A 72089-nucleotide genomic window follows, 5' to 3' on the forward strand; every position below is an offset into this window, starting at 1 on the left:
AATCTTATCCAGTGATATTTATTCTCCGTGATATTGATATTTTTGAGAGCCCAGTCGTTTTTGAACTTTCTCATTCATTGCTAAAACTATCGAAGCAATACTTGGTTACAATCCAGGTTCAATTTGCATCGTTTCGATTTTTCTTTTTTCCTCGGAAGTTTCTCTTCCATCTAAGAGTGTAAGGTTTATTTCAGTAACGTTTTGGTACAATAAAACGTACGATTTGTCTGAAATAGCAACCTCGCGTTCTCCTTTAATGTGTATTTGTTCCGGTAGAAAATTTGAAAAATAACTAAAATTAATAGTCGAAAAAAAAAAATTAAAAGCAGCATTAAAACTAGCTCAATAGTAAAACAATCCATGGCTACGATCGTTGAAAATGTATTCTTAAAACTGATTTTCTTTTAATCTGAACATATCCTCAGCTCTTTTTCATAAAATTGTCAAGAGTTTCTTGTTTTTTGAGTTTTTTGACAAAATATATTGCCGGATTTTTTGTTGATATTGATGATATTTCTGAAATTTTATCAAGCCAACTGCCAACTGACAATTGATTTGATAAAATAAGGCTTGTAACCCTTTCAACTGTGGCTTGTATCTTTTTCGAAAAGGACTATCGTTTTTCAAAACTCTCTTTCTATCCACAATTTTGAATTTTGGTTTAAAATTTTTCATGTATGATTTGTTATAAAAAATGATATAGAGGTCATTATTTTTCACATCTCTCCAAAATTTTCCAGTACACCAAACTTTGCGTCGGTTCATGGTTGAAACAAGTTTTTGCAACATGAGAACAAAGTTTTCACCTTGATGTTCAGTTTAATGTTATATCTTATATTTCAAAGACTCAGTTGCTCTCTCTGCAAATGCCGCTTTTGTTTCGCTCATTGTTGAGTCAATTTCAATGTCTTTCTCCTTGCAAAACTTGTTAAATTCTCCCCCATGTTCTGTGTCCTTATCAACTCAAAGCTTTTTAGGAGTGTTTTTTTGCGAAATAATTTTTTGAAAGTTTGCGAAGTGCTCTTTGGCATAATTTTTTTTCAGTGTTTGAACTCTTACAAATCTCAAAAAGATGTCTGCAGCAACTAATAACTTCAATGTTTTGACCAGCTTTCCTTGAAATAATTGAAAAATGGTTGTATTCGGAAACGTCTTATTGGTGGACCAAATTTTGTTTAAGATGTCTTGATTTGCAGAAACTGTTCTCTTATCTGTTTTGATAAACCGCTCGCTTTACTCAAGTTTTGCTCAGAACTGTACGCAGCTTATCCCTAGAATGCAATCTGTTAAGTCTTATCTTTACGTAATCAAATGTGTCCACCTCTCCCCTATTGTCATGACGGGGTGCATTTCTTTTTTTTCCAACTTAGTAAGGAAACGCATAATTCACACTTAGGTTTCAACTGAATATTTTGAACTAAGCTGAAAAGTTTATTATTCAGATAACACTAACCAAAATTGGAATGCTGTCGTCGTCTTCTGTGTTTTGACAGTAAAGAAACAATGATGATAAATTGATCCAGTAATGAATTTAAAAAAATTAGTTTGATGTGAAATTGGCTCACTGAGGGTAATAAACGTGAGATTTTATCGTTCACCGTTTTTTCTATAGATCTCAGATCAAAAAAAAAAACTTCAAAATTGTCATATAGAATTTAATTTGAGATGGGAAGAAACTGCAAAAAAAAATGTGGTCAAAACTGTTTAATTTGAATGAGCTTTTCTAAAAAACGTTGTGTTCTTACAGAAAAAAAGAAACATCGAAAAACGACTAGTCTGCCAATTGCTACTTACAAAACACATTTGATTTTTTTTCAATTTCTTTGATTGAAAAATGGGTGCAGCGATAAATTCCGCTTTGTTACTACAAAAATTCAAATTATCAAAAATCGCCGGTTGTTTAATTAAGTTGATATCACTGAGATGTAGACATCCGCAGGTGAAATATACATGGTTTCTTTTACTTAATCTGGCTTGGCACTCAGCAAATTTGACTGTAACATTTATATCTGGAAAACTCTGACTGTTGAAACTATTTTCTAGATGCATGTTCTCTAATTTTACTTTTCTAGTAGAAAAATGATTTAAATTATGATGTAGCCATAAAACTTAGACTATTTGAAAGTTTTACTGGCATAGCCGATTCTTCACTGGACAAGTACCTGAAAGATTCAAAATTTTACGACTGCATACAAATTTACGTGATGCCGCTGGTTTTATTCACGAAGTTCACAACACTGGTCCTACTTACTGCTATATGCTACCCTGGGAGTGTAAAAACCGTCTGATTTGTCATTTGGGTGTTATTTCTTTCTACATATTCATCAAACCAACGAGACCAGAACTCTAACACTTAATATAATGTGAAGTGAACGATCAGTCGTACTTAATAGGAAAATACTTTTATAGTTAATGGATTAGCTATCACAACTTCTGATTAAGGCGAACCTGAAACAAAAAGCTTACATTTGGTTAACAAATTCATTAGAAAAGCGTTGATTATTTGTATTTGAACCTCAATCAGATTAATCAGTTTTGTTTTGAAAACTCATAATGTCGTGTTTTACGCCCAAAGAAAAGAATAGACTAAACTTCTTGCAAAGTACCTGACACAGAAAATTAGAATCTTGTTGAATCGGGCTGCCCGAGAACTAAGAACTCTCTGCAAGAATTACTCATCTTGCAAAAGACGTTTACAACATCACAACGCCAGGAATCACTGCGCCCTAAAAAATAGTAAGGTCTTTTGTTATTGGTTGAAAAATTAACATCAACGAGAGACTAGCAAAAGTGGAGATGTACATATAGCCGAATTTAGTCTTATATGCTTGGATGACTCCAGAGAGTGACATCAAAATATCTTTGACCAGAATAAATAGAATTGATTCACAAGGTCAAGTGGTGCAGTGGAAAGAACAAATTAATTTTTTTCAGTTAAATAATTATCTAAATCAAGAAGATTTTCCCGGTGATTGGCCAAATCAATTTCTTCCAACGATACAAATATCTTCAAAAATTTAACCAGCCAACGAAGATGCAGCATAGATTTTGCTTGACATCTTTATCAAACATAAGAAATCTCAACTATCATATTTGAACCGTATGAGAACCCTGAACGAATCAACAACAACAACAACAACAACAACAACAACAACAACAACAACAACAACAACAACAACAACAACAACAACAACAACAACATTAACAACAACAACAACAACAACAACAACAACAACAACAACAACAACAACAACAACAACATCAACAACAAAAACAATAACAACAACAACAACAACAACAGCAACAACAACGACAACAACAACAACAACAACAACAACAACAACAACAACAACAAAAACAACAACAACAACAACAACAACAACGACAACAACAAAAACAACAGCTACTGACACGCCATTCATAAACCCCAACCCCTGAATCACCTATCGTTGTCAAAACAGGAATCAATCCGCAAGAAAAAGCTCTCCTACTCAATGTAGTTGAAGGAAATGAACGGGCAGCGCAAAAAAAAACAAGGAGGAGGAGAAAAGAAAGAATCTGCAGCATACCGAACTCCAAATGAAGAATCAGATTCTGCAACGACAGACAAGATGAAGGCGAAAAGAAAAAAATACAAGCTTACAGCTGCTGAAGAAAAGTAGCTGAAAACTAAACTTATTAGTGAATTTCCAGCATTCTTTGGCAGAGTATTGAATTTAAGAGAAGAATCAAAAAGTTCACGAAATAAAGTAAAAAAAAATTGATATACAGAGCCTGCATATACAAAATGTCGAACATTTTGTTGCAAAACATCGCGTCTCAAGGTAATAGTTTATGACTTAATTGAAACATGGTCAATTTATTTGGCGTATGTTGAGAAACTTGCAGATTACAATAAAGACTTTCAGTAGCTTATGGTTGCAGAGGACTGCATGTCCCGCTACTTCTTGTAATCAAAATATGCCACCTCAATAGCAGATGCGTTCAAACAAATGATAAAATTAAAACGGTCAAAAAACCTGGGTAGAAAAGTGCATTGAATTCAAGGGGCCATTCAAAAGTGTGTGCGGGAAAAAGGGCATTGGAGCTCTCACAACAGGAAATGAAAAAACAAAATCTGATTCATAAGTGTTTGGAGGACAAATGGACTTACTGTTATATCGAGAAGCTTCAAGCATTTGTCAGCCCTGAATCACCTATCGTTGTCAAAACAGGAATCAATCCGCAAGAAAAAGCTCTCCTACTCAATGTATTTGAAGGAAATGAACGGGCAGCGCAAAAAAAACAAGGAGAAGGAGAAAAGAAAGAATCTGCAGCATACCGAACTCCAAATGAAGAATCAGATTCTGCAACGAGAAGCTTCAAGCATTTGTCAGCACAGTTAACTTGAGAACAAACCGCGTTAGCAAATTAACCCCGAATAAAGTGACCAAAAAGGACGTTCCACGTCTAAAATTTTTAAGAGCGGAAAAACCTCTGAAATTTGGTCGCCAACCAAAGTTGAACAATGGTGATTTTATTAGAAAAGCAACCAATGACATTCCTTTTCAAAAAAGTTAAAAACATTTATTCACAGACGAGCCTTTTGAAATAAATGAAACGACAACAAGGAACCCACCAACTTATAATCTCATCAAGACCGATAAGGAAACAATAGAGGGTAAATTGTATGTGCCCAAACTAATCAGGGTATTGGAAAAGGAAAGATTGAATTAAACAATGTCTGGTAACTTCAGGAGCGAAAAAATTCAATTACTAAAACACTGGTGTCAATAGCCTCATTTAACAATTTCATTGACAACTCGCTAACTTTTTAAAATAAATTATTAATCAAAGAGATCAAACTAAAAAGTGAACGGAGAGTTGCAATGACAGAAATAATATTTACCACTCATTTTAAGAAAGTAGCGTACAACAAAAACACAAAATTAAAGCAAGTCTTAAAGTTACAAAAGATAGTTTATCTAAACAATATGATGGAGAGATAGGTGAAGTCGCAAAGGGCGAATATGATGAAATCAAAAAACTCTTCAACGAAATCATCGGAAGATTGATCTTATAAGCTCAGTTACGGCATCGAACTAGTTACAGAACATATTTCAGTTTACACGAATTATTTCGAAGGCATACGAAATGGAACGGGCTACTGTTTTGGTTGTAAAGGACCCCGCTATATCCATAGCACTCTCACATCCCAAAATCTCATCTCCGACTACCGTGTTGATAACTCTGCTGAAACTCAATTGATGTTTTTCTATTTGGACATCAATCAATGTCAGATCATGGGTGACACCAAAGCAACTTAGTTAAAAACAATTGATACTAATCGAAGAGTGAAAAACTGTTATACTTGCAGTCTTGAACCACATAATTGCCAAGTTTTTAGCCAATCGGATTACAAAAAACTCCTCGGGAATAACATCAAGATAAAAGCGGTATTCATTCAAACAGGAACCTTTAGAGTTGTGCTATTTGCTGGAGGAGGAGAAAATGTTGTTTTGACTCAGAAATTTCAAAAAAAATTTTCTGTTTAACATTATGGAAACGTTCTCAAAGAATAAAGCAACCACGCCACACTTCTCAGGACATTACGGACAGCGGGCGGGGTAGTAGCTTCGGGGCTCTGGCTATGGGTAATAGACGAGCATAACTTCCAACTTGTAAACTTATAGTACCAGCACCAAAATGTTTTGCAAAAAAAGTTATTTGTTCAAGCAGCACCAGAATTATTAAAAAAAGCGACCCGGAAGAAGACACCAAAACACAGTAACAAACACAATCAAAAAGCAAGTTGAAGCTGGAAGCAGCAAATCTCGGTTCATTAGAAAAAGGAAGCCAGAAAAAAAAGAAAAAGAAAAACAAAAGTTCTTTCCCAACAAACGAACTCCACTGAAAAGTCATTCCAATTTTTTTAAACCAATTTATGAAAAAATTTCTCAAATCAAATCTATTGAAACAACTCATAGTTCATAAGAAATAGTTGAAAACCTCTTTTACTTGTTAGATTTGAAAATACATGGACCAAAAAGTGCATGAAGATGGAACAAAAAATTGGTCCATCTTATTCACCTGATGGTCCTATGCTCGAAGCTGAAGTTTTAGGAGAAAGAAACAACTCTATCGATCTAGAACAAACTGGCTTGGAGATTGTAGCAAGCATGGTTCAAAAGAATTATAAGGTTCTGTTTCAGAGGCAGCACAACAAGACACGCCATATTTGGTCTATATTCAACTTTCATTTTTTTTACGAATGCATAAAGTCTTGCATAGAGAAAAATCCTCAGTATCTAATGCCAATTTTGCGCACTAAAAGCTCATTGAGACGGAGTTTTCACACGGTAAGGATGCAAAACAAGGCTTGCTCACAAAGATATATTATGAAGATAAGCCGTCAGGTACAGATGGTGCTAATGGGCGGGCTGACGATGTCGTTGAACTTAAGCGATTTGTAGCTGCATCTAGCGAATTCCGTTTATTTGGTAAGAGTACAAGCATCTAAAAAGTAATGCTGCAAGTAGACTTTCTCTGAGACGATGTCCTGGTGAACTTGTTATTATGTCAGAGCATCGAGATAAGCATTAACAAGTTCAAATCACCGAGGCTATTCTATATGTACTCAAAAAGGCAGTAAAAATTTTTGTAAAATCATCGATACAAAAAAAAACTAGCAAATACCAGCATTATACAATTATCTTGAAGTTTTATCGAGGAACTTTCGGGCAACAATTGTTGTACAAAGCTGGTCACAAGAAGATGTTTTTGCCAAAGAGGCGACTCGTCTAATGATTGTGGCAATGAGCATGAATACAGCATAATAGGGGACAAATCGAACCTACCAGTTTCATCATCAAAATCAATGCTTACCGAAACGTTCCGCCCATTGCAGATACTCTTGTATCAACGGTAAGTAACAGTAACAAAAGAATGTACTGTAACAAATTGGAGGCCTTATATATATATATTTTTTTTAGATACTCATGGAACCAGTTTGGCTCATTATCACAGTCATTTTTTATGGCGTTTCATCTTACACCTACTCAGGAGGCTTCACATGACTTTATTCATCCTCAATTGACCAATTGCATCAATTCAATAGCAACGAAATTTGCAGCACTGCTGGCAAATAATGTGGAGCTAATTTTCATGGGCGAGCTTGCATCAACGGTTTACCTGCATTCCGATAGAAAATAGCTAATAAGATTCTCACGATTTGAATTAGAAAAAGAAATGGACAATCAGCAGATTACTGAGCTTAGTAACAGATGCAAACAATTGAAACATCGATTTCGAGGCTTTCTTTTCTCTAAATTAGCGTTTAAAACAATGTTGAAACGTAAAATTACTTCTATGATAGTGAACACATCAAACTAAGGCCAGCCAGGAACTCATTGGTTACTCAAGCTAGTGGTCATTATTTTTTTTGCAGATCTTCTAGGATAAGAACTACACATCTTATATATACAACGTATCCCCATGTATACAATTACATGAGATGACCAATTCATGAAGGAAACGAAATACTGAGTAACAGTCTAATACAATCAGCTAACTCGATATTATGAGGACTTTTTTGTATTTGTGTTGCTCATGTCATATTTAATTTCATCTAGGTTTCCTATTGCATTTAAAATAAACGAACATGATATGATGCGTTTGGCTAATCGTATGACGTAAAAATTTTGTGCTACTGATTGTTTTCTATTACGATTTTTAATTGTTTTTTTTTCAAATATGTTTAATTTTTGATAAAACTCTCATTTTTGATGTTATCTCATGCTTCGAAACTGATTCCTGAAATTTGATTTTTTTTCATTATAAATTTAACAAACAAAATATTTAAATCAACCTCCAAAAGACGATACCCGCTCAAAAAAATTTCAATGGTTTTTGAAAATTTATTAAAAGTATTCCCATTTATTACGCTAACAAAATTTTTAATGATTACATAAGTGAACAGGACAGTTTGTGTTTGAGAGAAGTGAACCTAACCAAACTTGCCACAATCTTTTTCGGACAGGAGCGCTCCCAATGTCAAGGATGTTGTTAGAATTGTAGTTGACAACAAATTTCCCTTTTTCTATCAAGGGTCCTGATAGATGATATTTGCTGCATCCCATAAGCAAATAATTAAAGGACCAAAAAAGGCGAGGAACAATGAAAGGTTTTAAACAATCTTCCTAACTTCTTCTGTAATTTCGATGAGAGAATGGAATTGTGGTGGTCTCTTGTCAAGAGGTTGGGAACAAACATAGCGCTAACTGGAATGGACTGCAAAAGCACAGTTGATATTAGAAAGAAGGTTAGGGACATCGCTGTTTTTGATAACAATATAGAATTTGAAGTTATTCCGAAGTTGTTTAAAAGACTCAGGCAAGTGTTCATACATTGCTTCAACTATTTTGTCCATTAATTGAAACTAGCATATTCAAATTATTCAAACCATTCGACATTTTTTTTGTCAGAGTAGTCTTTTTCATTGTCAACGTTTTCCTGTAACGTTTATCGTCACATATCGTTTTGATTAGTATCGTCATTTTTGAGAACTATCATTTCCTGTTGTGGACTCCGTGTTCTTTTCACCAGATGATACTTTTTGTAACTTTTGATTAATTATCAGCCAGGCAACCAAATTTGTTCGTTATTGAAAAAACTGAGTGATAAAATTTGAAAATTCCCTCCTCATAGTTTTTTTTTACAAATTTTTTGAGATATTCGTATCTGTTTTTTTTTTAATTTTCCAGTTCAAACTATATATTTTTCTGCAGACGAGCTTTCACGTAAATCATCAGAAGAGTCAGAATCACCTTCAAGCTTGTAAATAGTTGGAAACCGAAGATTTCTTTTAGCTGTCTTATGCGGGAGACAATTTAAAAATGATTCAGCTAGCGGATAGCTTAATTCTGCTGATGTATTTTTATGGTATGCCTTAAGCTTCAGTGGTATGCCTTAAGCTCCAACTTTCATTTTCTTTGTGCTTAAAGTTTGACTAAATTTTGTTACACATGTCAAAAATCCTAAACACTTTGACTTGGAGACAAACATGTAACCCCTTTGAAGCGTAAATTTTATGTCATTTTATCCTAGAGACATCATAAAAAGGTACCACGTGGTTTCTTTGACGCATATGTTTTCAAATCATTTCATGACATAATTTCAATTAAACCGCCCATAAAACATTTTCACAGCCCAAAGGCACATAAAAACTTTTCAAAACCCAGCAATTTCTTACTACAAGCTTCAATTCTCTAATAATCTCAAACAATTTAGTCTATGCTGCAATGCAAGAAAAACCAATAATTTTTAAAAATGACTCTACGAAGTATTTTAACGTTTGACGAAGAGAGAACTATCATTTATCAGACATAATTGAGAGAAACAGTTGCAACAGTGCAACAAACAAGAGAAAGAAAGTCCTCGTCATTCAATGACCTTGCTCCACGAATATCTGATCAGTCTTATGAAACATGGACCACAAAAAACCAAATAATTGTGTCCAATTACAGTCTAGAACAGATTGACTGACTTCGTCAGAGCCCAAGGCGGGTATTTGATAGCTCAACAGTGAACGAGTCAGACCCTGCCAACGAAGAAACAGAAATCAATGACGCAATTTTTGTCGAATTTAACTCGAAGGGCACTGTTCCGATACGAGTGTGACACTTTTCTATCTTACTAGACCCAGGAAGGGTATATTCGTGAGGGGTATATTAGCGGAGGGCGAGACATTTTGGGATATCGGAAGAACGATCTCGTCTCCTGCCGATTCAGCTGTACAAGGATTTCAAATGACACCAGTGGTCCCCGCAACTCCAGTTAGCCTAATCAGAGCAAGCATTGCGACTCAGAGCTCGAGCTCTGTCGTTGACCTCACTACTCCAAAAGACTGCCAAGCGACACCGCCAGTTGATACTTGCTAAGCGCCCTAGAAACGAAAGATACAATTTCAAGTGTCGTAAAAACTCAAACCTTGTTTCATAGTTTCTGATTCGGATCTGGCGATGATATAAAGTTTGATTGATATAAATTTATTGGTTTTAAACTGTATGTAAAAATTGGTGGTTGTCCTTTTCGTATAATGGATGAACTAAAGTTTAATTGTGTTTGAACCCGAAAATGAAAAAAGTACACAGTCTTCTATTCGTTCGAACAGCTCACAAGCAATAAAAACTAGATGTAGTAATTATAAGAACTAGTAATTATCATTTAAAAAAAAGTTTCATTAAAAAAAACAGAATAGAAATGTTTGTTTTTAATTTCGCTTCTCATGAAATGAAAAAATTCTATTCGATGAGAGAAAGAAAGAGAGAGAGAGATAGAGAGAGAGAGAGAGAGAGCGAGAGAGAGAAAGAGAGAGAGAGAGAGAGAAAAACTCACTTGCTCGCTGATGACCCCATAATTACTATCCTTTCCAGGATAATGATGACAATATTTTTCAAAATACAGCTAAGAATGGAAGGCCCTTACTATTTCATGCCGGTTAACAATCCTTGTTTATGGCTTTTATCAAACACTCTCTTTTGTCTCGCTCTCTCAATTTATTTTGTGCCCTGTGGTGTTAGCAGCGTCTGACGAAAAGCAACAGAGAGTATTTTAGGCCTTTACAAGGCATTAACAATATGTATTCATTTGCTTAACTAGCGATTTGTTTGAGCGAAGTATGATCGGGAGATGATGGAAAAATGTTTGTTTATGATATCATAGGATTTTGAATCTACGTTCAATTTTTTCGTAAAATTTACGTCCTCGACTAAACATTTAGCGTTCTCTAGATCTTGCTCTAGCCCTATTCAGGCATCAAATAGCACTTAAAACGTTTATAAAACACTGAAATTTAAGTTTAAATTAAGGAATTGAAAGTTAACGGTAAAAAGGAGGGAAAAATAAGAACAAATTTTATTTTTTTTTTGAAATTTGATTGTGGGATCCGACCCTAATCAGGAGATTGCAATAAATTTAATGAGTGGTGTTTCTTTGAACTCTGAGAAATTTTTTTGTTAGGATACCTTCTTTTTCGGTTTGCACTTAAGTTTTTTTTCCTGACTTTAACGCGGGGTTAGGTTTTGCCCGCTAACCCGACTGTCCAGGTCTGAATATTTTGCAGAACTTGAAATGAAATGAAATGCTTTCAAGAAAACACTACACACAAATCATCATACAAAACATAATTTCATACAATTATACATACATAAAAACCAGCATGCAAACATAAAATTTGTTAGTCATTACAAAAAAAATATCAAACCGTGCAAAACATGAGACACAATTTACACAACTTTTGCTTATTTTTTGGTAATGCTTTTCCTCCTTCCCTTTGTGGTCTCTTTCCATTTATATCTCGTCACCTCTTATGGAATTATTACATTGCGACCAAATGCAGACCAAATAAAGTAACATTGCGAAATAACTGACTTTTATTACTTTGACTTAAATACTTGACTTAAATACTAAATGCTTAAGCACATTGCGAAATAATTGATTTTTAACGGAAACACTCAGCCGCAAGATATAAATCAGTTATTACTCAATAAGACTCAGTAATACAAACTAAAAACAGTTGATTTTTAGTTTGACCTGTACAGTTAACGAAACCCCCAGAAACCAACCGATATGATCTTACCAAATGACCATACCAATTGACGAGTAAAATCAATAACCAACTATCAGACACTGAAAAGAGAAAAAAATTTAAAGTTTTTTTTTAAATTTCAATTAGCAAAATCGGGAAGTGATACCATTTCGTGGCTCCTAAAAATTAAGCGAATTTTTGGTAAACTTGTTGCTTCTGACAGACAGACGTCGATACCACTATGTTCTCAATGAGAATTTGTCAAACTTGGCATTGAAACTACGCCACCTACAGCCTGATAACCGGGCTGTTATCTGTAGAAAGTGTTTTTTTATATGCTTTTCGGTCGAATCCTACAAACTTCACGTCGAACTAAGGCACGAATGAGAAGCCATTGGAGTCTCATTTCCGAACGAGGACTACAAGAGTTTTTGGAGAAGCCTGATCCATGTGCATATGGTTTAGTCATAAATAAACATGAAACCCCAATCCAAAATTCTTCAAAATGAAAAGATCGCCCGATTGCATGCTGGACTTTGTCACGACCCTTAAATAACTGGCTCATAATTTCTACATCAGTAAATAACGATACCGACTCTTTTCAAGCAATGCAGAACAATCGAGAAGCAAAGCAACAGTTCGTTGGATATGTTAAAGTGAATTGACGTATAGTGATCCCAAACATATCGATCACCAACATTACTCTGAAAAAATTTGGATCGGTCGCTTGAGCTCTGTAATATGATTAGAAGTACTTCAAAAAAGCACACAACTTGTCAAGAAATGGCACGCATCATCTTTGCTGGGCCTTGGACAAATGCAACATCAGAAATCAAATTTAGGTAATTCATTAGCTGACGAGACTTGTAATTCTTTAAGTATCAAAGTGTTCATAAAGGAAATCCACAAAAAACTTTTCTCCCTATTTTTGAAGATTCATTCATCGTCGATTCGTTTTGGTTAATGTCAGTTTTACTCAAAAAATTTTCAAACTTGCCAATAGTTAGCTTCCAAATTTTTATAAATGCACTCCCATCGAACCAGTAGATCAGCAGTTGATATCAATTTACAAAAACAAAAAGGATACTAATCAAATAATTGACGGATGGTTTTCCAAAACTTCATGAATTTGTGTTTTCTACACTTGAAGAATGGAGAGATACCCTGAACGGTGGAAAACCCTCAATTTCAATAGAAAACCTCGAATTTGCAAACAAAGTTTTTGAATACTTCTTGCTTGCGTTTTTCCAGAACTTCGTTAGGTTTCTTTTCATACATTTGGACTGGACTTCACACAATTCTATTCAGCTGCCAACAAATCGGGGCAAACTCCTGTGAAAACTTGAATACCAACATTTGAGCTTCTCAGCCAGAGGGAGCATTTGGAAATGGCAGATGATATGATCAGCGAAGGCATGTCTTCGAGCTATGAAAGGATGTTTTTCAAAGCAAACAACGAGTGCGTTCATGATTCCAACCCTTCGGACAAAAAAACAGTCTGATGATCGACGCAATCAATTTATATGGTGGTGTCATGGAAACATATCCATTGTCTCTCCTCAAATTTGTCACCTTGGAAAACTACGACCTCAAAGAATTCCTAGAAACCAAAGTCAATCAAAGTCGATCTAGAATATCTTACCGAATGCCATGGCCTCCTTAAAGACTTCCCCTCGGCACCCACGAAAATTTTTGTTGATATCACTTGGCTCAGCGAGTTTCAAGCTGAGCTCAGAGATCGCATGCAGTATAAAAACTGAATAAGACCAAAAATTTCTGTAAACATTGTTCAATATGAAACACTATACAATTCATTACATCACACTCAGTGTTTATGATTTAATAGGATTAAGATTACGGATTAGAAAGTATATTGAGTCCTCAAGTTTAAACAAAGTTTTTGGTTTGCACCATTTACAGAGCTAAACCCTCAAAACAAAGAAGCTTAAAACAAGTTTGATAAGATATTTTCAAAATGGTTTTAAACGCTGCTTGTAGGAAAACATGCTAAAAACCACTCAAAAGAATGAAAATGGAAATGGTTAGAATTCATGCTGAATCTTACAAAAAATTGATCGGTATAATACTAAAAATTTGAAAATTTTCTCTGAAAAAATTTGGCAGCTGAAACAATACGGAAAAACTCGGTTGCTGTGGAAGAAAATAACAATTTTGGATGCTGCAATTTTGAATCTGACGAAGCACTTTATGATCCAATTTCACTCTTTTGCATTGAAAAAGAATTTTGTTTGTAACCTTCCTTACAGTGAAACCGACTCTCTTATATATGAAGATTTAACAAAACAAAAAATTCATATGACGACCTTCAAAAGCCTTCGATGAAAAACAAGTGTTGACACTCCAATTACCCCCGGCAGTCACCCTTGTATTCCGTTGAAGAAAAAAAAAGGCTAAAGTTCAAGAATGCACTGGCAGGGAGCGTTATGGTGGAGTTTTTTGCGCTCAAAGCCAAGATGTACGATATCGTTACAATTGGACAGTTAGTGATGTTAATTTTTTGACAATCAGAAGGAAAAAATGAATTTTGGGTATTACGTTTCAGCTGAGATTTTTTAAACTTCATTTCCTTCTTAAGATGATTATTGGTGAGGGTTTCAATTCAAATTAGTTGTTCGTTCGAAAGTTTTTTTTGGATTCAACCAAGAAGTCAAAGGATGGGGTCTCTAAATATGCTCAAGCAACCATCAATCATCAAGTGTTTAGTGACTGCTTGTACAGACAAGAATCGTTTAGTGCTCCGAACTAATGAATTCAATCGACAAAACACGAGCTATTTACTTTTTGTTGAAATGCGAATGCAAATCTATATTCCGTGACAGTAACTTTACTTACGCAATTTGACCATATTAAAAATGTAAAGAAATTTTTTTCGTCAGATGCTTGATAACTGGGAGTGGGAGAAAGATCCTTGCAGTATTGGTGGTGAAACAAGTGGCTTTAATGAAAATAGTTGTGAAATGCTTTAATAAATAAGTGAACAGTCGATGAATCCTTTGAACCACCGGACGCTGGATTTCTCAAGCGCCGGTATAGTAAAACAGAATTAGAAGAAAAATTAATTGATTTTGAAAATTTGTCTGATAACTCGGAGTCAGACTCTTTCTACTGTGAGTTCATAAAAGATCAAACAGTAGAGGCTGACAACTCGGACGGAGAAAAAACATGCCCGCCCCCGAAAAACGAGCGAGAATATTCGATAGCAATGAAAACTAATTTAGGTGATTTGGATGATACTTCAGTTGAACTTTACCTACCACCATCTCGCCAGCCACTCACAACAGATCATATAACATTCTTGTTTATCTGATGTATGTTAAAAACAACCCCTCATTTCATTGCAATGCTTGCTTATTTAACGTGAACTACAGTAAAACCTCCTAATTTCACTTAGTATGAGAACTTACTCTGAGATTTTTCATTGAAACGTTTGAGTATAAATTTTTCCTAGTTGTTTTCGAGAAATTTTAGTTTAACCATGCCGTTCTGATTGAATTGAATTGATTTGTAATTTAAAATTTGGTACGTTTGAAATTTTCGTTTTGACAAACTGATTAGCATCTTTTTTGCTAACTAAATCCAGGATAATTGTTTTCTTGACAATGAAGCGTAAAAAACGCATGGCAATTTGGGTTGGGCTGAACTGATTTAGTTTTTGGATATATAAGTTAAATTTTCTCAACTTCACAGCGTCTTTGTAATCTAAGTTAATTCGAAGGCGAAGCTGGAATGGTTCTTTGAAATAGTTTTCGCTCTGTTGGTGGCATAAACGGGTTTGAACTTATGCTGACTGTTTTTAGTTTTACCGGCAAAAATTTCAAAAGGTAAGTGTTGAACTTAATTCAACTACCAATGGTAAATGTTTTACCGGATGTAAAAGATAAGTGAAGCATGCGTGGGAAAAAAAGCGAGATATTGAAAGCAAAACATGTAATTCTTTTACCATTTGGGAATATACCCAGTCAATACAACGGTGAGGGGACAATTTTGTCCCCTCTAATCACAACAGAAACATACAATTTGTCCCCTTGTGTTCAACAATTGTCCCCCGCCGTTGCGATGACGGGGAATACGATTACTTCTACAGAAGATATTCAGTTTTCTAAATTATTAAACAAACGAGAAAATTTTAATGTATGGTTCTCAATTGATTTTTGAATTTGATAGTTGGGCGGAAAAGAATTCTACGAATGTGTTTTACAGGTTTATTTTCTGTACCAAAAATGAATTTTTCCATTTGAAAGTTTGATTGATTTGTTTTTCACTTGAAAAAATGCGCCTAGTACGTTAATATGACATTTGAGGAAACCTTGCAAAATTTTTATTAAAAATACTCAGGAACCCTTAGATTGGCTGAAATCGAAAGGTAATCCCTTTAACGCAATACTTTGCGGTAAAAACTCTCCTCGAGTGACTCTTGCTTGCTGTAGCTCTGGTTGAGATTTTTCGTAAAAACGGAAACTTGCCTAAGTTTCGGAAAAAAAAGGATATACTTTCGTTGAAAGCTGAAAGCAAAATCCCAAAGTTACGTGGCTTAAAGAAACGTTTTTATTTTTTTATCCACAAAACATCTTCATAACACTTGTGCAAGTTCATAATGTTTAATTTTTTGCCTCCTAATAATGTAGTTGGATAAAACTTCCGTCCCAGTATTAACATGGCCTCTAGAAACTTCCTTCTTTTGCTTCCATTTTTTCGACTTTTCGAATTCATGGGCTTAACAATATTGTGAAACTCCATCAAAATATAGAATACATCAACTTCTTCTAGAAACTTCTGTCCACCAATTATAGCATTAGGCTCGGATCCTTCAATGTCCATTTTTATTATTACTTGATTAATATTCTTTAAATTTAGTAATGGTAGCATGTTATCCAGGGTTGTCACTCGAATGTTTTCAGCCCTTTTGCAATTTCTATCCTCGAGTAGTTTAGTTGCGCCGACATTTGATTTGCTTATAAACAATGAGGAATAAACACACATTTTGCTATCCATAAGCGCATATGGAAAAATGGTTACAGTTTCAGTTAAATTGTTTATCGCAACAGTTTGGGTCAAACTTTCTAGCGTATTCAAAATGGGTTCAAATGCGAATACTCTTCGCCCTAGCAAAGCAGCTGATACAGTATATACTCCAATGTTTGCTCCTATATCAAAGAAAACAGCTTGTGGAAACTTAGGCATTAAATGTTTGAATAGAATATTTTGAGCAGCGTTTTCCCAATTTCCGTTTTCCAAAATAACCCCGGACATGAATTCGTCTCCTGGTACAAAACATATTCTGGGTCGTTTTGGAACGCGCACCGCCCACTGTTTTATATTCAAATAGTTGTCACAGAAAGTTTTCACAAAACCAGGTTTCAGTGTAAAATCTGTCCATGGTTGAATTTCAGTAGTTTGGGTCGACTGCTGAATCAATTCAGGACTGGAAATTTTGATTGTTTTGAAAGTATAGTTCACGCAAAATATCCACAACGGTATGGACAAAACTGTTATAAAAGACCATCCTCTAAACATTTCGCGTAATAAACAGTTGTATGAAATTCAAAAAAATTGTTTTATGCTAAAAGGTATTTTTGGGAGAGCCGCCCAAAAATCATTTGAGTAGTTGCGATGAATAATGAGCGTACGAGAGGCTGTTTTTTGGAATCTTTTTCAAATTCTATCAAATGAAAAACTTAGATAACTCTTGTCAACTGTATATGCTTCTTGGTTGCTGAAAAAGTTAGAAGTCAAAAAAAAGCGGATCATTTGCATTTCAGTTTTGTAGAGTCATAATTACAGCCCTCGTTTTAGGATCAGAAAAATTCGTTTTTGTTAATGTTTTTTTTCCCAATGGGGGCAATTAATGTTTTTTTTTCCCAATGGGGGCAATACATTTTCCCCAAAGACGCGCATTTTTTCCGGAGGGGGGGTATAGAAAAATTTAAAAATTGTTTGGCTTTTTTAGGGTTGCATTATTTGGCTATAAAAAACTCCCCATCCTAAACCCTTGAAAACCATATTTTGGCAAACATCTCCTACCGCCACTGGGAAATTTTTGAAAAAACAGGCCAAAACGGTGTTAATGATAATTTTTTGGACGTTTTGATCAAAAAGTCGCGTTTTCTCGGCGGGAGCTCCCCCCTAGTTTTAAAACCAATAGATTTGGGCTTTAAGAAAATCTTGAGTTTTGGTGAGCCAGAAATGGCTGTCATAAAATAAATCAACATTTGGCGCTTTGGAAAAATTTGGCTACCGCAGAGTTCAGGGGAAGAATAGTTGTGTCAATAAAAGCTACAAACCAAACCACCCCCCACCCCCACTCCTCCCGACATCCCGACACGCCAAGCCCTCGGCACGGAAGTTGGCAGCCTGACCCCCTCGGAGCACCACTGTCCAGACCTTTAAAAAGGATTATATGGCCAAAAAAACCAAAATACGAAATACTAGACAGATGAAGAAAGGCATTTAAGTTTGAGAAAAAATTGTGGTAATATTATATTTCAGTGGATGTTATTCAAGCTTTGAGTTTTTATCTGATTTAAGAGTTAAATTTTCAATTCAGTTGAAGAGCAGAATTTGTTAGTGTTAAATCATTAGATTCGTCATCATCTAGTTTTTCACGCCTTGTTCAGGAACTTTAGTCGAGTTCGAATCGCCACTTTTGTTCTTTTCACTTCCGACTGCAGTTTCGTTTTTCTCTTTTGCATCCGGAGCTTGGTGTTCTTTAATACTGACATCCAGTGAATTGAGCAACGTCGGAAGTTCCGACTGAATTGCCGATTCCAAAATCTCGATCGGACATCCGGCAAACAACGAGCAAAGCGATTCGAGACTTCTGAACGTCGTTAAGGGATGTTCATCGAAGAGCTGTTTATATTTCGAGGGTTCCGGCATATCGTATTTAGACACATTTGCGTGGTGTTGCACGAATTTGTAGATATGATATTTCTCCGGTTTTTCAATCATTTCTTGAACGTTAAATTTGTCGTTGTTTTGGTTTTTGTTCCACATGTACAAGAATCTGTCGACCAACAAGGCATGTGTACGTACTTTTATAGCATGTTGACGCAACATCGCGATTTTGTTATGTAACTGGTTCTCGATTACGTCATTAATGTCATTTAGAAGATTTTTCTCCTCGCTGAGAAAGAGTTCTGCATTTATACCCTTAGCTTGCATATCTTTCCACCAGCAAGATCCGGTATAAACCCTGGGGGGTTCAGTGACGTTCATAAAAGGGGCTAGATTCCAAAAGAGAGTCCCGTAGACTCTCATCAGTTCCTGCATGGGAATGGAGTCCGCCTTGTTTAGAAGAAGTCTAAGTTGGGACTCCCGTCCTTTGAGACGTGTGAATAGGGTTTCCAGTTCACTGCCGACGTCTAGTTTAGTTGGGTCGAACACCAGAACTATCAGATGGGCTCTAATCGAAACAGAAAAATTCAATTAAGAAGAACAAAGTGATTCGATGCTCAAATGTTGAAAATTAGAATTGGAACTCTATGAAGTTTTCCTGCTCATTCAAGGTGAGTATGACCCACAAAAAAACAATTTCAAGCGTTTGAATCAATTTTTTTTAGTTTCAAATGATTAGGTTCTACCTACCATATGTTATTCGAACTGATTTACTTCGAAATATGAGATAATAAATTTATAGCCCAATTACGTCTAACGGTAAAATGAGAGACTCATTTTACAACTATTTTCTCAGGTCTTAACAAATTCATTTCCAAAGTGGGCTTTTTTCGGATACCTGTCAATGAACCACTGCATGACGTCATTGAAGGGGTACCCCCTCTCCTGCTTGTGTCTGTTCTCAATGATGCCAGGAGTATCAACCAGAGTCACTCTCTCTAACAACTGGGAAGGATACTCCAGACCCTGGAACTTCTCCAAGAACTGAGTGCCAAACTGCTCCAAACCTGGAAACAATTGTTAAATAGTTCAAAGTGTAGGACATAAGCCAAAAACACAAAAAATAGAGAAAAAAATTTTCAAATTATATATAAGAAATTTGGGTCGTTTTCAGAACATGATGGAATATTTGTCTTTTACGTCGATCATCTATGACTAAAAACAGCCATCAGAACTGTCTTTTGGTATCAGCAGATAGTTTATTTGACAACTTGAGAAATGTTCGCCGTGCTTAGCAATCATGCTCCTGTCTTTTAACTGTCAGCATGATCGATAAATATGAACAACCCTAATACTTTTTTCTCTTAAAAGAGTATCTGTACATCTCATGTATAAACCAGGTTATTCGGGAATCAATAGCAAATCAGCCTTAAAATTTGACTACTTTTGAATGGCAGTATTGACAACCTTTGACTTGTTTTGAAATTCTTGATAACCGGCCGCAAACGTTGTCTAAAGGCATCCTCTTTAAATCACGATGTTGCCTTAACTCATGTTTTTATTTTTTTATTTTTTTAAATGTTTTATATAGACTTCTCATGTAATCTGTTAATATATATTTTTTGAAAATCCAGCTAATTAATTGACTTGCCAGCGAATGGTTGTTTGGAGTCTGCAGCCAGCACTATTCCCTCCACTGTTCTGGGATGGTCCCCGGCCATGATGACAGTGAACTCACTGGTGGTGGGCTGGGTGCCAGAGTACAGCTGGTTAGCCCTGGGTAGACCCACGAACCAGTTGATCATCGTACTCTTTCCCGTGGACCAGGGACCCAAAAAGAGAACCATCGGTTTGGCGGATATCACCGCTTCTAAAATGCCATGTTTATTTTATACGGAATAAAAAATTATAATAAGATATGAATCAAGACAGGAATATTTCTAAGTCAATTGTTTTCGGTTAATTGACCTTGGAACCTAAACGTTTGTTTCTGCTTGCCTGAGATGGTGCCCAGTGCCATCTCCTCGTACTTGTAGAGAGTCTCCAGTGGCCGAATGCTCTTGTGGTAGATCTCCTTCAGCCGAAGAGTGATCGTGTTGATCAGAGATTTCGGAAGGCGCTGCTTCTGCAACACAGAAGAAACACCATGTTTCAAAACGAAACAAAAAAAATGTACGGTAAAACTAAAATAAACAAATACGATAACAAGTAAAATATCAAGTAGAAGAAAAACACCAAAATTGTCTGAATATAATTCTGAGACCTCGACCGGGAACTGTTCTCGAGAAAATACCAGGTGAGATACGCGACTTTTTTCCAGAATTAAAATTTCTCGCCAATGACCAAAAGCTCATAGTCAGGGCAAATTTTTTTAGTGTGGAAACATATCATTACAATCGCTACGGTCTGAAACTAAGTCGCAAAACTTTGGAAAACGGTAGTAATTAGTCGCAATAATCCTGAAGTTCGTGGCAACGGTCTGAAGAAATGGTCATCATGGTCCAAAAATCAATCGCGAAAGTCTGCAAATTATTCTTTTTATTAACGAGAGTTTAAAAAGAGTCACGTTAAATAAAATTTGAGTCTTGAATTCGCCACATTATGAAATAGTAGGTAAAATCTGGACATAGCGCCGAGAAAACCTGGTCAAAAATCGCAGAATAAGAAGCAAATTGTTCAACCATTCTTTTTACAAAACTTTTGTGTTTAAAGAGTTACAGTTTTTGAAGAAGCTATATTGCAATGAAAAACCCTAACTAAAAACAAGGATAGCTGGTTACTGTGCAAGTGACACAGTGTTCCGACCATAGTCTTAAAAAAATGCAACAAATTTTTCGAATTATTGTCGTTTTTTTTCGGCTTGAGATAAAATGAGCTGAAAAAAAATTTAGAGAATAGGTATATTAGACAGTCATAATAAAAATGCAAATTAAAAAACAATTTTTTGAGAAAAGTAACTTGAAAAATGAAAAAAACAATTAAAATGTTTTTTTGAAGCTTTGCAGTTTTTTTTTTAAAATTTTTGAAGATTTTCATTACAAAAAGACGCTAAAATTCTCAAATCAAACTAACATTACTCAAGTAAATCTAACTTTTTACAATTTAAAGTGAGCTATTGTAAGCTTTTAAGCAGTTAAAATACGACTGCTCTTAAATTTTCACGACTGTAAGGGCTTCAAGATGATATATCACTCAACCCAGTGCAATGATTATTCGTAATACCTGATTGCGCGTAGAAAACAAAAACAAAAAAAAACGCATCCGAATACAAAAAACCACCCATTTTAAATGGTCGGAACAAAAACAACAAAAAACAATGAAAACGAAAAGGTTGACACGTATTTAATATTGTGGTACCGTGTAGTACTGCTGCCACAGTAACCTCTGAGAATAGTGCTATTAATTATTCAGTTATGTATTGTTATTACTATTCAAGGCCGTTCATGCAGGCCAAGCGCAATAGTCATTTAGGACATTGCTGTTGAGATAGAGACATGAAAAGACAAGCATGATCTCAGATCTAAATTAAGACAAAGTTAGCAGTCTAAATTAAAACGTTTTACTTATTCTGTTTTACAATTACTTGAGTAAATCCAACAGTTATCACATGGCGCAGCCAGCAGGATTCCTGTCCCAAGACAACAGAACGGACATGGGGATTCCAGTATTTTGGACAACCGCGAACTCTGACCCTCCCTGGAATTTTAGGATATGGCTAGATCAATTTTTTTTGGCCGTAACCGTGAAGGAGAGTGTGGACCCGGAACTTTTGTTACAAGAACCAAAAGAAGTTCTGTTAGAACAGTTACCAAGACCCGAAACTCCAAGGGAAAACGAAAATGCACAAGCGATTGCTGATAGAGAAGCCAGAGACCAACTAGCTAGAGATAAAATTAACCTGGAAAATGAAGAAAGAAGAGCTAGAGGTCCAAAGGTTGGTCACAACGTATACTACAACGAGGTACAGAAAAGAGTCGCTTCCAGACTATTCCTGGCGTTGGGTACAGAAGGTAAGAAGAAATTCGTCCAAAAGAACCCCCATGTGGAAGTGTCAAAGTTAGAATTTCGAGAGATGGTGGCCTTGGCGAAAGTGTCATTTGACAAATCACAGAGCGTTACATATGAACGTTATAAACTATTCAATCGATCACAAGAAACTGGAGAAACACTCGAGGCATTTCATGCAGCACTAACTGCACAAGCAGCAAAAGCTGAGCTAGGAACACTGGAGGATCAATTAGTGCGGGACCTATTCATCTCGAAAATGAAGAATGTGGTATTACAAGACACATTGACATTTGAAACATTTTCACCGGAAGAAGTACTGAAGAGAGCGTTAAAGTTTGAACAAAGTAAACAGACAACACAGGCGTTTCAGAAAACTAACGCAACAACTGCAAGTACAGTTCAGATAAATGGGGCAGCGAAGATAAAACAAGAACCCATAATGAGTATCGGTAACAAGAATGCTAGCGGAAGAAGACAAGCAAACAGTGGGTATAGAAAGAAATTTGCAGACAGAAAGGAGGGGAGAAGTTTTGCAGATTCAAAGACGTGTACCCGATGTGGTCGAATATTCGGAGAAGGACATCTGAAGAAATGCCCGGCCATGGGTAAAACATGTAAGAATTGTTCTAAACCGAACCATTTCGCTAAAATGTGTAAATCACAACAAGTGAATGAGATTGCAGAAAAATCATCAAGCTCAGATGAAGAGTGTAACCTGATTCAGTCATTCGAATCGTGTGAGGAATTCGAAATTATGTCGGTCGAATCAGAACTATCTTCGCTGGAAGAAATTGATGAATATATAAAAGGGCAATCGAATAAAAACAAAGAATCCGACAAGCACAGAAAGGATGTACAGAAGGTTGACATCAGAAGAAATACCCGATCGAAACAAATAAGGTCACTAAAGGCTCTGGTGAGAATCGATCATCAGATCATAAATATGACCATTGATACGGGTAGTCCAGTATCTTTCTTGAACTGGGCGACTGCAAAGATGATTCTAGAATCTTCGAAAAATACCAAGTTTATTCCACGGGAGAATCTCAATTTGACTACAAAATTTGTAGACTACAACAAGCAGCCGATTAACATACTGGGTGCAATCACCACGAACATCCGTTCGGCGGGGTGGGAAGTGGTGGGAGCATCGTTCTTAATCACAGAAAGACGCACACGGTGTATTTTGGGGCTGGATTTACAGAGCAAAGTGGGAATACACACAACACAGAAGTTGGCACCAAAAGAAAAGACGAGGTTTGATGTCTTACTGTGCGAACAGTCAGAAGGTTGGAAAAACAAATTTTACAGTAAATTTAAGAATCTTTTCGATCGTCAAGGTTGCTCAAAAAATCATGTGGTTAGCACAAAGTTCAAGTACCCACTCTGCCCTTTACAAGAAAAGGGGAGACGCATTCCGATACACATACAAGAGAAAGTGTACGAGGAAATGGAAAAACTGTTAAAAGAAGGGCATATAGAACGATTAGACAAATGCACTAGTGATTGTTTTATAGCACCTATTGTAATAACAGTGAAAAAAGATGATTCCATAAAATTGGCGCTCGACGCCAAACCTATCAATAGACAATTGTTTAAAAACAAATATCAAATGCCAAATGTGGATGAATTGATAGACGGTGTTAGCCAAATTGTCACAGCGAACACAAACGGGAAACTGTATTTCTCAGTACTAGATTTGAAGTACGCGTACAGTCAATTAAAGTTGACTGCAGAGACAGCGAAACAATGCAATTTCAACATCATAGGTGGGCAAGCCACTGGTACATACAGATTCTTAACAGGGTTTTATGGTTTGGCAGACATGCCAGCAGAGTTTCAAAAAGCTATGGACAGAACATTAAATCATGCGGAAAACACGTTCTGTTTTCTTGATGATATACTAATTGTATCAAAAGGGAGTGAACAAGAACATGAAGAATTGATTATGAATGTCCTAAAAAAGCTAGATAAAGAGAATTTGGCATTAAAACTGTCGAAATGTGAATTTTTTCAACAGGAAGTGAATTGGTTGGGGCATAAGTTATCGTCGGACGGAATCTCTCCTAAAATCACAAAAACAGAAGCGATCCTAAAACTTAGCCCGCCAACATCACTGAAACAACTTAGATCATTTCTAGGCAGTATAAATCATCTGGCCAAGTTCATCCCAAATGCGGCTACGCTAACAGAAAAATTGAGACCACTATTACGCGAAGAAAATGAGAAAAAGAAACTCAAAAGTGTAAAAATTCAAGTAAAAAAATTCGAATGGAAAGAAGAACATTCGGGAATATTCGAGTCAATAAAAACAGCGGTTGCGAATATAACAAAAATTCATTATTATGACCCCAGTTTAGACACTAGGGTGAAATGTGATGCCAGTCACAGTGGGCTGGGCGCATCGCTAGAACAACAAAACGCTGAGGGGGAGTGGATACCAATCGCATTCGCTTCCAGGTACCTAAATACACAAGAAAAAAAATATTCCACAAATGAGCTTGAACTGCTTGCAGTTGTATGGTCGGTTGATCGATTTAAACACTTTTTATTAGGCAAGGAATTCGTAATCGCTACAGATCACAAAGCGCTAGTCTCTGCTTTGGATGAAAATAAATCAAATAAAACGTACCAATCTAGATTAACTAGATGGGTAGACAGACTATTACCTTACCAATTTAAGGTTGTTCATTTACCAGGAAAAGATATGGGTATAGTAGATTATCTTTCTCGAAATCCAAAGGGGGAACCCTGGCCGGAGTCAGTATTGGATGAAAAATTCGTAGTTACATCAATCGAAAGTTTCCATAAAGCTCTCGACTGTTTAAACAGTCGGATAAATGATCAGTATAGGCTCGACCGGAACGAAAACGTTCTAGAATATTCTAGAATTGATCAAAATATGTCGATTAAGAACACGTCATCTACCCGTTGCTATAGCAACCAAAACGGTCCAAAATGGACAAAGCACGACCGGAACGAAAGAAATGAAGATTCGCGTTCGTTTCAACGAGAAAAGCGCGAAAATCCAAAAATCAGTATATCTCAAAATCGTCAGCGGATACAGTCGGTTCAGTCATTAGAAAAACCAGCAAATTCTTAAATCAGAAATCGAGAAAAATGCAATCAGACGAATTGAAAAATAGCGGAAAAGAGAAAAAGAATGTCAGGATCCAGGAGAGAAATAACAACAATACCTTGAGAGAAGAAGTGACAACAACGTTTCACAGGACTAGGATGATACGACCACACATATCAGAATCAGAGGATTCGGACTTGGAACAAACAACACAGGCGAGGTGGTATTTGCCACACACCCAAAGTGGACAATCAACGTCAACTGCTCAAGCAGTCAGCCCAAGAAAAAGAGGACCATCGACCTCAACTGTTTCAACAGCTCAATCAAAAATAGTCTCATTCTGGGAACTGGTGGGCTCAGGAAGGAGTACAGAACCCCCATTTGTAGCAATGGAGTTAGAGGCTACCTCGGGGATACAAAACCCGAAATCACCAGGTCTGTCCACTTCCGGAGACGAAGCAGTAGTGGGACAAATCGTCGAAGTCGATTTAACTCTGGATAGTGACGACCGGGATTACAGTTCAGGAACGGAGACTTGTGTAATCACACCAGAAAAAACAAGACACAATTCACGAAAATCTGAGTACAAACGGGGGGAACAGTTAATGGAGTCAGATAACCCACTTTCACTCGTCAAATTATTTGACAAAAGTCTTCTCGCAGAACTAGTGTCGGAAGATACCTGGATGGACCGGCTAAGAAGAGTAGTCGAACGGAATGACAGACATGGTTTCGAGCTCATGGGACCCTACACAAATCCTCTGTGGCACCAGATGTCGGTGGTAGACGATTGCCTTCTAGTAGACAATCGTTTGGCCGTGCCCGAAAAGTTGAGACAAGCAGTGCTCCGACGACTTCATCAAGGTCATCCTGGACAGGAAGCAATGTTGGAGGTCTCAAACTACCTGTGGTGGCCGCATATGCATAAAGACATAGTCAATATGGCCGAAGAGTGTAGAAGCTGTACTCGTTATGGTAAGAACGCTAAATACTTAATTCCCAAAAATTCGACTAAACCACTCCCACTGTTGTCACAGCCAGGTCAAGAACTACAATTAGATTATGCGGGCCCACTTGAAGATCATAAGGGGAAGAAGATATACTTATTAGTCGCTATTGATAGATACTCAAAATTTCCATCAGTCAAAGTAACGAAATCTACAGGGGGAAAATCAACAATAAAATTTCTCCGTACTTACATAGACACTCATGGAATACCGGAATCAATTAAAACGGACCAATTTTCGGGGTTCAAAGGAAAAGCTATGAAAAAATTTTGCACCGAAAATAACATCGAACAAAAATTCTGTCCAGTCGGGGATCACCGAGGATGCGGCTTGGTCGAACGAACAATACAAACCATTAAAAGAAGATTGGGGGTAATGCTACTCGACGAGAAAGTACAATCGATTAAATTATGTTTGAGTACAATAATTAGGGACCTAAGATGGAATAAACAGAAATCAATAAAAGTGTCCCCGTTCGAAGCACACTTTGGCCGATTACCGAAAACGGAATTTAAGATTGTAAGGGATAAATTTTTGATGGATTCTGATCGTTTAGATAAAGAACACTTGGAGAGATCGGCACTAACAGCATCACAGCTGAAAAGGCGAATAGATCAGTCGAGGGAGAATGTTAAAATCATTCGCAAAGGACGAAATAGCAGGGATACAAGCCCTTTGTTTCGACACGACACGGCGATAGCAAAAGAGAGGGCCAGAGCTAAAGAACTCAAACAACTTCTAGAGGCAAACGCTAAGTGGAATGCCACCAGACGGGACCTCTCAGACAGCGAATTACGCCGGGTCGTAGATGAAACCAGTACGATAAATCCCGAACTGAGGAAAGAACTTCTATACTCATGGGAACGTGGATTCATTGAAGACAAACAAACCAAATCAAAGGAGGATTTGTCTGGAAGTTTCCTTCGGAAACACGAACAAAGGAAGAGCGGGAAGGCCCTGACAATACCCTTAAAATCCAAGATAGTATCAGCGACACCATCGACCATCAAAACGGCTGCGGGTGCAGTATATAGAAAAAGCGACATTGCGCGATCTAAACTGTCCACACAGCCCAAAGCCTATAGTGCAGAGAAGAAAAGGAGCCCAACCGGAGAGGAACCGAGAAGTAAACAACAAAAAACAGGAACACTCCCAGTACAGGAAGACAGCGATTCTGCCGAAGAACATGACGCGAAAGACCGGGGGCTGCAAGATGAAAATCTAGAAGATAGTCAGCTAAAAGAAAAGTTCCAAAACTCACCGAGCGTAGTCACATCAAGAGACACAAGAACCGGCGGAGGCCTTAACTTAGGAGGTAAACGGGAAAAACCGAACAGAGCAGGACCGATAGTCCAGAACAAAAAACCGACAAGGGGCAAAACACAAGAATCAGGAACGACGAAAGCTGCCAAAACAGTTACTAAACAACGTGATACGAGTAACGAGGCAGTATACATACCGTCGTCGACACCAAAGGAAGCTCCTACTACCAAGAAGATCACAAAACAGACAAGTGAAAAAGAAATTCTGGACACATTTCAAAACAATAACATGACATCTCAAGAATGGGAAGATGTAACAAATCAAGTGTTGACTCGCGGAGTCCAAAAAGAAGCCGAGAAACTAATGTCACGACAAATGGACCCAGTAGATTATTCCACACCAGGATTTGCGGACGAATCCGATAAGGAGGAAGACACCACGACAGTCAGACGGAGTAATAGACAAACTAAAAACCAGGGACCGAAGAGGTATGGCAGTCCCGTATCACACTCGATAAAACTGATTGGTTGTGAGGACGATGTCACCGAGTTGAACCTGGCAGCACTTGAGGCCTACAGATTGCGACTAGCGAAGTTGAACATAAACACCAAGGAAGCGTCGGAAACTAACACGTTTGACAGGCTAGAGAGACACCTTTTCAAGAGAAAGTTTGGTGCTACGTCACTGGACGAGGCGGGATCATGGAACGTCGCAAGAAACAAAGAAGAAGTTTTAAAGAAAATAACAAAAGACTAAGGAAAAGGAGAACAATTTTCTGTAAACTTTGAACAACTCGTATTATTTATAAAATTTCATAAAGTATTATATAAAATTTTGTTGTTGTCAGGGGAATGTGGTACCGTGTAGTACTGCTGCCACAGTAACCTCTGAGAATAGTGCTATTAATTATTCTGTTATGTATTGTTATTACTATTCAAGGCCGTTCATGCAGGCCAAGCGCAATAGTCATTTAGGACATTGCTGTTGAGATAGAGACATGAAAAGACAAGCATGATCTCAGATCTAAATTAAGACAAAGTTAGCAGTCTAAATTAAAACGTTTTACTTATTCTGTTTTACAATTACTTGAGTAAATCCAACAGTTATCACAAATATGTAAAAATTTGACACGTATTCTGAAACACGCTGTTCCGCTTCGTCCAATAGCAAAAAAAAACACGTGCAACTGGCCTTCAACAACGAATTTCTTAAAATGTCAATATTTGAAATTTGCACCAATAAAGTTATGTAACCGTTGCCTGAGTCGTGCCGCTTACAGATATTTTAGCTCTGGTGGATGCCCGTCGACCTCTACGTTTTTTTTTTTCGGTCGAGCCGGTCTTGGATATTTTTCGACCGCTATATTAAAAAAAATGATCTGAGAAAATATGAAGGTTTTTTCAAACAAAAAAAGAAAATCGTGGACACATCTCTTCATTCTGCGGAGATTTTAACGAAAAACTAAAACTTTATTGCGTCTTCTCCAATGTAGAGAAAGCACAATCCAATTTTCGAGGTTGCAACCCCCTGTAAATTACGCAATTTTTTACTCTTAGCACAAAGTTTCACTTCTTTTGCAAATTTTTTGTTCAAATTTTGGAAGAGAAGGTGGGTAAAAACTCCCTCAAAATGACCTTTGAATTAAGATGCAGAGTCTTCCTGAGGTAGTCCCTGTTTCTGAGTCTGCCCCCCTCGAAGAAGTCCTCCGGCTGGCCCAGCAGCACAGGGTCAGTGTAGAGACTCTCGTCTATGGGCCTCAACCCACCCTGGTCGGTGGGAGCAAAATCTCCCCCTTTCCTCTCGCCAGATCTATACGCTATAAAAAGTTGTTCAATAGTTTGAAAATCGCTGATTCTCTGAATCGTTGTCATGAAGTAAAATATAATATTCAAGCCTTGTTTTTTGACAAACGCTTGTGTTTATGACACGTCAATTTTTCCTGACTTCTCGAAAACCAATTTTTCTAACATTGAAGCAAAGCTCGAATTATTGAAATGGTTTTTTGATCCAAACCTACCTGCATCCAGTTTCAAGTGTCAATAATTGATTACCTCTAGTTTTAGTGCCAGTCTTATAAAAATCAAACTTAATCAATTAATAATCGATTATAATTTCTCTTTCTTTACACTTCAATCGATTAATATTTTTTTATAACAATTATAATTTATTATAATGGTTATAATCGATTTTTTTATTTCAATTTCTAATAATTATGTTTTGCACAATACATCCCTAATGATGAATTATAGTCGCCTTTCGTTGCACATTTTGTCTTTGACCTTCGAATTTGAATTGTTTATACTTCTTGCTTTTTTTGGACATTGTTGTATGTGAAAACTGGGAAATTTGGTTTGAAAATTTTCAAATTGGTTCAAGTTTATATAAAAAATTATTATTTGTTTTTCAACCACCACAATGTCAGCACACAGTTATTTTTCACCAACCGCGGGAACTTTTCAACTAATATGAAGAGATATCTTTGAAAATTTTGTTTTGTTGAAAAAATTTGTTTTCAGTTTAATAAGTGTGACATGATATCTCATTTTTAGATATTTTGATATGACAGAAAAAAACCATAGATTTAATTAAATTATATTTTTAGTGTGACTAACTTTGGCAAAATAAGAGGTTTTAATCGATTATTATTGATCATAATTGATTTAAATAAGGTTTTTATGAGCTATAATCAATTAAAATCGATAATAAAAGATCATAATCTCTGAAAAAAAATCACGATAATAATCGATTATAGGTATTTTAAACACCTAATTTTGGTATTTAAATCTAATATAAATGTCAAAAAATCAACTTAATAATCCGTTATAATCAATTACTTACGCCTATACTTGGATGAGGGTATTTATTGTCATACTTACTGGAAAATAGATTTTGCCCCTGAGAAAGGAATGGTTTTCACTTAACTGTTCGTAAACAATTTTGAGGCAATTGAAAAAAAATGTTTCACGATTTTGAACTAAAAGTTTTAATTCAAAAATTAACCATAACTATTTCCAAAATTTTTCAGAAAAAAAATTTCAAAGGAGCAATCTTTTATCGTTTTTCACAGCACCTTTAGCCTAACTATATGAGATATAGCGCTGTTTTTGGGATTTTTTTTGCGGTTGTTTTGTCAAACTTTTTTTTATGAGTAAATAGTAAATGACGATACTTTGATGACAAACTACAACAAAAAGATGCGCTGGTTCTTTACATTTGCACTTTTTGTATGAAGAAAACATAACATCGGTGTGAAATTTTGTTCTGACTAATTTTCATAGTTTAATAAACAAGTTTTGAAGTTTTAGGAACCGGTTGGTAATTCGTGCATATATGAGAACAAATACAAAAAAAATTGAACTGTGAATAATTTTAAAAATATTTTAGAATTCCGAATTCGGAATTATACGCTCATATCGCAAGCATAGAGAAAGTCTTAAATCAATCCAAAGCTCGTTGAAGCGAAAAAAATTCAAAAAAAATTGCTCCAACAGAACTTTCAATTCTTTTTTATTGCACTCAAAAAGATTTTCACATAAAGATATATATTTTTTTCCGAGTTTCTGTTAATCCGAGTTAACCAAATTCGGAGATTTCAAAAGGCAATCAAAATATTCAAGACTTGGTTATACTACGAGCAGTAACGTTTGAAATGATCAGCTTTGTCAAATGAGTTTTGTTGATTTTGGAATACCCGAAATGCAATTCCTCATATCCAAATCATAACCAATTCATATCCAAATCTGTAGTAACCCAGAAATTCTAATTCAATTTCATTATCAAGCAACTTTCAGGAAAATGGTTTTGCTGACTATGATATCTCTTAGTGTGTTCTAACAAGTAAAACGGAAGAAACCAGTTCTAATTTGTAAATTATTTTTCAATGCCTGCAATGGAGTTCGCAAAAATCCAAACTTGATTGGTTTCACGGTTGCTCTGTTGCATTTTTACAACGCTGCTTCAAAATCACTTGAGAGCCAAATTCGTTTAAGTGGTAAGGAAACGTTGCTAGGAATTAGATTGCGGCTTTCGTTTTGTTTCCACTTACCGCGATTTTTCATAGGAGACCAAACGGGTAGTTACTATATAAATTTTTTTAGTTTGCATTGACGCTTAGCTGCTAATAATTTCAGTTGATTTCTTTTATTTTGCAATGAAGCAGGATATTTTGATTCAAATTTTGTTTTGTTTGACATAAAAATGGAAAACCATTTAATAAAAAAAAATTCATAGAAGGATGAAAACTTTTAACTAAGACGGGTTGAATTTCCATTTTGTCTTCTGACAACTCAATACAACGTCCTTTTCGCCATCTTTGAATTTTTCCTTAAAAACTTTCGCAAACATAGTTAAAAATCCCAAGCTAAAACAAAAATTGAACTCCATCAGAGCACAATTCCGAGCTTCAACTGTGCACTAGATAGGCGCGTAACTTTGTGTATGTATTTTCCTGGATTCTTGTGACAAGTATTTAAACATTTTCCCAAATGTAAATGGACTCAACTTACCAAAATTCCGTGGATTACGCGTACAAATACACGTAACGTAAATTTTGTCGGCAGATTAGTTTTTTTGCGGATTCTGCAACGAACGATTTTAGGTAACTGTTCTGGATTCCGCAGAGGCAAGTGGATTCCGCAAATTTATGCTGATTCCGCTCACACTTTGCGGTTTCCGTTTTAGTTTGTGGATTCCACTTACAGTTGCAGAAGCCTCGACTGTTTAAATTTATTAAAACGATAAATTATTCGTATAGGGATACCACAAACTTTTCGAAATTTTGCAAAATTTGTTGCGTATATCACAATTTTTGTTGAAGATTCAGCAAAGTAGACTGTTTTCAGTGCAATTTTCACCGATGCAGTGTTTTATGTAATTGTCAGTGGAATCCAAGACAGCAAAAAAAATCAAAGAGCAGGCAAAGTTTGGCAATACAATAACGTATTGTGAATTGATCCCTAGTGTACTAGGTGTTTTAGCTGAATGCTTCTTCAATCAAACGTGAAACCAGTTTAAATCAGTGCAAAATTTTTGACAAAAGTAAATAAATATCAAAATTATTGGTCAGGAGATGGCTCTTGGAAAAATTTGCAAGCGCAAACAATGATTTTTTTTGGCTTTTCAAACTCAAATTATACTTTTCATAATTAAGCATTGGTTGCAGTGTAATTTTTTCTAGAGAAAAGATAAGAAACTTTACTTTTTTTTTACTTCCGAAACTAATCGTTTTTTAGGTCTAAAATCTTATTCAAATACAGAAGAGTAGTCAAAATTAAAAGAGCCCTACCCTGATACGAGTAGCTTTGTAGCTTTGATAATCAAATTGAATCCGAGTTTCGTTGACGACGAGAATGTCACTGCTGATGTTTGAGCTTAACAAGACTGCTCGTATCAGGGCAAAGCCCTGAATGTTCCGACTACCATTTAGTTGACCTCTAGTTTATTTTGGTAAATTAAATTATGACAAAACCATGAATTTTAGGCTGGTATTATCTTAGTGTTTCAATTTGAGTCGTGTATGAAATTAACAAAGCAATAACTGTCTCAACTCAAATTTGAACCATTTCTTAGAGCGGTATAATTCGCCACGTGTAAAGTATAAAACGAGCAGCTTAGACGGACTTGTTGCATGAAACTATAGTGGTATGCATACTCGCCTGAATCCATGCAGATCAAGAGAGCGATCCACGAGTTATCAAATCTTTCTAACTTTGGTCTGAATAAAAATGTATATTCCTCACTTTTCTTCGAAAGTCGGAACAGTAAAACATGCAATAAACAATAGCATTCTAAAAAAATGTTTCATCGGTCAACACTCTCAGTTGCTAATATGGCAATTCATCAGATCCGGTTTTCAGAGTTGGTTAGTAGAATGTTAGTGGTTTCGGCTGCATGCTCCTCTAATTACACCTAAATCAAATTTAACTCAATCTTAGAAATTACCTGAGAAAAGTGAATAATTTTCGCAATTAGAAAAATCTTCACAAAATGAAGGTTGCTATCTATTACATTAACTGGTTTATCACTGTGCCACTTTGCGCTTGTGTGTGTTTTTTTTTGGGGGGGGGGGGGGGCTGGCGGGATGTTCAAATAATATTTACTTGTTATTTTTGAATGTTGTCATAAGCAACACAAGAAACTTCGTAGCCTCCAACAGTTTTTGGATCAAAAGATTATCTCCCGCTAAATTAAAAAAGGGGAGATAGTTCACTTGGTTCGGAGCAAAAATTTTCAGCCGGTCAGATTTGAGCATGATGCAAGCACGTCTTACTGCTTCAACTTGATATTTAGCATTAGGTGGGAGATTGTTCACTCGGTATATCTAGATCTACGGGAAGGGATTATTCACATGGGGGTTAGTTTTTGTGTTAAAACAAGCACTACGCAAAAAATGTCACCTTTCTGGTATCGAGAAGGGAAGATGTGTGGGGTGGAGATCTGTTTGTTAAAGAGATCCGAATTGTGACCATACTCACACTTTGTGTAGTACCAGTCTGGGAGGGGTGTCCTGTTGCGGATGTCTGCATAGGGGATGCCGGACACAGTGTGGAATGGCTTCTGGATCCTGCTCCCACTCTCACTCTCCTTCTTCGCCCGGTTCACTAAACAGACAAAAAATCTAGAAGAAGCTTTTGATCAGTCATATATTCACTAAGTAGAAAAGAAAAAAATGAGCGTGAATAAACCAGCCGAAGTATAAACCAACCGAAAATGCGCAGAGTTTATAAACCAGTCGAAAAGTTAAATCATCACAATGAAACTTTCGTAACTTTTCAATAACTTTCGTAACTGTTACTTATGTCAAACTTACGTGCCTTCGGCTGGTCGATACTTCGGCTGGTTTATACACCACCAAGAGAACATAATAAGCATCGAGAAGAGATAGTCATTAACATAGCTTCATCAAAAAATTGATCCTGTAAGCGCTAAGAAAAAATTCCTTGTTTTTCCTATATGATAATTTAACGAACACTTTATTATTAGATTTTTGATGTTATTTGATAATTTTAATTAGTTTTGTTTAGGCAAAGTACGTACACTTCATTTCTAATCTATGATTTTGATAGAATAAAGTGTTTCTTTTTTTTCTGTCTTTGGTTTTTGCACAAAAGTTTAACCTAAAATAGATTAAAATCATTTTACGCTTGAAATCCACTTCTGGTCTGTTTCTGATCGACTCATAGGACACGCCAGAGGGTGAGTGGAAGGGCTTCTGAGCTCCATGTGATGCCCCCGCCTTGACAGGAGTCCTCGGTTTCACCACCCTCAGAGGGGGTCTGTCTCGGATCAGGAGATAGGGCACCCCTGAGGGACTGCACCCCTTTTTGCACTCTTCCGATGACCGGTTGTACCTTTCAAGGTCAAAAGGTCAAGTTTTGCTTTCATTTGGTAAGAATAACCCCTCAAGTGAAAACAATTTTTGATTCCACAATTGCTGGAATTATGAAGTTGGAATTATACGATTTTCAAAAAATCAGCACCAGTTCATATGAAGGTTGAAAAAAATAGCATTTATCATAGTAAGAAACCAATTATTAATTCTACAAGCTGTTTTTGTTAAGTCCATTAAAATCAAAATAACGAGCTTGGTCCCGACGAAACTTATCGCTGAAACTTGAAATGTGAAATTCGAAATCTAGTTTTCAAAATCTATGTAAGTTGGATTGACTCCTTCAAGGTACTTCTTCATAGATTATCTTTAGACTCCCAAAAGATGGTTACGTAGCAGAAATCAAAATCTCTAGAATTAAAAACGCTACCGCAAAATTCTTGAATTGCACCTGGTTAAATTGTACTGTCCATCCATTAGGTCATCAGCTCCAGTGACAGTTGATTCGTTCTTTTCCGGAAGCTGTCCGGGTGAGACTTCTGATGACTCATCTACTTGTTTACTGACAACAACCTCCTCGACTTTTTCAGCAGGTGGCTCAGTTACAATCTCAGGCGTCACTTCTAAAGCGTAATTCTTTATTTTCTAATGAGTTTAGAAGTATTATTATTTCAAGTGTCACTTCTTAAGCGCATTTCTGAACCTATTAATGAGTTCAAAAAATTGTTTGGTAAACTGAAAACAACTTAAAAACCATAACAAAATCAAAAGGTTCTAAATTTTTTACGCTCGTACCACGATGAAGTTGAGGCAATTTTTTGGCAGAGACAAATTATTATACATGTGGTGAGTACAAATCAGATCAGATTAGTGATGGTATCAAAAAGCTGATCATTAGAAGCAATTGATGAATATGAGTAATGATTGTAACTTAAAGAAAAAAAATCAAACAAACCATCAACCATATAATTATCCTTATCAATTGATTAATGTTTTTTGAATAGTTGATAATGATTTTTTACAGTTAGGCTCAAGAGTTGTATTTTATTGCTCGAACCATTGTAATCTGGATCTTGAGCTGGTTGCGACGTTTTTTGAGGAACTTCTTTATTCCCACCCATCTCTGGCTTAACATGTTGTTTTCCCTGATGATGCTGGTTATGATGAAGGTCATGAGCTTGGTGATGCATACCCTTACCATGTTTCGGTTTACCAGCTAGCAAATATCAATTTCAAAATCTGCCAGTATGAAGGAAATTTTTTTAAACCAATTATTCTATATAATGCTTTAAAGGTAAAAGGTCAGAGGCTGATCTAGACTTTTCGCGAGGTGAAGAAGGCATTTAGTTTTTTCCCATTTTTATCAAAATATCTATTTTTTTTCCAATATAAATTTTTTTGTGCTCTGGCTGAAATTATGATTTATGAATGAACACTGATAATATTCAATTCTACGAACCTTCTGGTTTACTGTGCTCGGCATGCTTTGGCTCCTCATGATGTTGACCTTTAACCGGCGCACTTTTCTTGCGTTGATGTAGTTCTTTCACCTGTTCTTTTGTTAGTTTAGCCGCTGCTTCCGGTTTAACTTTAGTTTTAGATTGCGGTTCGACTCCGGCTCCAGCCCCAACTTTTTCCAGCGGAACTTTACCAGTTTGTTTCACATTTGGTGCCTTTTTTGAAGGGTTTGCTTGGGTTTTGGCTGGTCCACCAGGGCTTGGAGTTCCTTGTGGTTGGGCAGCTTTTTTTGTCCCTTGATTAGCAGACGGGTTCACATTTTTCAGCTCTACGAAAAATATACTTTTGATTTCTTAGGATATTGCAAAAATCACGAATTGTTTTTAATTGATTTTGATAACATTTTTTTTGAAACTAACCTGATATAGTCAAATAACTGAGAAAAACAACCAAAACGACAACTTGGACTTTTAATGACATTTGAAGCGATTATTTTATTTCAACAATTTCATGAAAATTTCAGCAAAACTAAGCAAAACGGAGGGATAATGATTTAAGCTTTGTGCGGCAGTTGAATTATATTGCGGTTCTGTTTCTGTGGTTAATCCTTCCTACCAACTAAAGGACCGAAAGAATCAAGATTGGACCTGAAGAATTTATGCAGTTTCAGTTCTACCGTTTCTGCAAAAGAGACAAATTGATAGGGGAATAGCTCAATTCTTCCAGCATGTTAGGAATAAGATTTTGCTTTCGGGTCCACTTAGCAGCAAAGTTGTTGGCCTGCAAGCATGTTTTTGTGAAGTGATATTAAAGAAGCATGTTTAGGAAATTGTGGCCCTGAGTTGGTCCTTAAGTTGTTTTTCCACAGCGAGCGAGATCAAAAGAACTTTTTCTTTTCAAAAAAACCTCATAATCTACGCGGGTCGAGGTGCTCAGTTTATGTTTCGACTTTTAAGTTTGAGAGCATGTCAGTGCTCGATCGAGAAAAGGGTTTGGGTCGAGCTGAAATTCGAAACATAAATCGGTTACGGTCGAATTATACCAAATATTCTGCCGTAATTCGGAATCCAAATGAAAAATTTGTTTCAAGTATCAAACCGATTTTTTTAACGTTTTCGACTCAATTCGCAAACGAGTACTCGAAAAAATAGAAAAATAGCTGAAATATAGTTCATCTCTAAAAATCATTCATTTGGCAAGAATCTCAAAGCATTTTATTCTGATCACAAAGCATTAAAAGATATTACCCGAAAAGCATAATTTATATCGTTTAAATTTGGATGATGTTTGAAATGCGAACATGTTGTTTGAAAGTCGAAATATACCAGAATTCTGCGAGCACGGTCGACACATATCTTGCTTGGGTCGAACTCGGTCGAGCACTTTTTTTCAGTCGACAACGGTGAACACATACCTTGATCGCGTCTAGCACGGTCAAGCACAATTTGTTCGGTCGAGCACGGTCGACAAACACTTAGCGTGGGTCGAACACGGTCGACCACGTTCGAAACATATCAAATTTTAGTTGATACTGTCGAAACATAAAGTGAGCACCTCGACCCCTGTAGTGACCAGAAAAGTGGCGTTCCATGGATAAAATTTGATTATATTAATTTTATTGTCAGTGTCTATGAAATACAAGTAGAAACTAATCAATTAAAAACATCTTTAGCTTTTATTTGATGAAGTATTAAAATCCATTGCAAATCAATGATAATCGATTATTTTTATCGTTCATAAATACGACAATGAAACTCTATTGTAATCGTTCTTTCCCACTTTGTTGAGATGCGAAGTTCAACGCACAAAAAATCTTTTTTACGTTTTAAACTTAAGTTGTTACTTGTCCGATTTTTTGTCTGCGTTACTTTGATTTTTGTTATTCTTCTATTTTACTCTGTTACGCAATTTTGTTCCTTTCAACATTTTATTTAAATTAATCTCAAAATTTGGGGATAGGGTGGGTAAAAATGGAGGTGGAATAATTTAGCAAGTGATTGCGAGCCAAAAAAAAAATACTAATTTTTTAAAGTCTTTTTATAATTTGAAAGTCTTTTTTTTTTATAAAACTGACCGAGAAAAACTGGTTGAATAGTTTGGGAGGGGGAAGGGGGCAAGAATTACAATCCAGCTGGGGAGGATTGGTTGGTTCTGGTAGAGAGAGGAGGAGGGTGGTTGGTCAGGTGGGGAGAGGGGTTGGCTCAGGTGGGAGGGGGTTAGTTCAGGTGCGTGATGGTGGGGTAAGGCACAAAGGGGGAAAAGCGGCAAACTGTGGGGGCGGGGTGTAAAGGGGGCAACGGGATAAACGAATGGGGGCTCAACGGAATCATTTGATAACCGAAGAAGTTTTTTTGCAAAACAATATGAGGTCAAAATTTTCACTGGATATACGCACAATTTTTTGGTCTGCATGTTCCTGGATTCCAGATGCAAGTCTTTAAACATGTTCAAATTTTGTCAGAACGATGAAAGAGAGAATGATAGAACAGAAGAAGAACAAAGGGAGCGTCCTTGTTGTGCAATCCGCACATAATTTTTAAAATAAACATTTTGGCCTCGCGATGAACTTTGCAAGACGCGAACTAAAATTAGGGGGAAAAATCCATTTTATTTGATTATAATTAATTTTAAAGGGATTTGAAAAATCAATCGATTTTTTATTCCATTTTTTTTGGTCTGAGGGCAACGATTATATTTTAGATTGATAAGACTTTATCATTATATTTTTTATTGATAAGATTTTAGAACGTAAGAATTCATTGAAACGAATTTTTTTTTCACTTTTCTTAGAAATTCTCAGAGTCATCTATTTGCCAGAAAAATTTATTTCAGGTTTTGTTGTCAGGAATGAGAATAAAACATTTACAGCGACATTTTCATCGATCGCTTGAACCTAACAAATAATATTGAAAACCGAAGCAGTTCTTAACGAAACGAGTCAACGTTCCGATCACAAGGAATTATTTTTGGAGAAACTTGGTAGAAAATAAGTGTCATTTTTTTGAAAGCTTTTTTTTACAATTAATTTTCAGGCGGCGCTAGAAGCAACTAACGAAGTTAGTTTTCAATAGCTTAATTAAAGGTTCAAATACGTTTTTTTCGTAGTATGAAAAAAGTTCCAGCAAAGTATTGAAGCGAATAAAATTCGCTCTCTGTCTAATGGATTTGATGCTCAAATTTATTCAAATCTTTTTTAGGCCACAAACTTTTTTGATTGTTTTAACCATGTTTTCTGAAAGTTACTTTGAGAGCTATAAGACAGATGATTCTTACTTCCGCTTTCAGCGCCAGCCGGGCCAAAAACCGCGACTCATGTTGCGACCGAAATGGGTCGCCAGAATGGATTTTCTGGGACCGATATTCCATCATCCCTACAGGAGGCTTGAGTCGCAAAAAGTCTCAACATAGCTAATTTGGGCCGCGCAAAGTCGCAGCATAGCAAATTTGGGTCGCGCAAAGTCGCAGCATTGCTAACTTGGGTAGCGAAAAGTCGCAACATAACATATTTGGGTCGCTCGAAATTGCAACATAGCTAATTTGGGTCGCGCGAAGTCGCAACATGGCCAATTTCGGTGAGGCAAAGTCACAAAAAAAACGACTTTGGGTCGCACAAAGTCGCAGCATAGCTAACTTAATAGCGCAAAGTCGCAAAATAACTAATTTGGGTCAATCGAAGTTGCAACATACCTAATTTGGGTTGCGCAAAGTCGCAACATGGGTCGCGCAAAGTCACAAGAATGGTCGCGCAAAGACGCAACATGCGTCACGCAAAGTCGCAACATGAGTCGCGCAAAGTCGCAACATGGCTTGCGCAAGGTCGCAACATGGGTTGCAGAATTCTGGGGGCGTAATTTCGCCAAAATTACCTTGTTTTCGTGCTTTTTTTGTTTAATGCTTTTGCGAGATTTGCCTTCATCTGGCAAGATTTGCGAAAAAAGATCTGCATGATTCTGCATATAAACACTAAATTGTTTCTATTATTTGTGCTGTTTTTCTTAGAATCTGTTTTTTGTGAAGTTTCTGCTAGTTGCTAACAGATACTTAGCAAATTTTCAAATTTTCAAGAGGAGATTGCTTGTTATGTTTCAGCTCAGACGATGAAAACATAGAAAGTTAGCTGGAATGCACAATCAAGGTTCCCAAAAACATATGCATCAATTTGAAAAAAAAAATTTAAATGAAGAAAATTAGACTTCTGTTTATTCACACAATTAAATTTTCAAACTATAACTCTAATTTACATCATTTGAAAAGTTTCTGTTTTTCAAAAATTGTAATAATAGTTTTTGGCGAAAATGGTAAGAGTTTGTTAATTCAGATCTTTCATTGAAATGCGGAAATTAATGTAATATCACCTTTGCAATTTTTATGCGCGAAAATATATAGATAAAGCAAAAAATCTTTGGTTTTAATTAATGACTAAAGTACAATTCCAAATAAAATCACGATATTTCTCATTGCGTGCAGCAAAATAAAATCAGAGAATTGTTTAAATCTAATTAGACTAAACATCAAGGGTTAGATGTACATACAAACAAAGATCGTTCTGCGAGTTAAAAGAGTTTTGATCAGTCTGCGTTAAAAGTTTTGTGAGTTCTTTCGGCCTCAGTTCTCGTTTCTATGTCGATTGACGGGAATATGTCGCTATCGCGATCGTGTTCATCAATTTTCTTATTTTCTTTTTCACGACTTATTTCGAGTCCATCGACGATAATGAGGTTGTGTAGCATTCAGTGGTCTCCTTCACCAACGTTGGATTGGCTGCAAAGTTGTCCAGAGTGGTCAGTTTTGATGAAAGGAAGTCAATTTGGATCGTGCTATGTCTTAGATGTCTTTGGAGCTTTTTTAGACCGCTTTATTGGTTAGAGACACTACTGGGATTGGAGACTCATCCGATTTTTCCAAACAAGTCAATTATCACCTTGTGGTGACACTTTGTTCACGAACCCCCTCTCTCCGTTAAATTTAGGAGGGCCAGGGTTTCTTCTAGGTCTGGAGTAGCTGCCCGAAGTAAGGCCGGATTCCAGAGTATTTTTTGATGAAATCTCAATGGACATTGGGTTGTCGCTCGTGCTAGCCGATGAAGTTTTATGGGTGCCAATATGTAAGGTCATCGGTGACTGGTAGTCTCGAAGAATCTAGAGAAATTTCAAAACTGAAAGATTGGGAACCTGACCTTATGCTTGAATCTGTGCCCAAGTAGTCATACTAAACATTGTCCGAATAGATTAAATCTAATAAAGGGGCAGAAATCAATTTTTTTGGAAGAAGACGGTTCTGAGATACTGGAGTCCAATCTCTCAGACGGACGGTGAGTTTCTCGTTCTCTTTCCTGCTTAAATGTCAATGCTCGATAAAGTATTAATTTCCTGAAAAATAGATAGGTTTTTCTGGGTTTGTGACCGTTTGTGAGTCTTATTGTGTGGGTTGAGTCATCTAAAACCTTCCTATTATGTGGTTGAACATTAGCAAGACCCATTTTGTCTTTCTGTACAATTTTCCAAAACCAGTTAACTCCTGGGTGATTGGTTTCGAGATATCCATCTTCTACTTCTTCATTCATCCCAGTCCTGGATCTTGACATCATTGTGATCAGTTTCTTTTCATCAAAATCCATTGCGTGTGAGACGTGGTTTTTCCTAAATGTTTTAAAATGTTGTAAGAAAGGTGTGCATGCAATTGCTGAATTTTAAATTGATGGAAGGTTCAAGATGGTTTAATCAATCGCTGAGCTTGAGGTCGGTTTAGATTCGTAGAACGATTTTGCTGAGAATTTCGCATTTTTGTTTAATTTAAGCGTTCTACAACTCGTTTGGTTAAAGATTCCCGCTCTACACAAAATAAGATTATTATGATTTTTCTGGCAGAATTCTATAAATCAGTTTGGTATAGGACACGACCCATATATTTTGAAAAGCCGTGTAGATTGCAGTAATCAGTAAAGAAGGAAAAGAAAGAAAGGTTGATGTGGTATTTATCATTTTCGCCGAAGAGAACTTTGTAAGTCTATCGATGGATAATAGCACAATTTTAGGTACGCCCCAGTTCATATCGAACAAGCCAGTAAAACCCAAATATATTTCTTCAATAGATTTTCAGCTCGGGAAGTTTCTGCAAGTTAGCCGCTCTCATGATATTTTTCTACAGGCTTTTATGCTTTGAGAGCAGTTTCTACCGTGATGATAGTTTTCCCTGTAAAGGTAGGTCCAGCAAATGTTTTCAGTGAGAGCTTTCATGCCGTATGGTTGTCCAGTATGGTTTACGCGAAGAAGATTCATGAAAAGTGATCTGAGAGCTGCTATTTCGATATGTTCCTCGTCGTTAAGCAATAGTGCATCTCGACCTGGATGTCTCGTTGAAAGACTTTCAGGTAAGCTCCAAATATGTCCAAGGGTTCTCCAATTCGCTCGCAGTCCTAACTTCCACCAAAAAATTGTCCTTATTAATCATCAGTCGAATTGACTTGGTAGAACAGTGGTCGGTAAACATTAATGGGGAAGATGGTAGTTTAATGGGGAAGATGGTAGATGATGGTTAGAATATTTGAGGGTTAGACTTTTTAATTTACTAACCTGTTAGTCCTTACGTTTTTTGTGTGGTTATCTTAACTTGAGGCATAGATTGTCGAGGTTGACGGGTTGAGGAGAGAGTATATCAATTCATGACAATAATTTTTTCTTTCATGAATAAGGTTTATTGGGGTTTCCATGAATTTTCTACTTAATCATACCTAGAGGTTGTGATTTTGTCAATAAGGTTTGGAGAATTCCCAAGATTCAGGTATAATTAGAACAGAAGTAAATCGTTGGATACTATTCTATGACTTACTAATTTTTTAAGAGTTTTAGCCTGGGTCATCTAAGAGGAAGGGCTCAATTGAAGGATGAGTAACCGAAATTTTTTCATTTTTTAGCTTTGTTTGAATGGTTATTTTTTTCAAAATTTCTGTCAATCCTGGGTCGTTGATAAGGGTTGGGTAGTGAATCGACGCTTGTGGTCGTTAGAAACTTTTGAAATTATGGGAAGGGGAGAACAAAATTGTTCTGTTTGATCCAAGGAAAGCCTTGATGATCAAAAATAAGATAAATTAAATTTAGGTTTAATTAAAAAGAAAGATCCAAAGAAAGCCTTGATGATCTGTTTATTAAAGAAAAGTGGGATATTGAAAACAACGATAGGCCCTGATAAATTTTAATATAAAGGTTTTGAAATAGGAAAATTTAAAAGTTAAGATTTTGATGAGATTAGTTTCCTGAATTGTTGCTGGTATGTTTTAGGTGATGAAGCTGGGATGAGAAAAATCAGTTCATTTTTGAAACTAACAAGGATTTTGTACTAACTAATTTTTGTATTTTGTATTTATTAAATTAGTTATTAAAATTTTTTCGAATTACTGCAGTTTTTGGGGGAAACGACTTGTGTTCTTTCTATCAGTCGTTATTGTATAGATAGTAGTTTTAGCACCAATAAGGTTGTTGAAGGATTTCTTCAAATTATTTTCATGTCAGTAAATGAAAATTCAAATTTACTGCTTATAGTACTCTAAATACAAATGTTTGTTCCGATTTTCGTCGTACTATCATTTAGCAGAGTGGTCCGATTCCTGATTGTCTTTCGCGCCACGAGCTTCGTCTTCTTTCAATACCTGGTATTTCTGGTATTGTTTGAAAATTTGACGTAAATTTATTCAGACGTAGAGTCTTTACTATTAAATTATCTATTCTGTCTAGCAATTTTGCAATTCTGCAATTGTCTAATTCTAAAATTTATTTTTTCTAAATCAAAGTTAATTAAGGTCTTGTTTGAGACTTTTGGTCGCACCAGATGAGTTATGTACTGTTGACTGTACTCATAGAATAGTTTCAGATAGGGAACACCGTCTGCTCGTCAAGCTATCCTATTTTGGCCGGATAGATTCGTGCAACTTCTTAGTCTAATACCGATCTTAATCTTACTCTTATATCTCCTAGTCTCACTAGATCTAGTGTACACTGGTTTATGCGAGTTGGTTGCCAGAAGGAGAACAAATATATTCTAAGTTTTATTTAAATTGTTCTGGTGCTGAAACTACACGTAGTTTCAGCACTTACAATAAAGTGTAAATGTTAGAGATGGAATATGATTGGTTAATTATAAATGTTTTATTCCATCATAAATATAATTGGTCTATAAATACTAGTTTAGAACTGGTTCCAATAAAGCAGTTGATTGTTCTTTTTATTAGTTGGGATTATAACTTTACAGAATTCTGAAACTAGCGCAAAAGTAACTCTTGACATGCCAACAATGAGAATTAGGCTGCACTTTGTTCTGATTTGAAATTATTTTTTTTCTACTTGAATTTGGCGTTTGTTTATTTGGTTTTTGATTCAACCACTTCATGAAGTGTAAACAAAGGAAATATGGCGTAGACAGTGGCAAAAACGATCGTGGTAAGTCAAACATTTTGTAGTGCTTCTCAAATATACACACTTGATCCCAGAGCTACACTAATAATTCGTCCAGCGTTTGACCCTGACTTTTATTTCTAGTCAAAACAAACACCAGTCTTGACCCTGACTTTTATTTATGGCCAATGCAAACAACAGTTTTAAAGGAAATTGTCGCTTTTCCCAATTCACTGAAGCTTTTTCAGATTCTTCGGCAATTAGTTTAATCCGCGAAAGGTAGAGCTAATTTTTCGAAATTTGCTTTCGTGCAACTATCAGCTTTTTGTCGAGCATATCAAAATACACAGACCATTCTCTGGTTCTACGTTTTGCATGAGCATGACAGGTAGCCCACTCTTAAGGTTTATGAAAGTGCCGGTCATGTTGCTGAATATATAACTAAAGGGTTGTTTTCAGAAAGCTTTCATTAAAAAGGAGTTTTTTTTCGATATATTGCGGGCAAGAATATTCACTTAAAGCAAGAAGCCCAGAATGAAGATTGGCTTTTTTGCTTTTAGAAGCACACATGTCCGTTTTTTTCCTTGAGTTTTTGCTAGATTTTGGTTTTTTTGTGACGTTCAAGTTAAAACTCCTTACACCGTGAAAAAAAAACATATTACATAAATTTATTCAACTTCCAGATTTAAATCACCAAGAACGTTGAAAGCCGAAAAACACTGAGGGAAAGACAAAACAAAAGAAGAAAAAATGTGATTCAAAAAATTTAAAAAATAAGAGTTGGTCTACAACTAACTATTAAATAATTGAAAAAAAGGCCAATTTTAAAAAGCATAATTAAAAAAAGCAGCGGCTAGATCTTTAATCTAAAAAAAATATGCCAACTTGTACCTCAAATAATGCAAGTGATTTTGTTCTTAACCTGACAAAGCTAAATTCCTTTTTGAAAAGTGTTGCACAGAGAGGTGAGGAGGAGCTTATTGCTAGCAAAAGAAACGAGAATGAAAAAACAGAAACAAAAAAAGATAAACAGAAAAAAAAACGTATTCGGAACGGCAACCGACTATCCTTATTTTTAAATTGAAAATCTTTTCTCTCTAAATTATCCAAAAAAGTTGCGTATCGAATATCTTTGAGTTTTGATCCAAAGTTTATAGCTAAATCTAAGACAAGAAAAAAAGTTCCAAACAGTAACGCAAGTCAATGAAAAGTTGTACGCAAAGTTTGTCATTAAAAGCAGGAAGCTCATTTACTAAGCGTTCATTGCTGGTTGATTGCTTAGTATTTTTATCCTAAGTTAAAAGTCTCACCTTAGATCGTCAAGTTGTCTTGACAAAAGTTAGAGTAGAAACAATAGTTAGAAAAGGTATGAATTAATTAGCTGGTTAAAAACGATTATATAAACGAATCGAACAGCTTAAAGAAATATACCTATGAGGGGAGGTTGAGTTAATCTTAGTTTGTTCATCAATATTTTTTCTTCTTACTAAGGTCGATGATTGTTTAGTATTCTTGGGTCACCCTTGATTGTGTCCACTTCTGCACTTCTGGTTGGTCGTCTGTATTGTCCTTCATGTAGTCCTTTTAGTCCTTATGGATATGGTTTCCTCAGTTATGCGTATCTCAATTTATAAGTTTATCGAATTTTAAACAAGAATTTTTTCTCTATTTTATTTGGAAAAAAGGCTAGTTTTTTGATATTGTTAAAGTGAAAAAGAAAAATTATTTATTTTGAAAAAGAAGTTGTAAGGATATGTGACTTGCTGCTCACTGAGCAAATTGAAACACTGAAGATTTCAGGCCAGACTTTTTGCTCGTAAGCATAAACCGGCGGCTGATTCAATTTTTAATAATTCAGGTTTCACCTGCTCCTTTTTTCTCCCTTCCTTATAAGGGAATTTTCAACTCGTTTTTTTTAGATTTTTTCAAATCAAATATCTTTAATTTATTAGTCCTCTTTGATTAAAACCGCAGCCTTCAGTTTTGTCTGAATAAAAATTCATTTTACTCTATCTGCATCATATTGCAGGTGCATCTCTGCTTAATCAATGCAAGGAGAATTTCAGTGCATCCGGCAAGACTGCTAACTAATTATCCATCTTGTTTCAAGTTAAATTTAAAAGGGACGTGTTAATAATCGCCACCCTTTTAAAATACTGAGCATGAAAAAATGAGAAAAAAATTGGACAACTATTTAAAAAGTAGTGGATTTTTAAACAAGATTTTATTGTCCTAATAAAAGTAAATCAGTCAATATCTGATTTAGTGAAAAGATGCTTTAATTTATGTGGCACGCTCCAATTTAGATGGGGTTGTTAAATAAGTAAATAAAGAAATGGTCTTTTAACCGTGTAGTATTTTCAATACTACACTCAGAATGAATGTTTTTTTTTGTCTTTTGTTGTTCAATTCCTTTTTTAAACTTTACTACTCAATACCGGTCGAACTTAAGATAAATCTTCCTGCACGGTAAAAAAAAATGTTTGAATTGATTCATCCTTTCTGATATAAAACAAGCAAAAACGATGTAAGACAAAAAATTCAAAGCGGACGAGAAAAAAAAACGAAAAGCTATTTCAATTTTTCTGTTGAGTTGAAGTTAAAACTCTCTACACCTTGTAAAACAATATGGTACGTAAATTTGTTCAGTTTCCAGATATAGGATCGCCAAAAACGGTTTAAGCCAGAAAACAAGGAGGGAAAGATTAAAAATCGACAAAAAAGCGATACGAAAAAGTGTTCAAAAAGTAGCAGTGGCTAGATCTTTCATCTGAACAGATACGAAAGCTGGTGCCTCGAATGATGCAAGTGACTGTGTAACTAAACTGAAAAAAAAACTACATGCCTTTTTGAAAACTCTTGCCGGTTGCAAGCGTTACACACAGAGATGAGCCAGAACTTTCAAACAAGCATAGCGTTACGGGATAGTGGGTAGAAAATGAGACTGAAAAGTATTTAAGAAAAAAAAACTTTTTTCTGAATTGCCACCGACTTTCCTTGTTTTGTTCATTGAAAACCTTTTCAAGCTAAACTATCATGGTTACCTAGTGAATCTTTGTGAGCTTCGATCCGCAAATCATAGCCAAGTCTCTGACAAGAAAAAAAAAACAAAGTTGCTCAATGCCGGTTTCCCGTCGAACTTAGGATAAATCTTCTTGCACAGTGAAAAAAACAAGCATAAATGAACTAATGCATCTATTCAGATATAAGATAAACCGAAACTGATTTAGCCGAAAAACTCAAAGCGAAAGAGAAAAAAAAACGAAAAGCGGTAGAAAGGGAATTGAAAAAAAAAAGAGTTGATCTACAACTTATCATTAAAAAGTTGGAATAAAATGGGAAATAAAAAAAGCTGACAAGCTCGAAAAACAACTTGGACCAGATCTTATCTTCCGTCTGAACAGACAAACCAATTGTTATCCCCAAATGATTGAAATGATTTTGCTGTTAGCCTGAAAATTACTACCTCCTAATTGAAAACGCTTTCTGAAAAATGTAAATTAAACCGTGATCGGAACTGGCACCGACTAACCTTGTTTTGTTCATTGAAAAACTTTTCATCCTAAATTATCATGGCTATCTAGTGAATATTTGCGAGCTTTGATCCGCAATTCATAGCTAAGTCTCGTAATTTTAATGATATATTGCATGCAAAATTAATCAAAAAAAGCAAGAAGCACAGAATGAATGTTTCTTTTTTGTACTTGGTTGCTTAATACAGGTTTCCCGTCGAGCTTACGATAAATCTTCTTGCACTGTGAAAATACAAACATAAATGAATTAATGCATCTATTCAGATATAAGATGAACCGAAACTGTTTTAGCCGAAAAACTCAAAGCGAAAGAGAAAAAAAAACGAAAAGCGGTAAAAAGGAAATTGAATAAAAAGAGTTGATCTACAACTTATCATTAAAAGTTGGAATAAACTGGGAAATAAAAAAACTGACAAGCTCGAAAAACAGTTTGGACCAGATCTTATCTTCCGTCTGAACAGACACACCAATTGGTATCCCCAAATGATTGAAGTGATTTTGCTGTTAGCCTGAAAAATACTACCTCCCAATTGAAAACGCTTTCTGAAAAATGTAAAAAGAACCTTGATCGGAACTGCCACCGACTATCCTGGTTTTTTTCATTGAAAACCTTTTCATGCTAAATTATCATGGCTATCTAGTGAAATTTTATGAGCTTCGATCCGCAACTCATAGCCAAGTCACTGGCTAGAAAAAAAAAAAAACTTGCTCAATGCCGGTTTCCCGTCGAACTCATGATAAATCTTCTTGCACAGTGAAAAAAGAAACATAAATGAACTAATGCATCTTTTCAGATTCAAGATCAGCCGAAAAACTTGAAGCGAAAGAGAAAAAACGAAAAGCGATAAAAAGGAAATTGAGTAAAAAGATTTGATCTACAACTTACCATTAAAAAATGGAAATAAAAAAGGTGGTAAGCTCGAAAAACAACCTCGGCCAGATCTTTTTTTCCGTATCAACGGACAGATCTATTGGTAACCCCAAATTATTGAAGTGATTTTGCTGTTAACCTGAAAAATACTACCTTCCAATTAAAAACGCTGGCTGAAAAATGTAAGAAAAAACGTGATTGGAACAGCAGCCGAGTATCCTTGTTTGCGCAGAGAAAACATTTTCACGCTAGTTTATCCCCCGGACACAATTATCTGCTTTTCTATTTAATCCTTTTGGAGGTTCAGTTTTTTCATCTGATTTTCCCCTTGATTCTATGAACGGAATAATTAAAAAAGGAGGCCGAGTGTGTTTTTTGTTCTACAAGATTTAAGTTATTTTACGTTGGTTTTTTCTACTGACATAGAGCTCCTGGTGATAAATATTTGAACTCAAAAGCAGTTAATGAATACGTGGGTCACATACAGACAGGCCACCATTTGAAAACCTAAATCTTTTCTTCGAAACGTTTGAAGACCTTTTCAGTTGAAAAACCTTAAAGATGAATGGTTTCCAGTTGAAAATGCAAAAATCAATTTGCTGAACGAAAGCGCGAATCTAGAACTAACCATAATACTCTAATCATATCATGTGTTTGTACAGAAGTTTGATACTGCCTATGAAATATATACTTCAGCAAATTGTATTGATTATTTTATAACGAATCATGATGTTTTCATTGATACTTTCACATGTAAATTCTTGGATCTCAAAGTTCTGTAGCGCTGGAAACGTTTGCGTCCAGTAAAATATAACATATCTGAACCTGCTCTTAAAACAAACTGTTCGTATTTTAGAACCGAACAAAACTAACATGTGAGACTACAGTACCCTAACATGAATTATGAATTTTAAAAAAATTCGAAGCCATAAACGTAACTGAAATTGAGCTCAACTGCGTAATTTTTTTTCCAGATATAGGATCACCAAGAACGGTTTAAGCCAGAAAACACTGAGTAAAAGGTAAAAAAAAGCGATACAAAAAAGGGTTCTAAAAATAGCAGTGGCTAGATCTTTCATCTGAACAGATGCGCACGCTGGTGCCTCGGTGACTGTGTTCCTAAACTAAAAAAAAATTCCTGACGAAGAATCGAAGGATTGCATCGACGTAAATTTTCCAATAAACAAAACGATTTTTTGTAAGTTCTTCATTTTTGGTTGCAGAAAAAGAGACTGCAGTACCCCAATGGGCAAAAAAGGAATGCGTTGAAAATAACCCGTATTAAACAAACCAAGGAAACCGGCGAAACAGAAAGAATATCATGACCGAATGATTCCGAAGGCTGTTAACTCACATGGGATGTTAAACGCTTTCAGATCCGTAAGTGGAAAAAAGGGTAAAAGGGTATTAACGTGAACATAGGTGTTGATAATTAAATTTACTTCGTTGTTCGTTACATTAGGAAGTGACCTCACAAAGAACCCGGGTTGACCAAAAATGCTTATCATACAATTCTTATATATGGGAAATTTTTTTTCATACAATTCCATACGTACAAAAAATTGTATGAAAACTCTATGATAAACAATTTTCCGTAAATGGAAATTGTATGATAGGGATTTTCTCCATAAACCAAAAAGTTGGTTTTTGTTGCTACATTTATTTTCTGAAAAACTTTCGGTTGTGTTTGCAACCGAGCACAAGTGACAAAGACCTTGGTTACTCACAGCACCAAAGGTTGGACGGTCTTGCGTATACAATGCACGAAAAACGACCTGAATTGTCTTCGAGCTGTCTTTCACAAATTAAATAACAAAAGTAACAAACTTTTAATTTTTGGCAAAATTTTCAATGATGATTATTTTAAATTTTTGAATTTTCAAATTATCAGAAATTGATCAAGGCATACAAAAACACGTCATACAAAACAAATAGTAGTTTTGAGTGTTTTTGAAAAAAAAATTGAAGTGAAAAGAAAAAAAAAGCCATTATTATCGTATCTAAGACTATGTTATGCACACAAAAGATTAAAATTTTTGCATGCAAAAAATGTTCTTTTTCGGAAAATATTTGTTTGCGTACAAAATTAGATTTGCGGTTGAAAAAAAAACAAAAAAAAAATTTCGGGGCAAGTTTTCAAAATTACCACTGAAAAATTTTTTGTATTGTGTCGTATATGGAAATTGTATATTAAGCATTTTTTTTTTTCAAAAAAAAAATTCAAATCAGTTTTTTTTTGTCACCACTCTGTTCAACTGTTCTCAAAAAACCGCAGAAATGGTTTAATTTTTTTCTATTGTTTTTCGAAAATGCATGAAAGTTGTATGGTAAGCATTTTCTCCATATACTTGATGGAATTGAATTATAATGACTTTTGTTGTATGGAATTGTATGATAAGCATTTTCGATGTATGGCGGTCAACCCGGTATTATGAAAACGAATTCTCACTTTATATTCCATCCAGTCTAGCAGACTTCTTTTTTCTCCATACGAATAATTTTTAAAAGCTAAATAAAAAAATTCGTGAATTTAAGTAGTGTCGTTATCATGTGGTCTTGATGGGATATGAAATGAAATTATCGGGTAATTTCTTAAATAGTTTTACAGTCGCTGCACATCTGTTTGCTTTTTTTCATATCAATGAAAAAATGTCATGGTTACTGCAATACGCAAAAATTGAGATAAAACATAATCATGTTTTTATCGCCCTATAAATTTGTTGAAAACATAAACAAAAACCAAAAAAATCAGTTCCACCTGTTTTGAAAGTTTGCAAACATATATAAAGTTTGAACAAAACTCAATTTGGTTATCTAACTAATTACTCTTACTCAGTAAGAGAAAAAACTCGCCAATCAAATGGTGATAAAAATACCTACTTCACTGCTTTTCTTGATTTTGAACAGCTTTTGACACAATTGGTTATGAAGTTTGGTTGAAACGTACAGAGATGTATGGTTTTCTCGTTAGAGTAAATGCATTCCCGCATCCACGATTAGGCGTAAGTAATCTATTATAACTGATTATTTTGATGATTTTTTGACAATTATATTGGATTATAATTACCAAAATTAGTTGTATAAGTTATTTATAATTGATTATAATCGTGATATTTTCCAAGATAAAATAATCTCTTTTAATCGATTATTATTGATAATAGTTCTAACTAAAAACCCTTAATATCAATTATAATCGTTTATAATCTCTCATTTTGTCGAAATTTTCCTGGATTCGAATTATATTTTATGGGTTATTATTTTTGAGTCAATAAGAAAATCTTCGGAGACAAAAATGGACAAACAAAACGGATTATAATCAATTATAATCGATTATAATGGATTTTTTTAAAAACTAATAAAATAGAAGTTTGAATAAAAACAATGGATTATAATCAATTATAATCGATCATAATTGTATAAAAAAATAGACGAATAAACAATAGATTATAATCGATTATAATGGATTATAATAATTAAAATTTGAATTTGAAAAGAGAGACTATAATCGAGTATTAATTGATCAAAATCGAATGTTTCTCAATTTTAGTAAGACTGGTACTAAAATCGTAAAATAATCGATTATTAATGCTTGAAACTGGATGCGGGTTGACTAGATTTTTTTTTGCAATTGTAAGCAATTTGTGATAAACAGAGAAAAATTCATCTCAAGTGGAGTGCCTCAAGGGTCTGTTTTAGGTCCACTGCTGTTTTTTTTTCCATTAATGATCTTTCAAGATGTGTAACTAATCATAAAATTTTAATTGCTGACTGCACTGTTTTAGTTGCTTCAAACAGTTGCAGTTTTTCAAAAAAAAATTACACGATTCGAATGCCGACAATTCACGATGCACGAATAAAAAAATTGTACTTGGATTTTCAAATTGCAGGTTTGTAACACTTGAGACTGACACAAATCTAAAACTTCAAGGGGATGTGGTACATAAGACTAAACAAAACACTTCAAATCTTTAAAATATGATTAAAAAAATATATAAAGTTTCTGGTTTTATTGACATAATTTTCAAACGATTCCAGCAATTCAAAAACATAGTTCTCAGGGGAAGAAATCGTACCAAGCATATGCTAAACCATAAATCGAATGTTAAACTGGTTTTTTTTTTGATGAAATAGTTTCATACGGACGTCCAGTAAAGTCAAATTCTCTTGAATTTTGGTTCTGCAGAACTTTAGTCGACGGAAATTTGTCTCAAACTATTTTTATACAAACAATTTATGCACATATATTGTTTTCAACGTATTTTGAATTTTTCTAGGAAACTTTTTTACAACAATGCAACTTGGCACCGATTGAAGCTGCTATGAAATATTGTCCATTTTTTTTCTGATCTTTTTACTTCTGAATTGGGTACGTAATCTAATTACTTGTCAGATTTTCTAGGTTCCTGGTTACAAGCCAGTAGGCTTATGGGTACCCTTCGTGTTTTCTTACACGCACTTTTTTTGAGATCTGCATTTCAAGTACCAGAAATGATTTGAAAATCAAAATCTAGCCACTGGCTTCATAAGGATAATTGCCAGCAGGTGTGACACGAAAAACGAGGAGAAAAAACAAGGAACTGAGGGAGATGATGAACAAGAACGGTATGACACACCATGTGTAATTTTTTTTAGAAAAAAAAATGGAAAATCAAAACTAAAAAAACTTAATCCTCAAAAAATGGTTTCAAGCAGTGGTACTGAATTACTTCAGTTACCAACGAGGTTTATTTTCAATTCTTCACTTCAAGGATTTCTAGCTGCTTGATTTTTGCCATATGAGTGACTTGTTTATTCAATAGGGGATTTAAGGGTTGGGGGAGCGAACTCTCTGGGATTCGAACCTTTGCGGAAAAAAAAACGTAAAATCAAAACTCAAAAAACTTAATCCTCAAAAAGTGGTTTCAAGCAGTGGTTCTGAAGTACTTCAGTTACCAACGAGGTTTATTTACAATTCTTCACTTCAAGGGTTTCTAGCTGCTTAATTTTTGCCATATGAGTGACTTGTTTGTTCAACAGGGGATTTAAGGATTGTGGGAGCGAACTTTCTGGGATTCGAACCTTTGCGGAAAAAAAACGGAAAATCAAAACTAAAAAAACTTAATCCTCAAAAAGTGGTTTCAAGCAGTGGTTCTGAAGTACTTCAGTTACCAACGAGGTTTATTTTCAATTCTTCACTTCAAGGATTTCTAGCTGCTTGATTTTTGTCAAATGAGTGACTTGTTTATTCAATAGGGGATTTAAGGGTTGGGGGACCGAACTCTCTGGGATTCGAACCTTTGCGGAAAAAAAACGGAAAATCAAAACTAAAAAAACTTAATCCTAAAAAAGTGGTTTCAAGCAGTGGTTCTGAAGTACTTCAGTTACCAACGAGGTTTATTTTCAATTCTTCACTTCAAGGATTTCTCGCTGCCTGATTTTTGCCATATGAGTGACTTGTTTATTCAATAGGGGATTTAAGGGTTGGGGGAGCAAACTCTCTGGGATTCGAACCTTTGCGGGAAAAAAAACGGAAAATCAAAACTAAAAAAACTTAATTCTCAAAAAGCGGTTTGAAGCAGTGGTTCTGAAGTACTTCAGTTACCAACGAGGTTTATTTTCAATTCTTCACTTCAAGGATTTCTCGCTGCCTGATTTTTGCCATATGAGTGACTTGTTTATTCAATAGGGGATTTAAGGGTTGGGGGAGCGAACTCTCTGGGATTCGAACCTTTGCGGGAAAAAAACGGAAAATCAAAACTAAAAAAACTTAATCCTCAAAAATTGGTTTCAAGCAGTGGTTCTGAAGTACTTCAGTTACCAACGAGGTTTATTTTCAATTCTTCACTTCAAGGATTTCTAGCTGCTTGATTTTTGCCATATGAGTGACTTGTTTAATCAATAGGGGATTGAAGGGTTGGGGGAGCGAACTCTCTGGGATTCGAACCTTTGCGGAAACAAAACGGAAAATCAAAACTAAAAAAAACTTAATCCTCAAAAAGTGGTTTCAAGCAGTGGTTCTGAAGTATTTCAGTTACCAACGAGGTTTATTTTCAATTCTTCACTTCAAGGGTTTCTAGCTGCTTGATTTTTGACATATGAGTGACTTGTTTATTCAATAGGGGATTTAAGGGTTGGGGGAGCGAACTCTCTGGGATTCGAACCTTTGCGGAAAAAAAACGGAAAATCAAAACTAAAAAAACTTAATCCTCAAAAAGTGGTTTCAAGCAGTGGTTCTGAAGTACTTCAGTTACCAACGAGGTTTATTTTCAATTCTTCACTTCAAGGATTTCTAGCTGCTTGATTTTTGCCATATGAGTGACTTGTTTAAACAATAGGGGATTGAAGGGTTGGGGGAGCGAACTCTCTGGGATTCGAATCTTTGCGGAAAAAAAACGGAAAGTCAAAACTAAAAAAACTTAATCCTCAAAAAGTGGTTTCAAGCAGTGGTTCTGAAGTACTTCAGTTACCAACGAGATTTATTTTCAATTCTTCACTTCAAGGGTTTCTAGCTGCTTGACTTTTGCCATATGAGTGACTTGTTTATTCAATAGGGGATTTAAGGGTTGGGGGAGTGAACTCTCTGGGATTCGAACCTTTGCGGAAAAAGAACGGAAATTCAAAACTAAAAAAAACTTAATCCTCAAAAAGTGGTTTCAAGCAGTGTTTCAGAAGTACTTCAGTTACCAACAAGGTTTATTTTCAATTCTTCACTTCAGGGGTTTCTAGCTGCTTGATTTTTGCCATATGAGTGACTTGTTTATTCAATAGGGGATTTAAGGGTTGGGAGAGTGAACTCTCTGGGATTCGAAGCTTTGCGGAAAAAAAACGGAAAATCAAAACTAAAAAAACTTAATCCTCAAAAAGTGGTTTCAAGCAGTGGTTCTGAAGTACTTCAGTTACCAACGAGGTTTATTTTCAATTCTTCACTTCAAGGGTTTCTAGCTGCTTGATTTTTGCCATGTGAGTGACTTGCTTATTCAATACGGGATTTAAGGGTTGGGGGAGCGAACTCTCTGGGATTCGAACCTTTGCGGAAAAAAACGGAAAATCAAAACTAAAAAAACTTAATCCTCAAAAAGTGGTTTCAAGCAGTGGTTCTGAAGTACTTCACTTACCAACGAGGTTTATTTTCAATTCTTTACTTCAAGGGTTTCTAGCGGCTTGATTTTTGCCATATAGTGACTTGGCTATTTATTCAAAAGCGGATTTAAGGGTTGGGGGAGCGAACTCTCTGGGATTCGAACCATTGCGGAAAAAAAACGGAAAGTCAAAACTAAAAAAACTTAATCCTCAAAAAGTGGTTTCAAGCAGTGGTTCTGAAGTACTTCAGTTACCAACGAGGTTTATTGTCAATTCTTCACTTCAAGGGTTTCTAGCTGCTTGATTTTTGCCATGTGAGTGACGTGCTTATTCAATACGGGATTTAAGGGTTGGGGGAGCGAACTATCTGGGATTCGAACCTTTGCGGAAAAAAAACGGAAAATCAAAACTAAAAAAACTTAATCCTCAAAAAGTGGTTTCAAGCAGTGGTTCTGAAGTACTTCAGTTACCAACGAGGTTTATTTTCAATTCTTCATTTCAAGGGTTTCTAGCTGCTTGATTTTTGCCATATGAGTGACTTGTTTATTCAATAGGGGATTTAAGTTTTTGGGGAGCGAACTCTCTGGGATTCGAACCTTTGCGGAAAAAAACGGAAAATCAAAACTAAAAAAAACTTAATCCTCAAAAAGTGGTTTCAAGCAGTGGTTCTGAAGTACTTCAGTTACCAACGAGGTTTATTTTCAATTTGTCACTTCAAGGGTTTCTAGCTGCTTGATTTTTGCCATATGAGTGACTTGTTTATTCAATAGGGGATTTAAGTTTTGGGGGAGCGAACTCTCTGGGATTCGAACCTTTGCGGAACAAAAAAAACGGAAAATCAAAATTAAAAAAACTTAATCCTCAAAAAGTGGTTTCAAGCAGTGGTTCTGAAGTACTTCAGTTACCAACGAGGTTTATTTCCAATTCTTTACTTCAAGGGTTTCTAGCAGCTTGATTTTTGCCATATGAGTGACTTGTTTATTCAATAGGGGATTTAAGGGTTGGGGGAGCGAACTATCTGGGATTCGAACCTTTGCGGAAAAAAAAACGGAAAATCAAAACTAAAAAAACTTAATCCTCAAAAAGTGGTTTCAAGCAGTGGTTCTGAAGTACTTCAGTTACCAACGAGGTTTATTTTCAATTCTTCACGTCAAGGGTTTCTAGCTGCTTGATTTTTGCCATATGAGTGACTTGTTTATTCAATAGGGGATTTAAGGGTTGGGGGAGCGAGCTCTCTGTGATTCGAACCGTTGCGGAAAAAAAAACGGAAAATCAAAACTAAAAAAAGTTAATCCTCAAAAAGTGGTTTCAAGCAGTGGTTCTGAAGTACTTCAGTTACCAACAAGGTTTATTTTCAATTCTTCACTTCAAGGGTTTCTAGCTGCTTGATTTTTGCCATAAGAGTGACTTGTTTATTCAATAGGGGATTTAAGGGTTGGGGGAGCGAACTCTCTGGGATTCCAACCTTTGCGGAAAAAAACGGAAAATTAAAACTAAAAAAAACTTAATCCTCAAAAAGTGGTTTCAAGCAGTGGTTCTGAAGTACTTCAGTTACCAACGAGGTTTATTTTCAATTCTTCACTTCAAGGGTTTCTAGCTGCTTGATTTTTGCCATACGAGTGACTTGTTTATTCAATAGGGGATTTAAGGGTTGGAGGAGCGAACTTTCTGGGATTCGAACCTTTGCGGAAAAAAAACGGAAAGTCAAAACTAAAAAAACTTAATCCTCAAAAAGTGGTTTCAAGCAGTGGTTCTGAAGTACTTCAGTTACCAACGAGGTTTATTGTCAATTCTTCACTTCAAGGGTTTCTAGCTGCTTGATTTTTGCCATGTGAGTGACGTGCTTATTCAATACGGGATTTAAGGGTTGGGGGAGCGAACTATCTGGGATTCGAACCTTTGCGGAAAAAAAACGGAAAATCAAAACTAAAAAAACTTAATCCTCAAAAAGTGGTTTCAAGCAGTGGTTCTGAAGTACTTCAGTTACCAACGAGGTTTATTTTCAATTCTTCATTTCAAGGGTTTCTAGCTGCTTGATTTTTGCCATATGAGTGACTTGTTTATTCAATAGGGGATTTAAGTTTTTGGGGAGCGAACTCTCTGGGATTCGAACCTTTGCGGAAAAAAACGGAAAATCAAAACTAAAAAAAACTTAATCCTCAAAAAGTGGTTTCAAGCAGTGGTTCTGAAGTACTTCAGTTACCAACGAGGTTTATTTTCAATTCTTCACTTCAAGGGTTTCTAGCTGCTTGATTTTTGCCATATGAGTGACTTGTTTATTCAATAGGGGATTTAAGTTTTGGGGGAGCGAACTCTCTGGGATTCGAACCTTTGCGGAACAAAAAAAACGGAAAATCAAAATTAAAAAAACTTAATCCTCAAAAAGTGGTTTCAAGCAGTGGTTCTGAAGTACTTCAGTTACCAACGAGGTTTATTTCCAATTCTTTACTTCAAGGGTTTCTAGCAGCTTGATTTTTGCCATATGAGTGTTTGTTTATTCAATAGGGGATTTAAGGGTTGGGGGAGCGAACTATCTGGGATTCGAACCTTTGCGGAAAAAAAACGGAAAATCAAAACTAAAAAAACTTAATCCTCAAAAAGTGGTTTCAAGCAGTGGTTCTGAAGTACTTCAGTTACCAACGAGGTTTATTTTCAATTCTTCACGTCAAGGGTTTCTAGCTGCTTGATTTTTGCCATATGAGTGACTTGTTTATTCAATAGGGGATTTAAGGGTTGGGGGAGCGAGCTCTCTGTGATTCGAACCGTTGCGGAAAAAAAAACGGAAAATCAAAACTAAAAAAAGTTAATCCTCAAAAAGTGGTTTCAAGCAGTGGTTCTGAAGTACTTCAGTTACCAACGAGGTTTATTTTCAATTCTTCACTTCAAGGGTTTCTAGCTGCTTGATTTTTGCCATAAGAGTGACTTGTTTATTCAATAGGGGATTTAAGGGTTGGGGGAGCGAACTCTCTGGGATTCCAACCTTTGCGGAAAAAAACGGAAAATTAAAACTAAAAAAAACTTAATCCTCAAAAAGTGGTTTCAAGCAGTGGTTCTGAAGTACTTCAGTTACCAACGAGGTTTATTTTCAATTCTTCACTTCAAAGGTTTCTAGCTGCTTGATTTTTGCCATACGAGTGACTTGTTTATTCAATAGGGGATTTAAGGGTTGGAGGAGCGAACTTTCTGGGATTCGAACCTTTGCGGAAAAAAAACGGAAAATCAAAACTAAAAAAACTTAATCCTCAAAAAGTGGTTTCAAGCAGTGGTTCAGAAGTACTTCGGTTACAAACGAGGTTTATTTTCAATTCTTCTTCTTTTCAAGGGTTTCTAACTGCTTGATTGTTTGCCAAATGAGTGACTTGTTTATTCAACAGGAGATTTAAGGGTTGGGGGAGCGAACTCTCTGGGATTCGAACCTTTGTGGTAAAAAAAACGGAAAATCAAAACTAAAAAAACTTAATCCTCAAAAAGTGGTTTCAAGCAGTGGTTCTGAAGTACTTCAGTTACCAACGAGGTTTATTTTCAATTCCTCACTTCAAGGGTTTCTAGCTGCTTGATTTTTGCCATATGAGTGACTTGTTTATTCAATAGGAGATTTAAGGGTTGGGGGAGCGAACTCTCTGGGATTCGAACCTTTGCGGAAAAAAACGGAAAATCAAAACTAAAAAAACTTAATCCTCAAAAAAAGTTTTCAAGCAGTGGTTCTGAAGTACTTCAGTTACCAACGAGGTTTATTTTCAATTCTTCACTTCAAGGGTTTCTAGCTGCTTGATTTTTGCCAAATGAGTGACTTGTTTATTCAATAGGAGATTTAAGGGTTGGGGGAGCGGACTCTCTGGGATTCGAACCTTTGCGGAAAAAAAAACGGAAAATCAAAACTAAAAAAACTTAATCGTCAAAAAGTGGTTTCAGGCAGTGGTTCTGAAGTACTTCAGTAACCAACGAGGTTTATTTTCAATTCTTCACTTCAAGGGTTTCTAACTGCTTGATTTTTGCCATATGAGTGACTTGTTTATTCAATAGGGGATTTAAGGTTTGGGGGAGCGAACTCTCTGGGATTCGAACCTTTGCGGAAAAAAAACGGAAAATCAAAACTAAAAAAACTTAATCCTCAAAAAGTGGTTTCAAGCAGTGGTTCTGAAGTACTTCAGTTACCAACGAGGTTTATTTTCAATTCTTCACTTCAAGGGTTTCTAGCTGCTTGATTTTTGCCAAATGAGTGACTTGTTTATTCAATAGGAGATTTAAGGGTTAGGGGAGCGACCTCTCTGGGATTCGATCCTTTGACCGCCCAAAGAAACCCTCTATGCTACTGTTTTACGACATCCATTTTCGGCCAATTGATTCAGAAATTTTTGCTAAAAGATCTGTCGGCGCACCAGTTAATTTCAATTCCTAGAAGAAACGCGCGGAAAGAAGGCAGTTAATTCAAAACGTTCAATAACGTAACGTCGTTATTTCTTGCAATAAAAGGATTTTTTATAAAAAAAAACGTTAAAAACGAAAAAAATAACGATATTTACGGCCCGTTTCTTTTTTAAAACAATGCCTGCAGAACAGAAAATTTTTTCCTGGGGGTTTCCTAGAGTTTGATGAGAGCTCGATTAATTGGATTTCTCGGGAAAAAAATGACTCACCTAGGCCTCGTAATGTGTTTTTTCGACGGAAGAGTACGTCGACAAAGTTCTCTAAGACTTTATGAACATCTTCCCCCTTCAAAATTAGATCAGCCCCTTTTTCCATAAAAAAATGATGAATTCTTCATATCAAAGATTAAAAAATTAGCCAATTTGAACTTAAGCGCTTTAAAAAAAAATGTCGTTAAGTCCAGAGTTTTCAAGTACATGTCACCGTATCCGAAAAACAAATATACCTTAGAGTGTTCAAACAATTTTCACACCTCCAACTTCAATAATTCTATCGAATATAACATCGTGAAGCCAAACTGTGTTTTCTTTTGTTCTTGTGTTCTCCTTGATAGTGTTGACAAAACTTCGAGAAAATCCTAAATCTGCCCGTTTCCTGTTTTTTTCACACACTTACTAGAAAAAATGAGCAAAATGGGGAATTTTTAAGACAAACAATTTACGTTCCTTGCATTTTGTCGTATAATTTTTTTTGATGACAAAAAAAATTCCATGCCTTCAAATAGACAAATTTTTTTTGCAAAGTGGCTAAAACATCATTTAACTAAAAACTACGTATGAATTAATTTTAAATAGCTTTTTTCTATAGATGTCATACCAGGCGACAATAAAGTATTGCCTTGTCCATTGAAAAATTTTTCTTTGTGAATATTTAAATATAAACTGAATTTTTAAAATAAACAATTACAATTCTTCATTTAAATTTGGCATTATAGGTTTATTTCCAGTTATGTAGCTCATAAGCAGATTCAAAATATAGTTAAATGGCATCAACTAAAAGAAATTGAACTCAATATTTAACCTTCCAACACACGACTAATTAAGAAACTCTAAATGAAAAATAAATCAATGAAAAATATGACGTGCATTCTAAACTTTTCCCTTGTACATGGGTAATTGAAGAAAAATGTATTCCGCCTTTTTTAAAAGTCGTATAAATAGGAATCATGAAAAGAAGTGAGACAAAAAAAACTAAAGTCTCAGAAAAAGTTGACATCAATGACTCAAAATTAATTTTTCAGAAAGCTAGCAGTATTTTTTGACTGACTGCAAAAAAGCGCGACAATACAAGAACAAAAGCTTAGTAATGAGTTCTACAACTTTTAGTTAAATTGAATAGCAAAATAAGTAAGTAAAGCAACCCCCATAAGCCCAGGTTTCCAACATGCGCAAACACCTGGAAGCTGCAATCAGTTGCATCGACATACGTATCGTTACCGTTATTTAACTCTGATTTTGAATGATTTGGATCTTCCGATCGGTCTCCCAACACACTTCTAAAAGGGTTGTAATCAGTCGGTACTTCTTTGGGCCGACAGAAAGTTTTGCTTAGAATTTCCGGCTGTATTCTAGTCAATTTGTTTTCAATAAATTTTTGTGCATTTTCGGTAATTTCAACTGCTCACCCCAATAACACCTCTGGACAGCAGTTTTTGGGTTTTGCCACTTATGCCTGTAGCTTTTTTCCAGTTTTTCATCACCTCGTAAAATTACAATTAAAAATGTTCAAAAACTGCTCGTACGACAATTGGCATGAAAAATTCGCACTTTGGTGTAACAAGCGGTTTTACAGAGTTACGTATGGAGTACAAATATGCTTATGGTAAAAAAAAGCGAAGGTTCAAAACAAATTAATAAAATGTTAAACTGCCAAATTGGAAAAGTAGAAAAATATAATTGTATAAAATTTTATGTGAAAAATTTAAGTTTGTGAAACGTTGTACGTAGCAACTGCACTGTGAAGTAACTTGCAAAAATTGCAAAATTTACCATCAATTTTTCAAAACATACATTGTTATTGTTTCTAAACAGTTCCAGATATAAAAAATTAGGGATTATCATCTAAATTTAAGGGATTCTATTGGATTGTTCTTGTAATTTTAGTGATACTGACAACAAAATGACTATATAATTGACTATTATCCATAAAAATCCAGTGCGGATAGTTGCAACTTGATTGTTATTTTTTTGTTCTCTCATTCATATTCTATAAAAGTCTTTGACGTTTTTTTTTCCTACTAGGGTATGTTACTTATTCATGACATGAATTGTCTCACATGAATTATAGAAAAATGCGGTAAAATCTTTCAATAATAGCATGATTTGTTCCGAACTAAGTTCATCAAATTGTCTTAAATATTACTCACGCTTTCTTCAAAAAATGTTAAAATATATGAGCTTTGGTTGGTTTTTTTTCAGAGAAATTTCAGTTTAGACTGAAACATCTTTGAGCGCATTTTCGTTCATCATTTACGAACTATTGATGCATTGAGCTCAAAATTAAATAATATCACATGTGACCACGTTTTGTAGAGCTATGTGGATATTTGAAAATTGCTAAGAGACCGGTACATCATCGACTGATAAGATCATATTCCATTTGTAGTTTGAAAATATGAAAGTATTTTGATTAAACTTTTATATTTGGTACTACCGAAACAGAAAATGAAAGTGTAGTATTTTGAGTAAGCTTCTAAGTTCGGTACTACCGAAAACAATGAAAAAAAAAACTGGGAAAGAGACATTTCTGCAGGTTTCGTTAATCCGATCCTTTGTTCTGTGTAGGCCATACTGATGCAACAGGCAAATTTCACAGGAAAAAGTATCCGCCACACAACCCCAATTCCGTACACTTTCCACTGATGAAAAAGTTCGTTGCTTGAGACGATGTGAAATCGCCATAAAAACTACAATGACTGTCGGTATAATGCCAATAGGGAATATCTTCATCATAAGAGTCAAATCCTTTAGACTTTGTTGGAACCTGATCTAAACTACATTTTATGATTGGATAATTTAGATATTTTACCAATGTAAAGTATTTAATATTAACCAATCATGATCCATCTAACTAACAACCCACTTATTTGTAAGTGCTGAAGTTACTTGTAATTTCAGCACCAGAGAGATTTGAATTTAACTTAGAAATTAGTTGGACTCTCCCGAGCACTTCAGCAGCCGCAATAAACCAGTATACCCTAGATCTATTGAGCCTAGCAGAGACTAGTTAAACAACCTGAGACTAGATAGTATAAGAGTAAGATTAGGATCGGTATTAGACTAAGAAGTTGCACGAATCTATCCGGCCGAAAATAAGATAGCGTGACGAGCAGACGGTGTACCCTATCCGAAATTACTCTATGAGTTAACCAACTCGGTCCTAACTCATCTGGTGCGACCATAAGTCTCGAACAAGACCTTAATAGCTTAGAATTAACCAAAATAGATTAGAAATTAGACAAAAACATTTAAAAAATGTTATACGACAATAATTTAATCGAAATGTCTCTACGACTCAATAGATCAGAGCCAATATTCCGAACCATAACAGAACTACCCGGAATTGGAAGAAGACCTCGAACCAGAGACGACATACGACAAAGTAGAAACTTGCCATATAGCTATATGATAGTTAGGCAAAAACCAGAACAAACTTTTATATTTAGAATACTACTGGCAATGAATTTAGATTTTCATTTGCAAACATAAAACCTTGAAGTTAATCTTCAAAATCATTTCAGGCGCTAAACAAAATTATTAATATACAATAACGATTGATAAAAAGATCTAAGATCGTTTTCCTAAAACTCTGCAGTAATATACAAAACATGTTTGAAAAATATTTATTGAAAAATAAAAAATAAAAATTAGTAGCATGACAATAAATGGTTAGTAATCATAAATCATCCTGTTGTTCCAGCTCCATCATCTAAAACATAACAGCAATCATAAACCCACTAATATCATCAAAACACTAAATCTTTCCTTTACACACATTTAAAATTTTATTAAAACTTAAATTCACTTAATTTTAAAACCAGATCATCAAGGCTTATCCTTGGATCTTAAATCATTTTCTACTTAATTAAATTTCAAATTTGATCATCAAGGCTTATCCTTGGATCAAACAGAACAACTTTGTTCTCCCCCACCCACTTAATTAGTGTCTAACGACCTCAAACGTCGATTCACTACCCAACCCTTTCTAAAGACCTAAGACTAATAGAAATTTTTAAACAAAACTAATCATTCAAATTAGGATAAACAGTGAAGAACTTCGGTTATTCATCCTTCACTTGACCCCCCCTCTTACCAGACCCAGGATAAATCTTAGACTTAGTAAGTTTAAAATAGTATCTAACGAACTACTCGCGTTCTAATTATACCTGAACCTTGTGGATCGATTTACTATTCTCCAACCCTTGAACACAATCACTACCCCTAAGTAAGATTAAGTAAGTTAACACCTTAACTTATACTAGCCACGAGAAAGTAAAAAATCATTCTTCGGAATCGATATACTTTTCTCTCCAACCCTGAACAAATAGACCCAGGTTAAGCTAACCAAAAATCGTAAGAACTAACAGTTTAAGAAAATAGAAATCATTTAACAACCTTTTGCATCCGTCATCCTAAACCTTATGTCATTTAAAAACCTAGGAAATAAACAAACAATCGTTTTACACAATTGTGAAATAGATAACAAAAAATACGACCTTGTAATCACACCTCATACACAAACAGTTGGATACATTCGAACAAAACGACAAACACTAAAAAGAAAAATAATAACGAAACAAAGACAAATAACACGAAAAAGATTTTCAAAAAATCGAAACGCATTTTCAGAATCAGAAACCAACAGTTTAGACGAACTTTACAAACTAAAAGAATCAATAGATAAAAATTGCCCACTTCACGATCAATTATATTTTTCTGACTCAGAAACAACTTCAAATTCATCAAAAAGAGGAAAAAGAAGAATAAAAAAGCAGTATAAACACAAACCAGTACATTTATACAATTGGAATCAACCAATTCGACACATTAATAATTACATATTAACAGTCATCGAACGAAAAAATGAGCTCAACGCACACCCCAGGTGAAGAAAGTCCAGATGATGATGAAATCTTTCCTTTTATAGTAGATGCAACCACTGATAGAGGACAGCATATATTTTGCAAAAATTTACTATTAAATTTATTTGAACCCGGAATCAGTCCATGTAAAACAGAGTTCCCAGATGTAAAAATCAAAAGACAAATCATAGACCACTACTTAAAAGATATATGCAACATAACACAACAGTATGGAATCTACTCCATAGAATTCACCTCACCAAACCATAATAATAGAAAATATACAATTCAAACAGACGATCTTGATTTAGAATTTTCAAAAGTTTTTTCAGAATATATAAAAAGCATCCAATATCATAACTCACAAAGAGCAAACTCCATATTCACCAATGAAGTTTTCGCAATAATATATAGTTATATTTCGATATTAGAAAACGAAATCCCAATAACAAATGTCTCACCGACAGAAACATCTAAACATTTAAGAGTACGACATGAAATCACACTACTCTCTAGTTATTTAAACATCATTAAAGAAAATTTCACGAAAGACGACGTTTCACAACATACAAAACACGATCTACAAAAAATTTTGGCATGGTTCATAATAGATTATTTCACACACAATATTGATTTAATTGCACAAGCAAGAAAAAATTTTAGACCCCAAAACTCGAACGATGATACCGCTATCACAGAACAATCAGATTATGTTTGGGACCCCGAATGGTCTCATCCCGCATTTATAAGCTTTCCACAATCAATCTCAAGTCAAGCAATAAGTACGATATCTTACATAAGAGATTATGTAAAAGTAATACCATTAACCATTGATGCAACACCATTAAACTATAATACATTTTTGCCCGATACACAAAATAATAGTTTAAACTCTACAGTCATACACAATGAAAACCTCAATGGAACTAGGAATCTTACTCAACAAGATATCCAGACACCATCACACTTCATAAATGAAGAAATTGTACACACAACAACTACACAACAAAGTATTTCACCAATACGCCCAAATTTAACAACACCAAGAAATACAAATCCTTCACAAACACAGGTAACCTTACAATCAACCGTTAAACCTTCGGTTGCTCCTAAATATTCACATATGGATTACCAAACATACAGACCCATGACAATACCATCAAAAACACGCAAAACATTCACTAGAAACAACTTTGCAGACCATAATTATAATTATACACATCCATCAAAAACATATAACCAACCACAAAGAAATTTTAACCAATATACAAGATCTCGAAATTGGGATAACCCGATGACCCAACCTAATTCAATAAATTTCCAAACAAATCCTCCACAGGATCACAGTGAAAATTACCCATTTTTTCAACAAAATAAAAATAAAAAACAGACATCTTATCAAATGGATTATTTATCCTCAGATGATGATTTCTTACAACCAGATATATTTGCACCAAATACTCAAGAATATCGTAGACAAGGAATACAGAGAACACGTACAAATCATAGAAATTTTTCTCCACAACCAATAGATGCACAACATCAACAACCAATTCAACAACAAAATCTAATTAATACACAATCTTTTCAACCAATTCAACAACAAAATCCAATGACTGCACACTCGTATCAAGCATCACAAATGCAAAATGAAATACCACTCCCATATTATCTCCAACAACATGAAATAACAAGAAACCAACTTTCAAATTTTTCTCAAATGCCAAATGCAGCAGAATCATTACAAATGACAATGAATCCATACCTTATGGGTGGATCATCAATAACATCAAACAAACCTTTAATGGTTTTCACAGGAACAGACCCTGATTACTCTGTAGAAGATTATTTAAATGCAGTAACAGCAAACCTGATTTTAAATATTGGACCTGAACCAATTAATACGCCACTACATCAAAATTGGATACATCGACGCACAGCGTTAATACAAACAACCTTAGATGGCGCAGCCCAAAAATGGTTTTCAGTACTACCTCTAGAAATAAAATCAAACTGGAAAAGGTTTACACAGGAATTTTCAAAAATGTTTGACTCCGAAAGAAACAAACAACAACAAAGAGTTTTATGTAATGAAATTCGCAGATTACCAAACGAAACCATCAAGCAAATAGCAGTACGAATCGAAACACTAGTTCGAAAAGCATATTCACTAAATACACATGACTATAAAAACACAAAGATGACAGAAATCTTAATGATGACCTTAACACCACAATTAAGGAAAATAGCAATAAAAAAGAGAGCATCCCATCCTTCTTCAATTCGAGAACCCGATTTAGATTTTCGAAAACTAGTAGACAAATTAGAACAAGCAGAAATCACGATGAAACTAGAAGAAACGGAAAATCTGAAATTACAATACGTTAACAGAATTGAAACGACTCCCACTAATATTAATAATATACAGGAATCAGAGACAGACCTCGTTGAAAAAATCACTGAAATACTCAATATTTACGAAAAGAACCCAAACTTTAAAGGCAAACCATCATTCAAAAAATGGTGTAATTATTGCCGACGATACGGACATAGTATTTCCGAATGTAGACAAAAACAGCAAGACAATCAAAATAAACCTCAAAAATATAGAGAACCAAATAAATCATTCTATCAATACATGAAAAAAGATCAAAATCTACCGAACAAAACAGTCTACAGCAACAACAGTTCAGGAAAACCACTCCCGAACAATACAAATTATACAAGAAATCAATCACCATATAACTCAAGTTATAGAGGAAGATCACCAGAACGAAGAAACACGAATAATTCATCACAAAATCACTAGAATAGACCAAATAGTCGAAATAACTACTCCAGATCAAATTCAAATACACAACGATTTGTTTCTAGATCTAATTCCCAATCAAGAAATAACTACTATCCAAACAACCAATCACGAAATTCATCATACAATAGGAATAGAAACTACTCCTATAATCGAAATAGAAGTTATTCAAACAACCGAAACCAGAATTACCCGAACAATCAATCAAGGAATAACTCATATAATAGATCGAACTATAACAGACCAAACAATAATTACCAAAACAGATCGCGAAATAATTCACAAAATCGACACCCAAGTTATAATAATCGTTATAGAAATTATTCCCAATCACCACACCGGAATAATAATAACTATAATAATTCTAATAATCGCCACAGAAGTAGTACACCTAAACATCAAAGACAAATCAATCAAGTACAATCTAATCCAGAAACAACATCAGACCCTCCAGGTATTGATGACACAGTAACTGATACGTTACAGCTCAATCAAATAAACTGTACATCATCAGATTCAGAAAGTGATACTGAAAACACTCTTTCTATCAATATGATAAAAGTCGAAAATGACTATGAATCTGTCATATATGAACAACCCTTTTCATCACACATATATGAAAATCAATCAGAATTTCTTCAAAATTATTACACTACACCCATAAATTCCACACCAACGACGCAAGAAACAAATGAGATTAACACTACAAATCAAACCAATAAAGATACCAAAACAAAATGCTTGAATACAAACCACATTTATCAAAATATACAAAAAGAACAACCCAAAGAAAAAATTTGGACAATACCATTTCTCTTAGAAAGCCCAAGAAATAAAGAATTTCAACCACCAGACCTTGAAATAGATTTTTTAATTGATTCAGGAGCAGAATCAAACATAATAAACATCCCCACATGGAATGAAATAAAAACTTTACACCCAAAACTAACACCTCTTGAAACCTCCAGTAAGTTAGCAACAGCACAAGGATCAACATTGATAAACTACGGAAAAATCCAATTATTTCTCCTCCCCACCAGAACAATGGAGCAAAGCAAAATTTTAAATAAGCCATTTAAACAAATATTCCATATCACTGATATTAAATATAATATCATTGGAATACCATTTATTTCGAAGTATATACCAACAATTAACATACTAAATAGTAAAATATTAATCAAAGATAAATATACAAAAACAAAAGAAACATCCTTAACATTTTTTCAAAGATTAAATAAACAACCACCATTCTTTTCAAAATTCTACCCGATATTTAACCAACAAAGAAAACACCTAAAACCACTATCAGGAAATATCTATAATTTTTCAATCAAACAAGTTCACCAATATGATAAAGAACAAAACAAACAAAAATTTTATATGTCAGAATTTGAATTCAAACCTATTCACAAATTTTTCAAAATCACAATCTCATCCATAAAATATTTGAAAAATTCGAATTCAGATATCATTTCCTTACATGTCTATAACAACACACCTTACCAAGTAACATTACCTTTAGGACTTTTAGGATATTGTGAAACCAACGCTACAATATCACCAATACACGAAAAAGCCTATCGCGTAAATAATATACTCCAATTACTAGATATTTGCCAATCTACAATTCTTAATGAAGAATTATCTATAAATAATATAATAAGTAACGAAAACAGAAATACGGATTATTTCACAAAAACTCCATATTTCAAACCTACATTCAGCATAAGTAACTACACAGAGGACCAACAAAAATTTTTAACAATGTTTAATTTCCAACATTCACAAATAACACAAGACGAATTCGAAAAATTAGCCAAACAGCTAATTAAATATTCATCAGTCTATGCAACATCAAAATTCGATGTTGGAAAAATCAGTTCATCACTACATCTCCCGTTAAAACCAGACGCAGTTTTCAAAAAACAGAGAGCAAGTAAAGTACCAATTCACTTACATGATAAAGTAAACAGATTACTCGACATTTTAGAACAATACAACATTATATCACCAGTAAACAAAAAAGAACAACCAAAAGGCAACACATTTATCAACCCTGTTATCATTCTAGCCAAAGGAGAATCATTAAAAATCGTTCTCGACGCTAGATACCTCAACTCACTCATAGATGAATCAAAGTGTAATTGGCCTATTGAACCAATACAAGTTATTTTAACAAAAATAAACGGAAAATACTTTACAACCGCAGATATGAATAGTGCATACAATCAAATGCCATTAGATGAACAATCGCGACGTTTAACACAATTTGTTATTGGAAACCAACAGTATGAATTCAACCGCTTATTCTATGGAATATCCATAGGACCAGCAGCATTTTCAGCTTTTATGAGCAAAATTTTTAGACCACTAATACTCAAGAAAAACGCAATCACCTATTTAGACGATGTTTTTATGCAATCACAAACAAAAGACGAGATGTTCAATGTTTTAGAAAAATATCACCAAATACTTCAGAACGAAAATCTGAAGGCCGCCCCCGATAAATCACACTTCTTTTTGACAAGAGTTAAATTCTTAGGACATAATATAGAAAGAAAAACAATCACTCCATTGAAATCACGCATTGACGCTATTCAAAAACTTCAACCACCAACAAATAAAAAGAAAATCCAAGAATTTCTTGGAATGTTAAACTTTTTAAGTAAATATGTTTATAAAATGCAATTATATCTACGACCATTTTATAACATCCTTAGACAACAAAATAATTTTGAATGGAACACAGAACATCAAACACGATTTGAAGAAATAAAGAAACTTTTAACTGAACAAATTTCAAACACAATTCCAGATTCAAATCAACCATTTTATGCAATGTGCGATGCTTCGAACTTTGGCATCGGTGCAGCACTATTACAATCACATAATGGTACAAATAAAATGAACCTCATATCAGCAAATTCTCGATTATTCACTCAAGCAGAGCTACGACTCTCAACTCTAATGAGAGAATGTACAGCCATAATATATACACTGACAGAATATCAATTTCTGATACTTGGATCAAAACATCCAACAGTTCTATTCACAGACCATAAACCAATCATCTTTCTCTTTACACAAAAATCTAACCCAAACCACCGAGTTTACAGATTTCAACTAATTCTAATGAAATTTCCAAACTTACATATAGTTTGGACTGCAGGAAAAAATCTTGCATTACCAGACACCTTAAGTCGAAATACACCACCTGAATTACTTACACGAAAAACAACAGTTGAAATACCCAAAAACATAAAATTCTATCTTGCAGAAAACGAAACATCACCCCGATTGGAATGCAAATATGCAGTAAAAACTGATATTGAACAATCACAAATAAATAATTTACA

The 72089-nt window shown here is 35.1% G+C and overlaps 1 protein-coding gene across 2 annotated transcripts; it reads right to left on the bottom strand.

Moving 5' to 3' along the window:
- Positions 1-18060: 18060 nt before the first annotated feature.
- On the bottom strand, positions 18061-37224 carry LOC134840608 (sarcalumenin-like). 2 transcript variants are annotated; one of them, XM_063856535.1, is made up of 11 exons: positions 36983-37224; positions 36565-36891; positions 36163-36321; positions 35557-35728; positions 34919-35127; positions 34252-34377; positions 29413-29594; positions 20420-20546; positions 20073-20291; positions 19320-19488; positions 18061-18989 (listed from the first exon to the last, which is right to left on the bottom strand). In XM_063856535.1, exons 1-11 carry the CDS (start codon positions 37041-37043, stop codon positions 18179-18181), a joined length of 2562 nt encoding a protein of 853 aa, XP_063712605.1. In that variant the 5' UTR covers positions 37044-37224; the 3' UTR covers positions 18061-18178. The 2 variants fall into 2 exon arrangements, with proteins under 2 accessions (XP_063712605.1, XP_063712606.1); XM_063856536.1 differs by lacking the exon at positions 36163-36321.
- Positions 37225-72089: the final 34865 nt, after the last annotated feature.

The sequence above is a fragment of the Symsagittifera roscoffensis genome, chromosome 2 (assembly GCF_963678635.1).
Source record: "Symsagittifera roscoffensis chromosome 2, txSymRosc1.1, whole genome shotgun sequence".
Classification (NCBI taxonomy): Eukaryota; Metazoa; Xenacoelomorpha; order Acoela; family Convolutidae; genus Symsagittifera; species Symsagittifera roscoffensis.

Excerpts from the sequence above, each read along its gene's own strand:
- LOC134840608 (XM_063856535.1), bottom strand. The coding sequence starts at position 37,043 with ATGTCATTAAAAGTCCAAGTTGTCGTTTTGGTTGTTTTTCTCAGTTAT. Across the intron at positions 20,547-29,412 it reads CTCTGCATCTTAATTCAAAG|AAGCAGCGCCTTCCGAAATC; the intron begins GTCATTTTGAGG and ends TCTGTGTTGCAG. Across the intron at positions 20,292-20,419 it reads GGCACTGGGCACCATCTCAG|AAGCGGTGATATCCGCCAAA; the intron begins GCAAGCAGAAAC and ends ATGGCATTTTAG.